The 62245-nt window shown below is 44.4% G+C and overlaps 1 protein-coding gene across 4 annotated transcripts; it reads right to left on the bottom strand.

The window, feature by feature from the left end:
• Positions 1-1612: 1612 nt before the first annotated feature.
• RIC3 (RIC3 acetylcholine receptor chaperone) lies at positions 1613-37401 on the bottom strand (the record flags this gene model as incomplete). Of its 4 annotated transcripts, none has more annotated exons than XM_081098640.1 (6): positions 1613-3505; positions 6532-6677; positions 10174-10267; positions 12990-13062; positions 14067-14299; positions 37267-37401. In XM_081098640.1, the coding sequence occupies 6 exons, from the start codon at positions 37388-37390 to the stop codon at positions 3117-3119; spliced, it is 1059 nt and encodes a 352-aa protein (XP_080954766.1). In that variant the 3' UTR covers positions 1613-3116. The 4 variants fall into 4 exon arrangements, with proteins under 4 accessions (XP_080954766.1, XP_080954764.1, XP_080954765.1 ...); XM_081098638.1 differs by having other exon boundaries at positions 1613-3544; positions 6532-6680; positions 37267-37390; XM_081098639.1 differs by having other exon boundaries at positions 1613-3544; positions 37267-37390.
• Between the last annotated feature and the right edge of the window lie 24844 nt (positions 37402-62245).

The following is a 62245-nucleotide window of genomic DNA, read 5'->3' as shown; positions in this document are numbered from 1 at the left end:
CCTGGAGGGCGTCCGGTGTAACAGCCCAGAGGGATGGCGGTGAGGATGCTGTCCTGAACACCTACAACAGGCGACCCCTGGGACAGACACACAGCCTTGCAAGGTGGGTATTACTCCAAATTCATAAATGCTCAGAGAAGGAATAATCTAAGGGAAAGAATAAGTTTGTCCTGTTTGTGAAAAAAAAAAAAAATGAGGACAGTTTAGGTGCCTTTTAGAAAGATCTGTATAGTCAAGGGAACATCATGGCTACTTCATGTTTTTTCCTCAATACTGCTGAGTAGCTGAAATACTAGGTTTTCATTTGGAGTAGTCTGGGCTGAGACAGAATTTAAGAATGTGGTCCTAAGGAGGAGTGGCTTATTACCCTCCGAGTTTTTCTGTAGCCACAAGCATTTCCTGTATGAACCGGGGCCCGTCTCCTTAGTTCTGCCTCTGGGAAACGGCACGAGGTCTGTACTGTTTAGTGGTCAGGACAGTCCTGGTGGAGACCTGCTTTCCTGGCGTCGTTTTTATTAGAGTCCCTTTCCCCAGTGTCCCCGTTTGGACCACACCTTGTTTGAGTACCCACCACCTTTTCCAGAGGCTGAACGTGCCTCCTGCTACGGCCGCCTAATCTGAAATGACTGAAAGTACAAAAAATCTCTGGACTGTAAACATATTCCTGCTAATAAACCAAGCAAGGGGTGGGCAGCACGAGGCATCAGGAGGTCATAGCACATCTGGCAGGACCTGCTTCCATAGCCAGTTTCCCCCCAAGATTAACATTCACGTCAAGACTTGGTTATGTAACACTTCCCACAGCAGCCCCATCCATGTACCTGAACATCCACATACTTTCTCCGAGGATGCCTTCTCTTCCTTGTTCACTGGAGAAGTGCTTCCTATGCCCCCTCTGTGAAGTTTCTTGGAAGTACTTTGGCAAATATGATCTGTTTTCCTATAGATTTGGTTCCATATCTCAGTTCCAGCATAAAACCACTGCTACCGTTTACTGAGTGGTAGTCATGTAGGACTGAGGCTGTCTTACAGGCACTGATGATGCCATTTAATGCTCAGAACCACCTGGGAGACCTAGACGCTTGCTTTAGAGACAGGAGTCCAGACAGAAGGCTTAAGGAGCCGACAAGATTCCAGTCAGAACAGATGGGGATGGATTCACGACTGCCAAGGCTCTGCCTGCAGAATTCACGAGCTTGAGCCCTTTTATAGTGTGCTGGAGGCCCGATGCACGAAAATTCATGCAAGAGTAGGCCTTCCTTCCCCCGGCTGCCAGCACCTGCTTCCCTCCAGCCGCTGGCAGGCACCTGGGACCCCGGCTTCGTCCGGAAGGATGGCCAGTCTAATTAGCATATTACCCTTTTATTATTATAGTTAGTTCATTAAATTGGATAAGGCTTCCCCCATTAAACTGAGTTTTTAAAATGTAGGAATTGAGCCTTCCATTCCCACTGCCTGCCTCTGAGCAGTGTCTGCCAGATGAGTAAATGAGTTGAAAACTAGAAGGAAACATATGCATCTCTAACACAGGAATCATAGCCTAAGGCAGAAAAAGAAATTTGAAACAGGGACCCAGCACTGTCATAAATCAACCCCTATGAATGAAGGGACATAACATGGAAAACAATTTATCGAAACAGTAGAGCACCTACATTATTTTTTACCTTGAGCATTACATCTAGATGGTTTTCAGTACATTTTAAACTGCATCTGTTACAAATGAATCAAATGTCCCAAAGACAGATGCAATATGCTTTCTATAAACTCAATCTTCAATGACTGCAGTTCATTAACAATAAGTGTCTAATAGTAGCTGAACTTAATCTTAATATGACCCCATACCTTCTGACAGCAGGCTGTGTGATTAAATATGTTCCTGGCATCTTGTGCCATATCTGCCTTTACATAATTTCTTAATTTTCAAGTCTTCCAAATTTCATGACTGGGAGTGTCCGTGGGAATGCGTCCTCTTTAAACCCTTGGGTCTACCACGGGAAATGGGTTCATTCATCCTGTCTCAAGAACACAGATGGCAGCTTTGAGATCAGGCCTGTAGTTTGGTCAAGATCCTCCCAGGCCTAACCTATTTCCTACTCCCCCAGCTCTCTGAGAGGACCCAGATGTCTGAACACAGGCAAGTGAACGCCTCTTCCCCTGGGCACCACTGCACTGGTTCTCTGCAGCAGACACACTCTGCAGCTTCCCTGTTGGGCTGGCACTTTGTCAACAAGTTCAGTCCTCATTTCTGTCTCAATGCATGTGGTTGGGAAACCAACTTCGCAGAGGGCACAACATCCCGAAAGAGCTTCGAGGCAAGGGCTGTCCATAAATGCATGGCTCACTCCCCTCACTGGCCTTGTGAGCATCTCACAGCAGGACCACTACCCTTGGGCAGGCTTTCCTGCAGCCTCAAGCCGTGGCTCTGCAGGGCTGGGACTAAAGTCTCCACCTAAAGCTTCCTCTGGCTGCTGGAGACCAAGAGGTGGGTTTAGCCGTTCTATTAAGCAGCACAGGGATAAAGGAAGTTAGAGATCCAGGCTGGGCCCATTTTCAGGTCAGTGTGAGTCCTCTGGCCCTTGCTGTGAGGAAGGGACTTCAGCTCGGACAGCAGAGTCCTGCTTTGGCTCCATCATCCCCAAAACTAAATGTTCTTTTCTTGAACCCAGGGGACCACTAACCTGCTCAAGGCCCAGAGAATAAGGCATCTCAGACTCTGAAATCTTCACTCTTGCAACCTTAAGTCCTCATGTGTAAGCTGATGTTTTTTCACAGGTAAACCACCTGTTACTCCCAGCATGGAGTCGAACCTCTGCCTGAGTGGTCCTATCTGTAATTATGATAGAGCAAACAGTTACTCAGTGGATCAGTTCTCTGATGGAGGAAAGGCAGGGAGAGAAAGAGCAAAGCCATCTTGTGTTCCTACTCATCTCTATGATGCTGTACAGGTGGCAGGTGTGTGAGCACCAGGGAGGATACATGATATCCATGGTAGTGACCTGATTGGCTATAATATTTAAACACAGAGAATGAAGTACAGGGCCAAGGGTGAAATCTAGAGAGGAGAGCAAGGTCACCTTGAGACCAGAGTAGTGGATACTTCACCAAACTGGCTGCTTTCACTCTAAACCCTGGGGGCTCCGCTTCCTCAGTGTGTCCCCAATACACGCTCTGTCGGCACTGATGCCCAGCCCCTCATCTCTGAAGTCCTGGGGCCACGCTTCCTGGGTGTTGTCCTCGGGCTCACTGTAACTGTCTGCCATGAATCCAGCATTCTCCACCAAGACCGCGGGGTCCTCTTCGTGAAGACAGCAGGAACATGTTTCTGGCTCTGGGTCACATGAAGTAACAGAATTCTCCTCCTGGGCTCTGCCGTCAGCGGGCACTTCCCAACCCAAATGGTCTGCCTCTTCCAGCACTCCCATCCTCTCAGCTAGTGCCTCCGCAGAGGGCTCCCTGGGGTCCGGGTAATCCACCAGGATTGTTTCTTGCCTACGCTTGATGCAATCTGAAAGGTCATAAATTGGATAAGTCTCTTCAGGGTAACCTAGAGAGAAAAGCAGCACAAAGTCTTACAAAGGCTGTCTCTTCAAAATAAAGTGTCAGACTCAACGAGGCTTCTTAGGCAGCAACCATCCCATTCTAACAAATCCATTCAAGGAATCTCGCAGATGACTAACAGCTCTAAAGTTTCACTTCAGTAAATTCTAAGCGCCTGGCTGACTATCCAGTGCTCTCTGAAATTCAAACCCCTTCAGATGGAAATCCCTTAAGTGCAGGGGGCTTGGGGCAGAGGGTGAGTCTCACACCTCCAGCTTCTGCAGTAGCATGAAGATTAAACAAACAACAGGAGCCTTCGGTAGAAAAAAGAAAGGACCCAACACCAGATGGAGAGAGCACAGCTTAAGGCTAATGTTTATAATTTCTATTTGGACCCATTTCCAAATCTTCCCGGGGGTGGAGGGTAGAACGGAAGGAAGGAATGCTAAACTCTGAAAAATACACCAGGAAGCCTTTTACTATTGAAATGGCTGGCAAGTGTCAGAACAGAGAAATGCTTTAGCGAGGCAGGCCCAAATCCCGAAGGACAGCACTGCGTTTTCAGAAGACAGGATTCCCGTTGGTGGCTTCTTCATCTTCACAAAATGGAACAAAAGAATACAACAAACTGGTAAACAAAATGAGTAACACTGGTACTGAAGCCCAGCTAGATAATGAGGGAAGAGAAAGTGTTGCCAAATCAAAGAGTGAAATGAAATCAATCTGTGTCAGCCTGAGCAGCAGATGGGCCGTGCTGGAGCCCACGCCTGTGCTGGCAGCAGCAGCGTGCTCGCTGCTCAGTGTGGCGAAGCTGGGGGATCCAAAACCCATGTGTACGTTACAGTAATCAGTAGAGTCAACCAAACGCAAACCACTTCTGCCTACAAATTCTGAAAAGCAGGGGTTCTTTTTGGTACGTGTAGAGTATGGAGATTTTTTTTTTTTTACATTTACTGTTTGTTTTTCTCATTATAAAAGTCATAGGGACTCAATGTGGAAAATTTGAAAAAATACAAGTTTTGGAAAGAAAACAAATTATCTAGAATCCCACCACTGATAATAATTTGTTGTATTGCTCCTGGCTTTTTACCATATATAAGCATGTGTGTGTGTGTGTGTGTGTGTGTGTGTGTGTGTGTGTGTGTATGGTTTAAAAAAATATATATATATATATACACACACACACACACACTAGAGGCCCGGTGCACAAAAATTTGTGCACTCGGGGGAGGCGGGGGGTCCCTCAGCCCGGCCTGTGCCCTCTCACAGTCTGGGACCCCTCAGGGGATGACCACCTGCTGGCTTAGGCCCGCTCCCCGGGGGATTGGGCCTAAGATGGCAATCAGACATCCCTCTGGCAGCCTGGCAGTCCTTGGGGAATGCCCACTTGCCAGCGGGGAGCAGGCCTAAACTGCAGTCGGACATCCTTAGCGCTGCTGAGGAGGCAGGAGAGGCTCCCACCACCACTGCTGCACTGGCAGCCATCAGCCTGGCTTGTGGCTGAGCAGAGCTCCTCCCATGTGAGAGCGCCCTGACCACCAGAGGGCAGCTTCTGCATTGAGCATCTGTCCCCTGGTGGTCAGTGTGTGTCATAGTGACCAATCATTCCCAGTCCTTCTGCTGTTAGGGTCAGTTTGCATATTACCCACTTACTATATAGGATAGAGGCCTGCTGCATGGGTGGGGGCCAGCTGGCTTGCCCTGAAGGGTGTCCCGGATCAGGGTGGGGGTCCCGCTTGGGTGCGTGGCCAGCCTAGATGAGGGGATGATGGCTGTTTGCAGCTGGTCACACCCCCTTCAGGGTGGTGGTGCCCACTGGGGTGCCTGGCCAGTCTGGGTGAGGGGCTGAGGGCTGTTTTCAGGCTGGTGGGCGACTGAAGCTCCCAGCCTCTCCTTTTTTCTTTTTTCTTTTTATTCTGGGATTTATTTACCTTCTATGGCTGTCACTGGAGCTGAGAGCCAGCTCCAGCTCTGAGGCCATTGCCGGCTGAAAGCAGGTACCTGGGTTTGTTTAGATTCTATAATTGAAACTCTGTGACCATCATTGGCCGCTCTAAGCTCTGAGGCCGTGCTGGCTGAAAGCAGGTATCTGGGGTTTGTTTAGGTTCTCTAATTGCAACATAGTTGCATCCAGAGCTCAGAGCCCAGCAGCGGCGGGCAGGGAACCTTGGCTTCCTCCGTCACTGGAGCAAGTAAGCCTCCTGTTCGCTTCAGTTGCCTGGCTGCCGACTGCCATCTTGGCTGGCAGTTAATTTGCATATCTCGCTGATTAGCCAATGGGAAGGGTAGCAAAGTTATGGTTAATTACCATGTTTCTCTATTATTAGATAGGATGGTTTTTAAAAAATATATATATATGGTTTTTTAAAAATATATATGTGTGTGTGTGTGTGTATACATATATATATGTTTATATATATATGTTTTATATATATGTGTGTGTGTATATATATATATATATATATATATATATGTTTTTTTTAAAATAAGGATCACCCTGTATATAAAATGTTATACCTGATTTTTTTCATTCAACATTATATCATGAGCATTTCTCCATGTCAGCAGTCATTTTAAAGCTGGCTGCACAATATCCCCTCACACAGCTACAGAACTGATCTGACTTACCCTGCCTCTTCTGGAGACCCTTAGATTCCTTCCAACTTTCCCTTATAAGTAACATAGCAGTTAAGATCTCTGAATATAAATCCATGTCTACTTCCCTATTTTGTTAAGATACACTTACAAAAATATGAAAACTAAGCCACCGGCAGGAGGAGGGAATTAGCTGCAAAGGGTGATGGAAATGTTCTATATCATGGTTATGGTGTAATTACACACCTCTACACATCTGTCAAAACTCACCCAACCATACCCTTAAAATTGGTGAATTTTATTATATATACATTATACTTCAGTAATAAAGCTGATTAAAAATAATTAACATCTCTTTTCTGGGCTGACAGCTAACAGAGAAAGGAGAAGACACTTTACCTTCCCAGTCCTCCATGTAAGGGGCCTCCTCAGCCTCTTGCTCTGGAGTGGGCCTGTCAGTGAACCTTCCTTTCTTCATGACCCTGGTGATTTCTTGGAGCTGATACAGGAGCTGTTTTTCTTGGTCAGAAGTCACAGTCTGTGCTCTGCTTAGAAATATCAGACAATCCAGCCACTTAGTGGTAAATACTCCTTGGCAATGAACATAAATATCACTATGATCTGTCTGGATTCTAGAAGTGGAGCAGCAGCAGATAATTCTAGGAACTGATTCTAGAGCAGCATAGCTGGTGACTACACATATCAATTCAACGGTTTGATTTTATATACGGGAACTAAGGCCCAGAATAGATCACGGTATTGCGCAAGGTCCCACATGAGTTATGTCAATGCTGGGACCAGACCCCAGACAGCTCAGCTTTTGGTTCAATATTTTTTCAGTGCACCTCACTGCTACTTAATAACACTCCATTTACTGCAAGCTACTGTTGTCTGACGCAAGGTCATCAAAAGAAAAGCTGCTGGGACAGCAGCCTCGACTAGGGGAAAATGTGCTACTAGGCCAGTGATGGCGAACCTATGACACGCGTGTCAGAGGTGACACGCAAACTCATTTTTTTGGTTGATTTTTCTTTGTTAAATGGCATTTAATATATAAAATAAATATCAAAAATATAAGTCTTTGTTTTACTATGGTTGCAAAGATCAAAAATTTCTATATGTGACACGGCACCAGAGTTAAGTTAGGGTTTTTCAAAATGCTGACACGCTGAGCTCAAAAGGTTCACCATCACTGCACTAGGCCATCCCTACAATCACCAGGCTGCATATACTTGTGCAGATACATCGCAAAATTCCAGAGCTGGATCATTCTGACAAATCAATTATCTAGACCACAGACACTGGGGGAACTGAGACCCTCAAGAGGGAAATTATACATTTCTATTGCTAGTTAATGTCAGCACTTTAAAACTAATGTCTCCTGACTTCTGAAAGCACTCGGTGCAACTCTTAAAGCACAGTGCTCAAGTTCCACAGTTTAAAAAACCTGGGTGTGAGTCCCAACTTCACTGGGGGCTCTGGACAAATGTCCGCAAGAATAAGATGGGCTCAAGGAAAACAGTAGGAGCATTTTATTTTTTGAGAAGGAAGCACTGCATCACACTCATAGGCAGGCGAGGCCCTACAGAGAAGGCTGAGAACTGTCTGCTTTACTACAAGCTTTAACTAGCGGCAGGACTTAACCGAGGCTACTTCTTTTCTTAAAAGCCCCAAAGCATTAAAAATCAGCATAGCACTAACGAAGGAAAAATAATACCTTCTGAACAGCCTCCCATGGAGGTGTCCTCTATGTTTCTAATCAGCCAGTGGGAGCCAGCATTCCTTGTTATGCTCAGCCTAACAAACGTTATCCTTAATGACCAATAAGGAAAAAGAACAGTGTTTCCTCCCTCCAATGTGAAGGTGGTAACTGAGGCAAATAAAGGTGCATTTCTGCAGCCTTCGGTGGGAGGAAAACAACACCAGGGCTCCAGTTCTTCCACACGAATGGCCTCACAGCCTCCACTGAAGAAGCTTGTCTGTTCTACACTCAGCTAAATGTATTGGGCCTCTTAGATCGCATCAGTACAGGAGCTTGACTCGCCACAACTGCTCATCTGCTCTACATAACCCCCAATTCTTACAATGACCACTTTGGGGGGGAGGGGGCTTCTGGGGCATCCAGGTCACCCCCACCTACAAGAGCCTGTGTGCTCATCACAAAGCTCTTGCTCTTGGCTGCACATGCTACTTCTCTGGACTGTACTCAATGTATTTTGATTCTTACTGAGTGAAACAGCTGGATTGTTTCTCTTTTTGTTTGTTAATCCTCACCTGAGGATATTTTCCCACTGATTTTTAGAGAGAGTGGAAAGGAGGGGGAGAGACAGAGAAACATCGATGTAAGAGAGACACATCGATTGACTGCCTCCCACACGAGCCCTCATCAGAGCCAGGGATCGAGCCTGCAACCAAGGTACGCGCCCTTGGCTGGAATTGAACCTGGGACCCTTCAGTCCAAGGGCTAACACTCTGTCCACTGAGCCAAACCGGCTAGGGCTGGATTCTGTCTCTTAACTAATGAAAAACCAGAACCTTAAATAAAAGAGGAATGGCTAGCAGAGGCAGAAACAGACAAGAGCAGCTTTCTCAGAGAATTCCAAACTAAAGCATCTCTTTCATTTCTGAACAGGTCTATTAATATTGCCCATGTCATGCATTAGGCAATTCATCATGGCCCACCTTACACCTTCTGAATTTACCACAACAAAGATTTTCAGAGATTCCTTGTTGTCTCACCTTGGTTTACTCCTGGAAGGCAGTGGTAACTACGACTGTATAGGCAAGTGCCGTGAACACTGTTAAGTGCTCATGTGTTTGGTTGCTCCCTGTTTCCTCACAGTCCATTTTCTCCACCTCCCTGAAATCTGGCTTCCATTCCGTCATTTTACCAAAATTTGCATCATCAATGACCACTTCACTCTCAAGTCCAAAAGTCTCTTTCTCACATTTCATTCTTCTTAACTTCTCTGTACTGTGGACCATCCTCTTGAAATGCCCTCTCCCTTGTCTACTGAGACATGTATTCCTCCCATTTCTTTAACCATTCTTCTTACCTCTGATCATGGCTCACTTTCCTCCTCCCAATTCCTGAAACATGGTTGTCATGAAGACTCAATCCTAGGGCCCTCATTTCTCTACTCTTACAAACGGCCTCAGAAAGCTGACCCAGTATCAGCTGACCCATCCACCTCTACGAAGATGATGTCCAAACTCTACACCTGCTCTTGACTTTTCACACAAAGCCAGTCTCATTATTCGTTATCCCCTTGGAGGTCTTGCCACTACATCTAAGTTGACCTTAAATTCACCCTTCCAACCCAGGTCCTAGTTGGGCCAAATTAAGGAACTTCATGGAGGAAAAAAAGAAATCACAGGCTGTATCAGGATTCCTTGGTTACAAGCAACCAATCTTCCAATAAATTGGCTCCTTGTATTTGGAGGAGGTAGCAGATTTTGGAGAGGCAGCAGAATTTATTGGGAGAATGTGGGATAGCTCACAATATGAGAAGAATTGCTGAAGACCCAGGATTCAGGAAGGTGGGAGGCAGAGCAGCTCTAGGGATTAGGGAGCAGGAGCAAATGGATAATCTCTTTAGGGACTGCTGCCAGGGTGAGTTAATATGAAAAGCTTTCAGATCAGGTTCCACTGGGTTCAAGATCCAGTTTTAGACGAAAGTACACTTGGCCCAACTTGGGTCCTGTATATACCACTGAATCCATCACTGCAGCCAAGGAGATGAAGTGTGGTGATTGGCCAGGGACCACATGGCCACCCTTGAAGGGGAGGTGAGGGGTGGAAGAGCTTCACCCTGACCTTCACACTCACTCTCAATAATGTGCATTACACTGAACATATGCTCTCGAAAACGGAGATTGCTTAACAGCATGAAAATGGAAATGTTTCGTGAGAAGTAACATGCAAATGCCAAATAAGTTGACAACTATATAAAATGAAAGTAAGTGGCCTTGAAATCAAAGAAGAGAAAAATCTTGAATTGATTCTCTAAATGGGAAATAGTCTGAATCCTGAAAACCTACCTTTCACCATTAGGTCCCACTCTATTAATTAATTTTTCCATGGCTTCCTCTGTCTCCTTGAGTTTTTCTTGCAGTTGAACAAGCTCAAAATTGGCTGAAAAACAAGCACTGATCTAAGAATCATCACACACAACTCCCTAAGCTCTTTTCTGAGGCATGGCTGGCTGTGACACTCTACGTAATGCAGGCTGGTCCTGAGGCTCAGGGAAGAGACTTAAGAGTTTCTCCAGCTAATCCAATCAGGATATGAAGGTGCTGTGGTTTGGGCGCCAAGATCTAAAGGATACATGTGTAGTGAGTGATGAACAAATCACTCTTATGCACAGAAATACAGTAGGACCAGCTAAGAAAATACCTAGGACTGAAAAACATACCCCTATAGTCACTCAAGAAGAAATGAAGAAGATAAACATACCCTTTTCTTGTGTGTGTTTTTTTTTAAATTAAAATATAGTTAATATATACATTATATTAGTTTCAAGTGTATAATGTTGTTATTCTACATTAACATACCCAACGAAGTGATCACCATTTTGTCATTATACCAGGTAAGTATATTATTGACTGTATTCCTTATGCTATACATTACATCCCCATTACTTTTTTTATTTTATAACTAGAATTTTGTACCTCTTATTCACCTTTACCTTTTCTTCCTTTTTCCTAGCCCCTTCCCCTCTGGAAATCCTCAGTTTTTTTCTCTATGTCTATGAAACTGTTTCTGTTTTGCATTGTTTGTTCATTTGCTTTGTTTTTTATATTCCACATATAAGTGAAATCCAATATAATAAAAGCATAGTATGCAAATTGTCCTCTCCACTGGGAGGTTGTCAGGGAGTTCAACCAGTGGGCGGGGCCAGCCAGGGGAAGGGAGGGAGGCCCCGGCAGGCAGCCGCTCCTTCTTATGAATTTCATGCACTGGGCCTCTAGTCTATATATAGTTATTTGTCTTGCTCTGTCTGACTTATTTCACTTAGCATAACACCCTCTAGGTCCATCCATGTTATCTCAAATGGCAAGATTTCAGTCTATGTTGTGGCTGTGTAATATTCCATTGTATATATGTGCCACATCTTGATCCATTCATCTATCTATCCATGAACGCTTAGGTTGCTGCCATACTTGGCTATTCTAATCTAAATGATGCTCAAGGATAAAGTACGAAACATATAAGGCACTTTAGAAAACTAAGTGAAATGAGCAATAGTTCACCTGCACATGAGGTTAAAAACCTATCTAGAAGTAACAGTTTAAATTTCATGCTTCCTCAATAGAGGAAATCTTGAGACCTCTCTGCCCAAGATTTTCTGTCCCAGTCATATGGAGTGAAATGGTGTAACCCTGCCTCCCGTAGTAGTTTCCTCAACTAACGTTAAGACCCTAAAAGTAGAACAGAAAAAATAAATCACCCATCAGTACATGAAATGAACTTTAAGGCAGTAGGAAAATAAAATGATGTTCATTATGTAGATAATCTAGTTTTTCTGTGTCATACCCAGTGCTATCCTCTACCCAGATGTATTCAAAGGGTTACTGCAGACGTAGTGTTTCAAAGGCCTTTTAATACTTCTGGACCACATTCTTATTCATGCAGTTAACATCTATAAAGTGGAGGACTGTGCTACATAAATGCTTAAGTTATTTTTATTTCCTGCATGATTTGAAATTGAAGGATAAGGAGCTGATATAACTGCTACTACATTATAAAACAGCTGCTCTTAGGAATTCATTTTATTTACTTCTTTCTGTTTTAAATGGTTATGTGACAGGATACAGAATTTGCTACTCGAATTTAAAGAGTCCACAAATCTTTTAAAAATTATTTTACTGACGCATTTACCATCACTGTTAAACATTATCTCAATTAAGAACACAGCATCTTTCTTAAAGAAGTCCCTGAATATTTAAGATTTCTAAAAAGGATGAAGAGTGTGACTGAAATATTTATTTCCACAGAGAATGCGGAATAAATACGGAAAGCAATAATGGCCGAGGGCAGATGCTTCTGTGGTCCAGCCTCACCTCATTTGGCTGATGTCTTTGTTTTAAAAACCTCTGATGAGGCTTCAAGATCCACTGGATAAAGCAATCTGGCCTCAAAGACCTTCAACAATATGGCTGAACTTCCCGACTCTTTAGACCTTCTTCCCCACAGCTGCCCTGTGCTAGGCTGTCTCATCCAAGCCATCCCCTCTAGCTGGCAGGCCTCCTCCACAGATACCCAGCTAGACATGATTTCCTATAAGGCTTTTATCAGATCCCTTCTGTCTAGGTAGTCCACTTTGCACAAGTTATTTTTCCTGACATCCATCCTAGACTATAAATTTTTAGAGGGAGAGCTATGCCATACACATTGCATTTCCCCAGAGAGCACAGAATATTCTAGTTGGTAGTGAACATTTGATGATCATGTTTCAAGAGCCAGAAGAGTTAAATTCTGTCCCTGGATCTAATAACTGACTTTGGCAATGACTTGATCTCTGCCTTGCTTTTTCTCTCTGTGAAATAAGGATATTTGCTACCAATATTCTGAAGTCTGGACATGAGAAGGAATGCATTCCAAATGTGAAATATTAATTTACTAACATAAAAAAGTGAACTCATAGTTTTGTACTTTTTGTAACTATCTTTCCCTTTAAAGCCAACGTCAATATGGAAACTTTCAGGAACTCTCAGAGCTAAGGTAAAAAACGGCATCAGATTAATTTGGGACAACTTTTGAGAAATGCTTTTAGGACATACCCAGATTGTCCGTCTGGCTGCATTACAGCTGTCGGACTCGGTCAGACCTGTGACCACTCTGAAAGGGCACTTACTCATTTTCCCGCAGGTGTCTCCCGGGGTGGCGGTGGAGCATTTCCGGTCCGCTGCGGTTTTCCCCTTGGAAAGCTGAGAAGTGAAGGAGGTACAGCACATCAACAGCAGCTCAGAACCTCAAAGTCCCAGAACCCCTCATATTAAGTGAAAAGAGAAAAAGGCTGGGAGACAAAAATTAAGTCAGAAATCCACTTGAATAGCAACATTAGATAAATATCTAAAAAACCCCAACAAAGCAAAACAAAAACAACAACAATAGAAACAAAAAACAATAGCTTTCCAAGTAAAATATTAGCAAGGCACACGGAAAAAGTATCTCTCTACCGGTCATCTGCCTTGGCCATGCTCACCTAACACTCACCTCGGGCTGTCTGCAGAATTTCTGGGCGAGGAGGAGCTCGCCTCTTCCTCTAGTTAGAAGGGCAAAGTAAAACTCTTCCCCCAGCGAGGCCCATGGCCTGCCAAGGCTGGGCTGGAGGTGGAACTTAAATTAGCAGTCTACTTATAAAGGACCCAAACCATGTCTCCCCAGAACTAAGAAATATCAGGCTTAGTTTCAGGATATGGCAGTTCTGTTTGAGAAGAATTACTGAAGACGATGTTGAAAAACAGCACTTCATACTCCAGGGAGAAGAAGGACAAAGTGTTGTTGGTATAGTCATCACCTGGCCTCATAGTGGCTACCTGAAAACCCCTGAGCCAATCCTAACAACAAAGCTCTTCTTAGGGCAGCTTTATGCCTTTTCAGCTTGCAAATATGCCCAGTCAAGGGCTTTTAACTTTATTGCTAACTGGATTAGCAAGTAGAAGATCCAGGCTCAAGTCCTGGTTCTGCAGTTTCCATTGTGAATTTTGGAGAAATCATTTAAGCTCTGAGTGAAGATTTTCTCATCTGTAAAACTGAGGATAGGATAACACCTACCCTAAATACCTTATGAAGAGGAGGCAAGGTTTAAAGAGATATTAGATTTGAAAAAGGGTTATGAACTGTAAAGGGTTTTAATACTGATAATGACTTTTATTACGATAATATTAGATTGTCATTGATATAATAGGACCAAGATGATTCCACTTACCTTAAATAGAATGTACAGTATGTATAAAAATATCCCAAAGCCATAGATTGGAATAATCTGCCCCATCAAGCCTCTTCCACTTCCTCCTCCTCCTCCTCCAGTGCCTCCACCTGATCCTTTGGCCTTTGCAAAGGCCTCTGCACGGTGAGACCTCTGGGTGCGAGCTGTAGGGGCCTGGCCATCTGAGGGTGCTTGGTGATGATGCATCATAGGTGGAAATCGGCCCAAGTTTCCTGAGAAAATAAATTCATCAGTCTTTATTTCTTCTACTATTTTAAATATGGCTGTTATGAAAACACCTAATGCATTGAGGTACAAATAATAGAAGCCAACTCAAACAAGTCTAAGAAAAAACGGGAACTTGGTTATAAGGGCACAGAGGCATCACACCGATAATATGATGTGGCACTCTCCAGCTGTTCACCAAACCCATCTTTCCCTTCCTTTTGGGTCCACAGCTAGACAGTTTTCAGTTTACCATACGGTTAAATGTGGCCACGTGACTGAGTTCCAGCCAAGGGAATGTGAGGGATATGAGCTAGTTCAAGGCCTGGCCTATACAACGTCCCATGTATTAACCTCCAAGTTCATTTCCCTTCAGCTGGATGCTGGCACCTAGGGAAACCTTGGAAGTCATGTGACCATGAAAACGGCAGAACCTCCATCAACGTGGACTCCTAGACACCTGCGTGGTACAGAGCCTCCCACCAACTTAGAAATAACTTCCCAGCGGGTTAGGGCCACTGTACACTTTGGAGTATGTTACAGCAGTTAACCACCCCTGACTAGCACAGATGATGCAATCTGGTCTCAGAAGAGAACAGACCTAGAAACTGGAAAGCCATCAGGATGTAGGACAGCTACTCTCACGTTCTATCTCATCTTTCTCCCTCTCTATGGGCTACAAGGCTTTTTTTTTCTGTTTCTCTGTGAATATCTTCTTCATTCTTTCTCTGCAGACCATTTCTTTAGCTTCTCTAGGAACATGGGAGAAGATGGTTATCCCAAAAACCCTCATTTGCATGTTTTTAAAGAGGCCAGCAGAGAGTGGACCTAATTCCAAATTCCTGAAGGGAGATGAATACTCAGCTAGTGTAGGTATGCATCCCTCTCTAGTCAGCCGTAGCTGAACAGGCAGGATTCATGTAGTACAAACAGAGTGAAAGGAGTTCTTCCCTGTGAGTGAGATCAGGGCTTACAGAAAGGGGAGTGTATCAGTTTTCTTGCATTTGTTTTCCTCCATCAGAAGCAGCCAAACATTAACATCAACTGCCAAACCTCCTGAGAGCCAGAGGTGAGAAAGGAAAGACAGCTCTTCAAAAGGCCATGCAAACAGGCTTGTGTGGTAAAACCACAGGGAGATAAAATCATACAGCAGAGAACACTAGAGAGCACAAAGACTCCATAAACCAGACTCTAAAAATACAAACTGTACAGTGAAAAACTTCACATTCAACAAAATTATAGATTTCTGTTCAATAAAGAATACCATGAACAGAGTTAAGATAGATGACAAGGAAAAGCTTTTGCAACATCTAAAATTGACAAGGGATTAAAATACTAGAATAGACAATAAATTTCTACAATTAAATATGAACATCACAAGGACCCCAAGAGAAAAATGGGAACTCACAGAAAGAAAAGCTTAAAAGATTTTTAAAAATAAAAAAATAATACATTAAAAGATGACCAAGGTAAAACCACTGAGTAAAATATAAATTATATATTATAGAAAAATATAAATGAGACAGCCCTCCTACCTGTCAGAAGGAAAAAAATTAGAATGGTGGGTAATGGTAAAGATTGGCAAAGATGTCAGGAGGCAAGTGTAAATTGACACAGCCATTCTGCTAAGTGATCTGGCTGTACTTAGTGACATTAAGTATGTCTATACTCTATGATCCAGTGATCCCACTCTGGTGCATAAATTCCAGAGAAATTCTCAAATAAGGCTTTCTATAACCCAATTTGAATGTTAGACTTTATAGACATGTGTGAGAATGTTTGCTGTGATGATCTTATAGATGCCCAGCTTCATTTCCCTAGTGACGAGCCTCCTTGGAGTTTCTTCAGCCCAGGAGCACAACTTGCTTTACAGCCAGGTACAAACATTTTACACTTTAACCAAATGTTTGTGAAGCATTTTCATGTGCCTCATCTCTTTTGATCCTCACAGAAGTCCTGGAGTAGGTAGATAGGAGACTTGGTAGAATCCTATTTTCTTTTCATTAGCCGTAAAATGGAGATTTAGAAAGTTTAAAAACTTGACCTGACTGAAAATAAGTAAGAAATGGTGGAACTTGAAAATGACTTCAGGTTTTCTCACTGTGCAGAATATAGTCAAACACTGCTACAGTTAAATATTTTGCCCTTTGTTCTCCCTGCATGATCTATAAGAATAATCTGCTTCATGTTGATATTTACTGCTGTGTTGCTGACAATTACCTGAAAGAGAAGTTGGGGTGCTTCACTGGGCTGGAAAAAGTTTAGCTAAATCACAAAGCAGATCTAATTAAGCAAGTTTATTCTATGTCTATAAAAGGCTAAGTTGATGTGCGCATGTGTGATACATATAAAGCTCTTGCTGGCACCAATCGTGTGTTTCGATCTGTCATTGTCGATCGTGAATTTGGTTGACACTTCTATTATAGAGAAAGGGCGAATAGTGATATTAAAATATTTCTTCTCATTAATTTCCTTTCAATGTTCATGAATCCATGCACCAGGACACTAGTATTGTAATAACTATGTATGGTGCCAGGTGGGTACTGGAAATGTCGGGGGGGGGGGACGGACGACGAGACACTTTGTCAAGTAAATGATTGTCTAACCACTATGCTATGCACCTGAAACTAGTACAAAATAATGTTAAATGTGACTGTTACTGAAAAATAAACTTTAAAAAAGGGTATCCAGTCTTTTTTAATAAATGGTATGGGGACAACTAGATATCCACACACAAAAGGATGAAGTTAGGCCACTAATTCATTCACACCATATTAAATTTAAAAATGAACTCAAAATGGATTAAAAACCTCAATCTAAGAGCTAAAATTACAAAACTCTTAGAAGGAAACAGATATAAACCATCATGAACTTGGATTAGACCAGGGGTCCTCAAACTACGGCCCACAGAAAACATTTATCCGGCCCACCGGGTGTTTTTGCGGCCACTGCCTGTTGCTTAGCAGCCGACTCGTCCCAGGCCCGCAGTGCGCATGTGTGGAATGTGGCGCCGCACTCTCCAACTCCCCTCCTTCTCTCTGTCTCGGGTGTGATCAGACAAGTCACAAGCTTGCCTGTGTAGAGCCTGCTGCTGCCTGAGGACTGAGGTAAGAACAAGTTAGGATTTTTTTTTTTTTTTTGAAGTTAGGAGGTCTATTTTTTTTTAATTTTGCAGTGAGTAGGGCCTTTTTTTTGAAGTTAGGAGAGCCTTTTTCCAGAATGAAACATCTGAAATCTCCAACCAGATCTAGACTAACTGATGCACACTTGCATCACTTGTTACGACTAGCAGTGACAAATATGGAACCGGACATTGACTATCTCATTAGCCAAAAGCAGGCCCATAGTTCCCATTGAAATACTGGTAAGTTTGTTGATTTAACTTTACTTGTTCTTCATTTTAAATATTGTATGTGTTCCTGTTCTGGTTTTTTACTTCAAAATAAGATATGTGCAATATGCATAGGAATTTGTTCATAGTTTTTTTTTTTAAACTACAGTCCGGCCCTCCAATGGTCTGAGGGACAGTGAACTAGCCCCCTGTTTAAAAAGTTTGAGGACCCCTGGATTAGACAATAGTTTTTCAGATATGACACCAAGCACAAGCAGCCAAAGAAAATAGGTAAATTGGATGTCATCAAATTGTAAAACTTGTGTGCTACAAAGGACACCATCAAGAAACTTAAGACAACCCATTAAATGGGAGAAAATATTTGCAAATCATATATCTGATAAAGGTCTAATACCCAAAATATATAAAGAACTCCTACCACTCAACAATAATAACCTATTTAAAAATGGTCAACGGCTCGTAATTGACATTTCTCCAAAACATATAAAAGGCCAATAAGCACATGAAAAGATGTTCAACATCACTAGCCATCACAGAAATGTATATTAAACCCACAATGAGATACCACTTTATACCCACTAGGATGCTATAATAAAAAAGACAGATAATAAAAGTATTGAGAAATATGTCCTTGGGCAAGGGAAACAAAAGAAAAAATAAACGGGACTATATCAAACTAAAAAGTTTTTGCATAGCAAAGGAAATAGCTAAATGAAAAGACAACCTACTCCATGGGAGAAGGTATTTACCAATGAAACATCTCATAAGGGGTTAATATCCAAAATTTATAAAGAACTCATACAACTCAACACCAAAAAAACCTAACAACCCAATTAAAAAATGGGCAGAGGATTGGAATACTTTTCCAAGGAAGGCATACAGATATCCAAGAGACATATTAATGCTCAACATCACTAAATCATTAGAGAAATGCAAATGAAAACCACAATATCAGAGATGTCACCTACACAACTTTCAGAATGGCTATTATCAATAAATCAACAAACAAGTTTTGGCAAGGATGTGGATAAAAGGGAACCCTTGTGCCCTGTTGATGGGAATGCAGATTGGTGCAGCCACTATGGAAAACAGTATGGGAGGTCCCTCAAAAAATAAAAAATGGTATTGCTTTATGACCCATCAATTCCACTTCTGGGTATATACTAGCATATACAAAGAAACCCAAAACACTAATCTAAAAAGATATAAGCACCCTATGTTCATTGTGGCATTATTTACAATAGCCAAGGTATGAAAGTAACTCAAGTGCCCATTAATAGATAATTGGATAAGGAAGATGTGATACATATATACAATGGGATATGACTTGACCATCAAAAAGAATGAACCTGCTCTGATTGGAATGGCTCAGTTGGTTGGGCATCATCCTGTGCATCAAAAGGTTGACAGTTTGATTCCTGGTCAGGGCACGAGCCCAGGTTTCCAGCTTGATCTCGGGTAGGGGAAGTGCAGGAGGCAGATGATGGACGTTTCTCTCTTTCTCTTCCTCTCCCTTCTTCTCTCTCTATAAATCAATTTAAAAATCTTAAAAAATGAAATCTTACAATTTGCAACAGCGTGGATGGACCTAGAGGGTATTATGCTAAGTGAAATAAGTCAAAGACAAATACCATATGATTTCACTTATCTGTGGAATCTAAAGGACAAAAGAAATGAACAAAAAAAATACATACAGACTCACAGATGCAGAAAACAAATTGATGGTTGCCAGAATATGCTAACACAAAAACTTGTATACAAATGCTCATAGCAGCATTACTTAAAATAACCAGATGTCCATCAAAGGACAAATGGATAAACAAAATATGTATATCCATACACTAAAATATTATTTGGCCATAAAAAGAAAGGAAGTATGATAATGCTACAATATGGGTGAACTTTGAAAACATTATGCTACATGAAAAAAAAAACAAAAAAAACCCAGTTATGCAAGACCACGTATTATATGATTCCATTAATATGAAGAGTCCAGAATAGGCAAACCTATAGAGACAGGAACTAGATTAGTGGCTTCTTAGGGCTGGGGTGCGGGAGAATGATAAAATGTTCTGAAATTGATTGTGGAGATGGTTGCACAACACTGTGACTTTATTAAAAATCACGAACTGTACACTTTAATAGATAAATTGCATGGTATGTGAATTATATTTCAACAAAGCTATTTTTTAAAGTCATCTAGTCTAACCACCTGTGTTCCACATCCTTACTTCCCTTAAGTGGTGGTCTTGATTTTGCTGAATCCCATCCAACAGGAAACTCAGTACTTCCCTCAGGATACTCATGCCACCTCTATACAGCTCAGACCGTTAGAATTGTCTTGAGTTAATGAATGAGGAAAGGGTGTAAGGAAGGAAGTACATTATAGGATTTCAAAAAGCAACACTGACTGAATCATGATGTGTCAAGAAATAGAACAACATGATTAAGAAAGAAAATGTGGAGTGGATTCAAAGAGGAGCTGAAAAAAAAACCAGAAAACAATGTTTATATGTCTATCTTCTCAAATGAAACTCATTGTCACCTTCCAAAACCTGTTCTTCTCCTGTATTTCTTTACTTTGTAGAGTCATTCTCTCAGATCTTTAAGCTTGAGATCTATATATAACCTCTACCACCTGTGACCAAGGGTATACCTGAAACGGCAGGCTCAAGTCAGAATGTTCAATTTGGAAGAGATTTTTCTTTTTGTAAAGTTAACTCTCCTCAACAGGGAGCAACCTCAACTCTTCGGTCTTGGTGCCACCATGTTTCTCAGAACTTAAGAGCCCAGAATGTTTAAAAAGTCCATGACTATAAAACATTTAAAAATGTCTAGTTGATTTAAACAATTTTAATGAAATACTCCAAGTGTACAAAAAAGTATAAATAATATATGAGCACTTATATATCTACTTACCATGTACATGTAGCTGGAACTCCCATGTACTCTCTCTAAGATAGCCACAACTCTGAATTTGGTGATTATTAGGTGTGCTTTTATTTTATTTTTTAAATTTCTATTTATTTTGAGAAAGAGAGATAGCAATTTGTTGTTCTACTTATTCATGCATTCAGTATTTGAGCCTTAACATGTGCCCTGACCCGGGATTAAACTCACAAACTTGGTGTATCAGGATGATGCTCCAACCAAATGAGCTACCCAGTCAGGGCTTAGGTGTACTTTTAGACTTTACTATGTAAGCTTGCATCCATAACAATATACAACATTATCTTGACGATTTTAAACCTTTATATTATGAATGGATAGTAGTGATGGATGTATAACAATGTGAATGTACCTAATGCCACTGAACTGTGCACTCAATGGTAAAAATTTTTATGTTATGGATATTTTACCACAATTTAAAAATCTTTGTATTCTGGTATCAAGAGGCCTGATGCATGAAGATTCATGCGAGAATGAGCCTTCCTTCCCCGGGCTGCAGGCACTGCCTTCACTGCAGCCCAGAGGCGCCTTTCTGCCTTTGTTCCTGCCCAGAGCTACCTTTCTGCCTTCCCACGCTGCCCAGAGTGGCTGGGGTGGTGCCAAATGCCTGCTCATCGCCATGGCAACCACACAAGCATCCCTCCCCATCCCGGGCCGCTCGGCGCCTGTGTATACAAATTAACCCACCATCTTTGTTGGGTTAATTTGCATATCCACTCCTGATTGGCTGGTGGGTGTCATGAAGGTACAGTCAATTTGCATATTTCCTTTTTATTAGTGTAGATACTATATTCATACTTCTGCAACTTCTCTTTTTTCTGGATGGGGATCAGTATTTTAGTCTAGAAATGCCCCATGTTGACATATGTAACTCTAGTTCATTCACTCAAAGCACTGCTCCTTCCATTTCCATGTCACAATTTATTCCCCCTCCAGCTGATTAACATTTAGCTTATATTCTATTTTTCACTATTCCAAACATTCTACTTTATAGCTACATTACAAGATTTGTGGTTTTTTTTAAAATATGCTTTAGAAAACTAAAGAGATCAGAACATTAAAGATAATAGAACATTAATAATGCAGAATCTCCAAAATAGAAAACAGCTGTTTTCACTATCGCTAAATGTACTTAAGCATGCCCTAAAATGGGACCTGACTAAATCCTAATTGTTTATTGAAAGCTTTCTCCATATATAGGTTTACTTAATTATTAATACTTCACTTAGCATGTCATTTAACCTTGACTAAAAACTTAATGGATTTTACAGAGCGAAGCTCTACTTTCCATTGTTAATAACCATCCCTGCTGCTCAAAACAAAAACAAAAACTCTAGCCTGTTAACAAAAGAGCTTTCTGAAAGCAACATTAAACCATCTGCAGCATTTCATTCTCAGGGCAAATAAATCAATAAAGAACTGAATGTGTTTTTATTTCTGATTACACAGTTCAAGAAAGATCTTAATGGGCTAGTTCCGTAAGTTATGTGAGCTTCTTTCTAAATACTGAGGACGTTCTAGAGGCCATATTTAATTCAGTATTACTTAAGTGGAGCCTGGGACAACAGCTGTTTCCTCATTACTCGTCTCTAAAGGCCTCTTCTTACATTCCCCTCTTAACTCTACTTTGCTTACCACTGCTTTGATGGTTTCTGCTAACTTAACCAGATCTTTCTTCATCTTTCATCAGCTTCTTCCCTCCATTCATCCTAGATATTACCAAAAAAAGGTATATATGTACCTAAGTTGTATAGGGTAAGGTCCATGTACTCTATACATGTTAACTATTACTGTTTTGTTACCAGAGTAATCTTCCTGAAGCATAATTCTAACTGATCTTGCCTATTTCTGGTCAAAGCTTTCAATGGTCCCCACTGACGACAACTGGGCATGTTAAACAGGAGGCAACAAAGTGAAGTAAAATGAGTACCATCTTTTCAGTCAGAGTTATTAGTTAAGATCCTGAACCTTTATAGAGCTCATTTTCATTATCTGTAAAATACAAATAATAATAGCTACTTCTCAGCATTGTTACAGAATTATAGATTCAACATATTCCAAGCACCCAGCACACACAATAGGACAATAGGTGTTAACAAGTTCTGACTGTTCCCTCCCTACAAACAGAATTCCAAAAAACCCCCCTGAATTCCATAATCTAGTCCAAAAGTCCCTCTTCACACTTCTTTCCCATTACATACTCCTGACTCAGCCTAACTAGGCTCCTCACCATGCACTGAGTAAATCCTGTGATCTTGCCTCTAAGCCTTTGATTTCCACTGGTTTTGCTTTTCTCTCCAACTCCACATAATCTAAATCCAGCCTATTTTTCAAGGCCCAGGACATTTCCCTCCCCCAAAGCGTCTTCTCCCCATGTACTTAGAACACACTTCTCAAACCTCTTTTATTGCCCCCATCACACCTGGCTTTATTCAAGAGTTATATTTATGTGCCCTATACCCTCTACGTGAATGGGTTGGGAGACAGAAATAGGTAAGGTCTTCCACTAAGCATAATTTCTACCCAATTTTATTTAGTGCTGACTGAACTTACAAATCATATCTGAGAGAAAGAAAAGCAGCCTGTGGCATTCAGAAGCTGCCCTGGTGCTATCAGCTTGGCCCTGGTGTTGCTATAAGCTGATCTGGCACTCACATTTAGGTCTTGGTGTTTTCCTGTTAAACAATTTCAGGGCACCAACATCAGACAGGCCATTACGTGTCCACAATAGATCAAGACAAAAAAAAAAAAAAGACTACTCAGTAACCTGCTTGAATAGACAAAACATGAACACTGTCCCAGCCAAATATCAAACAGCCCCTACTCCTGGATAATGAGTGACTGCTGCTTCTTTACCAATTCCAGCTGCAGTCTTTCTCTAGTCTGCCCTCCCTTTTCAGCGGTTCTCAACTGGTGGGTTGCGACCCCTTTCGGGGCTGAATGACCCTTTCACAGGGGTCGCCTAAATACATCCTGCATATCGGATATTTACATTACGATTCATAACAGTAACAAAATTACAGTTATGAAGTAGCAACGAAAACAATTTTATGGGGGTCACCACAACATGAGGAACTGTATTAAAGGGTCGCGGCATTAGGAAGGTTGAGAACCACTGCTTTAGATAAACTTTCCCCACTTCCTGACAGCATCGCAAAGCTCCACATCCTTAAACCTTCCTCTAAGTCAGCAGTTGCCAACCAGTGGTCTGTGGACCGGACCACTGGTTGTCTGCGAGGTCTGAAAGGTTGGCGACCACTGGTTTAAGGAAACCTTTGGAGCAGCAATCGCCAACCGGTGGTCCGCGGACCACTGGTGGTCCAAAAGGTTGGCAACCGCTGCTCTAAATCACCTGCTACAAGCCCAAATCCAATAATAATGCTTTTCAAGCACTCTCTTACTGAGATACCGCATGCTTCTCCATGGCATGCCTTCTCCCTGGCCACAACAAGTACTAAACCCAACCTGTCAACTACAGGGGTATTCCTGTTGCTCGGTGGCTGGAGGACAAACTAAGAACTTCTTGAATAAACGTGTAGTATTTACTTTATGCTTGGGGCCCTACAGGGCATGCTCTGGTCTTACACACTGTACACATTGTTCAACTGATCTGGATGTCTTACACCGTGCCTGTTGGCCTACACTGCAATCTCAAGACTCAGCCCAGTCACTCTTAGAACTAAAAAGTTATTTTATTTCATTATTTTTAGTGTTCTTCATTTCACCATTTGAGAATAGAAAATGGCAGTTGGGGTGACTGATCAAAGTGCTCTACACATTTAGGTCTTGGTGTTTTGCCAAGATTCAGTGGGCACAACTCACTTGAGAAGAACATGACAGCAAAAGAGTCTGAACTATTCTAGAGAAACAGGGCTACTGGAAAAGAGCTGGTAAGGAATCCTATTTATAAGCATTCAAAGTGAAACACTCATTGGAAAACAGGGGCAAGCAGGGTCAGCAGAAGAGATGCCAGGTATGACATTATTGGGGGAGCTCCAAGTGGAGGTGGTGGATAGGACCCCCCCTGAAGCCGACTCTAACACAGAAGCAGCATACTGTCATCTTGGAAGGCTTCAACAACCCTGGCACCCATTCAAAGACTTAATCAGGTAACACTGGGACAACTGAAAAGTTCCTGACCTAGTGTGCTGACATTTCATGTTCCACAGATACATAAGGTAAAAGGAGGGGAACTGCTACTCTGACCAAAGAAGAAATTGGTTGGTGAAATGAAAGGAGAATCCTAAGAAAAAGAGAGCAGGCCAACTTAGTATTTATGACAAAGTAGAGTTTGTATGGCATAGGCTCTAGGAAGTTCTGAAAACAGACACACAGTTCCATGGCATGAGACCCTCTCTAAAAGGAAAGCTCTTTAAATACATTTGTTTGGGCATTCCAAAAATTGTCAAGCAGGTAGGAAAGGCAGAGGGAAGAAGCAGATGTGCAGGGAGTTCTCCTAAAAGAATAGAGTCAGCAGGAGGGCACCGCATCTGAGTCTCCATCAATCAGACTCACACTGTTTGCCCCACTCTGGTGATTCCCCGAAATCCTGCCCCACCACCCAAGCCATTTCAAGTGGCTTTTCCATGCAAATGGCCTCTCTTGCCTCATGCTTCTGACTTTCCTAAAATCTTTCATCAAGCAGCATCTGACCCCTACATAGCCTGTAACTCTTGCTAAGTGGCTCCAGGACCAGCACTAGCAGCAGCCAGCCTTTGTTCGCAGCTTGGCCTCTCCTGGGCACCTCCAAGCCCAGCACAAGTAGCAGTCATTTGCAGATCACTCTGTAGCTTTGCTTGGTGGCCCCAGGCAGGAGACAAGCAGTGGCTGATCTTGCACCTCCTTGGAGGCTCCTGGTAGACAGCTTCAGACCATATAACAACCTTACCAACTCCACGAGCTACACACTCAAGAGGCAGGCTAGGTGAGCACCAAAGCCCTACTGAAGCAAGTCCTGCTCTACAGAGTCAATCCCAACAGCAGCTCCTCTGCTATAGTCACAGCTGGTCCTCAAAGCCAATTGGTCTGGGGGTCAATCCCTCCCAGAGATGCCAACAACAATCAAGGCTCAACACAACAGGACAGTGCACACAGCCCACAAAGGGGCACACCTGAAGTGCCCAGCTCAGGTGACTGGGAGGCTGTGCCACTGGGCCCTACAGGACACCTACTACAGAAGGCCACTTTGCCAAGTCTGGGAGATGTAGCATCTGTACCTGATACATAGAAACAAGCACAGGAAAGCAGCCAAAATGCAGAGACAACAAAACAGGTCCCAAGTGAAAGAACAGGAGAAATCTCCAGAGAACGAAAGAACTAAGTGAAATGGAGGCAAGCAAACTACCAGATACATAGTTCAAAACAATAGATATAAGAATGTTCAAGGAACTTAGTGAGAGCTTCAAGGAATTTTAGTGAGAACTTCAACAGCATGAAAAAGGACACAGAAACCATAACAAACAAAAAAAGTCAAAAATGAAGAATAATTTACATGAAATCAGTAGAGTAGATGAAGCCAAGAATCAAATCAGGGATTTGAAATATAAGGAAGCAAAAATACACAATCAGAACAGCAAAAAGGAAAAAATAATTTAAAAAATGAAGATAGTGTAAGGAGCCTCTGGGACAACTTCAAGCATACTAATATTCACATCATGAGGGTACTGGAAGCAGGGAGAGAGCAAGAAATTGAAAACCTATGTGAAAAAATGTCTGAAAACTTCCCTAACCTGGTGAAGGAAACAGACATACAAGTCCAGGAAATGCAGAGAGTCCCAAACAAGATGAACCCAAAGAGGCCCACACCAAGACACATCATTATTAAAATGCTAAAGGTTAAAGACAAAAAGAGAATCTTAAAAGCAGCAAGAGAAAAGCATTAGTTACCTACAAGGGAGTTCTCACCATAAAAATGTCAGCTGATTTCTCAACAGAAACTTTGTAGGCAAGAAATGACCAAAAGCAAGGACTTACAACCAAGATTACTCTACTCAGCAAAGTTACCATTTAGTATCAAAGGACATATAAAGAGCTTCCCAGACAAGAAAAAGCTAAGGTAGTTCATCACCACCAAACCAGTATTACATGAGATATTAAAGGGTCTTCTTTAAAAAGATGAGGAAGGAGAAGGAGGAGGAGAAGGAGGAGGACAAGGAGGAGAAAGATAAAAATATGAACAATAAAATGGCAATAAACACATATCAGTCAACAATTAAACCTCAAAAATAAAATAAATGAACAAGCAGAACAGAAACAGATTCATAGATACAGAGAACATTTTGACAGTTGCCAGATGGGAGGGAGGGTTGAGGAGTTGGGTGAAAAAGGTGAAGGAATTAAGAAGTAGAAATTGGTTGTTACAGATTAGTCATGGGGATGTAAAGTACAGCATAGGGCAGGGGTGGGCAAACTTTTTGACTCGAGGGCCACAATGGGTTCTTAAACTGGACCGGAGGGCCGGAACAAAAGCATGGATGGCGTGTTTGTGTGAACTAATATAAATTCAAAGTAAACATCATTACATAAAAGGGTACGGTCTTTTTTTTTTTTTTTTAGTTTTATTCATTTCAAACGGACCGGATCCGGCCCGCAGGCCGTAGTTTGCCCACGGCTGGCATAGGGAGTACAGTCAATAATATTCTAATGACTATGTATGGTGTAAGATGGGTACAAGATTTATCAGGATGTAAATGTCTAATCACTGGGGTATACACCTGAAACTAATAAATAGTATATGGCATCCATAACTGAAAAATAAAATATGATTAAAAGTAATAAAATTTAAAAAAGAAAAGAACAGAAGAAAGATGAACAGAAAGACACAAAAGCGATCAGCAAGACTTGGAAGAACCACATGAGGAGGCCAAGGTCCAAAATAAATTAGGATCTACAAAAAGGGTAGCACAAGGGTATTTTTAGAGCAAACAGCAACTTGCCTGATAATAAAATGTAATACTGAGTGAGCAGAATTTTTTAACCTTTATTTGCTTCCATATTCTCTATCAAAGGGAGTAAATTTTGTGTTAAATGGAAGAGAATTAATAATCCTAATGGGAAAAAAAATAAAATGAAGTCCCAGATGGGTAAAGAGAATAAATTCAAGTCTATTCACTAAATAATTTCTACCAAGAAGATTGAGAACACTTACAAATAAGGTCACTGAACTAAAAAAAAATTTAAGAAATTATATCAATAAAAAGAGAAATCTTGAAAGAATAGAGGTAGATAACTACTGTTCCAGTTTGCAAAAATGTAGAAAGTGAAGGGTGGGTGGACTTCAACTACAGAGAAGTGAGTAGGTTAGATTCTAAAATGGATTTTTCCATTTTATGATGGAGTGGATGTAGGAGGGGGAAAAAAAGGTATTTTTTTCCTTATTAGAAAAGAAATGCATACCTATGGGAAATTGAGAAAGTACAAAAAAGTGTAAAGGATAACAACCACCCATATTTCATCCAGAAATAACCACCGTTAAAATGTTGACCTATTTCTTCCGGGTAAATACAAAGTGAGTATATCTTTACTTTTTATGTAGAGCATATAATTTTCCCCTATCATTTAAAACTCATTCATATAATTTACTGGATTCATAACAGTCCACACATGCATGCATAATAATTTATGTAACCATAAAGAATATAATAATAACAGTAAAAAGGTAATGGCTTACAAATGCTAATAGAGGAAGCCATAATCCCTAGGAGCCAGCATTCATTAATGCACTCAATTTACTCATTCTTTCATTCATTAGTAAATATTTATTGTCTACTATGTGCAGCCACGGTCTAAAACTGGAGATACAGCAGTGAACAAAACAAAAATCCCTGGCCACGTAGAACTTCCTTTGTACGTAAGAAAAGAGATAATAAATAAGATAGTGATAAATTCTAAGGAGAAAAAAAATAAGCAGGCAAAGGAGATAGTACATGTTGGGGGTAGATTTTAGCTCAAGTGACCAGAGAAGGCTCAGGAGATAGCATTCAAGTGAAGGCCTAATAAAAGATGGAGGAAAGGCAGATGGCTATTTTAAAAAAACAGCATTTCAGGCCCAGAGGAAACAGCAAATGCAAATCCCCTGAAGCGGGAGCTTGCCGGGCATGTTAAAGAACAGCAAGGAGGAGGCCAGTGTGGTCGGGGCAAGTGAGAAAGCAGGGAACAGAAAGAAATGGCGAAGAGGATTAAGTAGGGCCTTTCAGGTCATGTACCGATTTTGTCTTTTCACTGAGTGAGCCAGAAGCCACTGGAGGGTATTGTGGAGGAGGGAGACTTAGGCTTTGACAGGATCAATATGGTTGCCTTGTTGAGGACGGGCTGAAGAGGGAAGGGAGGAAGCAGGCAGATCAAAGTCTAACGCAGACAGTAATGTGGAGTAAAATAATCAAATGATCAACTGGTGGAATAACTAACTCTTCACAGAAGGTGCAATCCTAACAGCAGTTTCAAATGACTGATACATTAAGAAAATAATTTGCGTGATCAAAAAGACATGCTGATCATAATTAAGAGTGAAATTGCGAAAAAAATATCATGAGGTAGTGAGAGAAATTTGAACACCGACTGGATATTTAATATCAGTATGGAATTATTGATTTTTATGTGTGATAATGGTACTGTGGCTATGTTTTAAAAAGAATTTGTATTTTTTAGAGATGTATGCTATATCCTTAAGTACTTAAGAATAAAATAATCCAATGTCTGGGATTTGCTTTAAAATAATCGAGTGTATGGGGGGAAAGTAGGTGGAGATGCCCATGACACAAAATGATAGTTGTTGAAGCAGGGTAATGTGGATTCATTTTACTACTCACTCTACTTTTGCTTAGGTTTGAAAATATCCTGAACAAAAGATCTTTTTAAAAATCAAGAATGGCATATAGCTGAGAGAGATGGCAAATACATACACTGAATGGAAAAATGAATGCTCTGAAATAACTTCAAGAGGCCACAATTATAGACCAAATTTAAACAGGTAAAATGCAACAGGGAAGACTATCAAGTATATATTTGGTTCCAAAACATCAAGTAAACAGTACAAAACAAACAAAAATTTATTTTTAAAAAACCTTAGGATTCTAATATACAGTAAGATCAGCAAGTAAAAATGCTAAAAGTCTAAAGCAATCCCCCAGGATGCATTACGTATAGGATTTTAAAAAGAGGCAATAGGCTGCTCTTCCATGAGCTAATTGGTTTACACATGCTGTTATTTACTTTCTAAGAAGCTATGTTGAGATACTTGCAACTATGTCATCATACACGTCACATGAGGAGTGGAAGAGGAAGCTTGAGATGTCAAAGTAAGAAAACAGACTGAAGAAGGTGACATGATACTAGTCCTCAATTTCCTGAACTCACCATCTTTCCCCTCAAATCTATCTTTCCTTCATTCCTGTTTTGGTGAAGGGCATCACCATCTATTTATTCACCTAAACCAGTGGTCCTCAAACTTGGCTGCACATTAGAATCTCCTGGGAATCTTTTTAAAATCCTGATTCCTGGGCCTCATCCTCCAGAAATTCTGTTTCTTTGTTACTAATGTTGTGGCCCCACCCCATAACAAAGAAACAGAATTTCTGGAGGATGAGGCCCAGGAATCAGGATTTTAAAGATTCCCAGGTGATTCTAATGTGCAGCCAAAGTTGAGAACCACTGACCTAAACAATGACCTGAGAATAATCCAAGATGCCTCCTTCTCCCTCACCTTCTACTCCTATTAAAAAATGTCTCTTAAAATTGTTCTCCTACCCACTGCCGATCGCCTCCCCTGTTCTACTTACTCCTCTTCCTCTCGTACCCCTATTTCCCTTTGGTAATCACTCTCAACTTCAGAGTAGTTAATCAGCATATTCTTCCCACCCAAACACTGCAAATAACTTAATTCAAGCCATCAAAAAGGGTGGATATGTTAGTTGGAACTCCTGAGAGTAAGAGTGAGGTGGGACTGAAGGAAGAATTTAAAAGAGAAGACACACTCTTTCCCTGAATAGACAAGGTAATGTCTGGAACAGTGTCAACCATTGTTGCTATCCTGAGAGAACAGTCAGGGAATAGAACCAACTTGAGAAGGAGCCCAGAAGTAAAAAGGACACAGAAAAATCAGAGCTGGAGCCCTGATGAGATTGTGAATCTCTGGATCAAACAACACGGGCGGCCAGTTCTAACACAGTCTTCTCATTTGCAAGACAATAAATTCCCTTTCTGCTTTAATAGGACAGCTGAACTTTCTGTCAGCTGTCATGAGTATCCTAACTGACCAGCTTAATGAAGCTCATGATGTCTCCACTGAAATCCTGCAACAATCCTCTCCCTGAAGAAATCCTCGCAATGCAGCCTCTATGCTGCTGCCAGGGCATCTTTTCCAAAGCCAGACTAGATGTCTCCTACTTAGTAGCAAACTTACAATGGCTTCCTCTACCTTTAGAGTAAAATATAAACTCCTAAAGTATGGCAGAAAAAAAATCTTCAGTTTGGCCCTTCCAATTTCTCTGTCTCATCTCTTACAATTCTAAAGCTATTTCAAGCTTCTGGATTTTTTTTCTCACGTTCCCTCTGATTGGAATGCCCTTCTTACTTGGGATGATAAAAACACTTTAAGAGATCCCACTTCAATTAGACAAAGAATGCAAAGTTGATTTAATATCCAAAAATAAATCATGTAATACATTATATCAACAGAATGAAGGACAAAACCCCCACAATCATCTCAATTGACCTAGAAAAAGCATTTATATAATTCAACATCCCTTCATAATAAAAACACTCAACAAACTAGAAATAGAAGGGAACTTCCTCAATCCGATAAAGGGCATCTACAAAAAACCCACAGCACTTCTATTCAACATTGTACTAGAGGTTCTAGCCTGGGCAGTTAAGCAAGAGAAAGAAATAAAAGGCATGCAGATTGGAAAGAAAAGTAAAACTATCTCTATTTGAAGATGACACAATTGTGTTTTAGAGCCAATAATTCAGCAAGGTTGCAGGACACAATATTAATACACAAAAATGAATTGTATTTCTATACACTAGCAAACAATCTAAAATAAAATTAATTCAATTTATAATAACATAAAAAAGAATACTTAGAAATATATTTAACAAAATAAGATTTAAACACTGATAATTACAAACTTCTTTGAAAGCAATTAAAGACTACAACAAAAAGAAATATTGTGCTCACAGATTGAAAGCCTTGATATGGTTAAGATGGCAATACTCTCCAAATTGATCTATAAATTCAACACAATCTATTAAAATCCCAGTTGGATTTTTCTTTTCTTCTCTTTTTTTTTGCAAAAATTGACAAGCTGATTCTAAAATTTATATGGAAATGATGGGTCATAGGACTCAGAAATCAATCTTGAAAGAAAACAAAGTTGAATTCACAATCTCAAAACTTACTACAAAGTTACAGTAATTAAGACTGCGGTACTGGCATATATATACATACACACACACACATACACATACATATACACTTACAGAGTGAGGCAAAAAGTAGGTGTACAGTTTTAAGTATGTGAAAGAGAGTTTACTCTTGTACTAGAGGTCTGGTGCACAAAATTCATGTGCAGGTATGGTCCTTAGGCCTGGCCTGCAATCAGTGCCATCTTCCCCAGCTGCCCACAGCCGCCCCACCCCCCCACCGCCACCCATCCCGGTTCCCCATTTGCCATCGCGTGATTGGTGCCTGACGGCGGGGGAAGGGACCAAGAAGTTGGCGGTTCCCACCCACTTGCCAGCCCTGCCCCCGCTGTGGGTCGCCCTCTGTGTGTGGGGCGGCCTGCTGGGCTGGGGCCTTGGCCTGGCGCCGCTGGTGTCCCCCACCACCCAACCCTGGCACCCCATTCGCCATCAGGCAATCGGAGCCTGCTGACCGGGGAAAGGGAACGAGAGGTGGTCAGTGAGCCTCATAGTGACTGGTCCAGCGGTCATTCTGGTCATTCCGCCATGAGGGTCAATTTGCATACTACCCTTTTATTATATAGGATTATTTATTAATTATTGTATATTTTCTATACAAAAAACTGTAAACCTACTTTGCCACACTCTGTATATATTAATATATGTATGTCAATGGAACAGAACTGAGATTCCAGGAATAAACTCTCTCATTTATATTCAACTGAATTTAGTGTCAAAGCAATTCAATGAAAAAAGAACAGTTTTTCAACAAATGGTGCTGGGACAACTAACTGCATATCCACATGAAACTGGACTTCTACTTAACATTGTATACAAAAATTAACTCAAAATGGATACTAAATGTAAGTGCAAATACTATAAAACTTGAAAACATAGGCATAAATCTTCATGATCTTGGATTTGGCAATGATTATTTAAATATGAACCAAAAGAAGATGCAACAAAAGAAAAAATAAACTGGACTGCATCAAAATTAAAAACGTTTCTCCCTAAAAGTACACCATCAAGAAAATGAAAGCAACCCACTCAATGGGAAAAAATAATTGCTAACCATGTATCTGATAGTGGACTTGTATCTAATATAAAAAGAACTCTTAAAACTCAATAATAAAAGGTAACTCAATTTAAAAATGGGCAAAAGATCTGAATAGACTTTTCTCCAAAAATATACAAATAGCCAATAAACGCATGAAAACGGCTCAATATCAGAGAAATGCAAATAAAACCACAAGGAGATACCACTTCTCACCCACTAAGATGACTATAATCAAAAGGGCAAACAATAACAAGTGTAGGCAAGATGTGGAGAAACTGGAACCCTCATACATTTCTGGTGGGAATATACAACAGTGCAGCCACTTTGGAAAATAGTCTAGCAGTTCTTCAAACAGAGAGAAATAAATCACATGACCCTGAAATTCCAGTTAGTTCCAGCCACACTAAAATGTTCGCATTTGATTCCCAAGAGAAATGAAAACATATATGTACACAAAAATCAACAGCAGCATTATTCATAATAAAAAAATATAAACAACCCAAGTGTCCAGCAACAGATGATAAAATGATTTAAAAATGTGGTATATCCACGCAAAGGAATATTACTTAGCCATAAAAAGAAATGAAGTACTCATACACGCTACAACATGTTTGAACCATAAAAACATTATGCTAAGTGAAAGAAGTCAGTCACAAAAGATCTATATGAAATGTCCAGAATAGAAAAATTGATAGGTACAGAAAGTAGATTAGTGGTTGCTCTAGGGCTGAAGGGGGGCAAGTTAGAGGGTGATGACTAAAGATTATGGGATTTTTTTGGGGGGATGAAATGTTCTAAAATTGATGGTAGTGATGGTTGCACAACTCTGAATGTATTAAAAACCACTAAATTGTACACGCAAATGGGTGAATTGTATGGTAAGTGAATTATATCTCAAAAAAGCTGTTAGGTATCACCCCAATGAATTTAATTAAAATAAAATGGAAAAATAACCAATGTCACCCCACTAAAGTTAAGAAATTTTTAAAGCTGTTAGAAAAACACACATACCATACTCTCCTCTGACAACTTTCTTGCCCCCCTCCCCCCAAAGCATCTGACCAATCTAACCATATATCTCCCCGTTTCCTCAAGGACTTGAGACCTGTAACTGATACTTTTTGCACTTAGTTTTCCTCTACTAAGCTGTGGGTTCCTCAGGCAGAGATCTGGCTTATTTTTCCCTGGAATTCACTGCTGGAGGCTAATTCCAGCATGTCATAAATGCAAGACATTTCATCAAAAGGTTGGTGAAGCCCTAGCTGGTTTGGCTCAGTGGATAGAGTGTCAGCTTGTGGACTGAAGAGTCCCAGGTTCGATTCCGGTCGGTGGCACATGCCTGGGTTGCGGGCTTGATAACAAGTAGGGAACATGCAGGAGGCAGCCGATCAATGATTCTCTCTCATCATTAATGTTTCTATCTCTCTTTCCCTCTCCTTTACTCTCTGAAATCAATAAAGATGTGTGTGTGTGTGTGTGTGTGTATTTATTTATTTATATATATTTTTAATTTATTTTAAAAAAAGTTGTTGAACCTTGAGGCTTCAGCAGGGCTGAAGATACATATTATTGCCTGCTGGAATAGCTGAAAGCATTTCCCCAAACCTAAACATCTGCATATATTACTGCATGCTGCCTGACAGCCGAGGGCAGTTCCCCCAACCTGCCTGCTGTATACCAAATCTTACCTTTGATATGTATATCTGCTTTGCTTTAGGGCAATTTGTGTTAATAAAAAGCTATGGGTCCAGAGATTTGGAGAACTTGGTTACTAAAGCCAGGTCTCCTCTGGCTCCCCAAAATGCCTTCCAAATTTATATTTCATGTCTAGGCTCTTTATTAATTTACGTGCAGCCCCTTCTCCAGATGCCTGAACCCTTCTAGATGCTGAGAAAGACCCCGGCAATTCACAGTAACTAGTAACTGTACATGGTGTGTATTCTATGTGAAAGGGTACATCACAAATATTTGCTAAAAGACTATCTTAATAGTTGTCATGTGGAAAAGGGACTGTGTTTTTTTTTCACATATTCCAATGGGTAGAAATGGAAGCTACAATGACACAAATTTCAAGAATTTTCAAATAATCGAGACTGCCCCTTTCTTTAAAGCAGGATTCCTAGGTTCTGTGAATTCTCTGAATTGATACACAAATTCTGAATGTATACATAAAAAGTACATGCATTTTTCTAGGGAGAAAATCCATAACTTTCATCCAATTCCCAAAGGGATATGTAACCCAAAAATGGTCAGGAGTCGCTGTTTTTAAAATGTCAGTGTACAAGGTCAAGAGTTTTAGAAAATTTCTAGTTACCAGAATATATCATTTAAGATTAGTTTTTGCCTAGATTATACTACTTCAGTAACTAATGCAAAAAGTGAGTTCACAATTAGATAGCTTCATAATCGTAAATTATTCGTTTAAAAATATCTATTAATGTTACTTTAGCCAGCTGCTAAAGAAATAGTGGTAAACAAGACAAGGTCCCTGCCCTCAAGGATCTTACAATCTAAAAAGTAGAAACAAAAAAAAATGAGTAAACAAGAAAATTTCCTATCATATAGTCACCCCTGCAAAAAAGAATATAAAAGCCTGGCCAGTATGGCTCAGTGATTAAGTGTCGACCCATAAATGAGGAGGTCACCGTTCGATACCTGATAAGAGTACATGCCCAGGCTGCAGGCTTGACCCCTAGTTAGTGCAAAGATTCTAACAGGAGAACACTGAATACCAGCACTTGAGTTCTCAAGGGAAAGAGCCATGTCTAATCTCTACTCTACACTCTACAACATTCACAAGAGTGTCTCCCACTCACATTCAATACAACTTATTAAAGATAACTCAGCATAATGGGAATTCAACTCCGTAAAATGCTGTTTAAGAAAAATCTTTATTGCTCACAATTATCATGAATTTGCTTTCCTTCATGGCAGACAGTGTCATTAGACAAGTGAGTAAACCCTTTAGGATTTTGTAATAAAGAAAAAAGTAAGAACAAATATGTAAAATATTTTTTAGGAGTCCCTTTCAGGCAAATTGTTTTGCAGGTACAAAGATTATCAAGCAAATTCTATCAACAGAATTCTGGGTTTGATATGTCCTCCACCCCTAGAGCCTAGTTCTCTGTATTTGTAGTATTTATAATCTATGATGATGGACCAGAGGGTGGGACTACAGCCAATGTGCACCAATGAGAGGGAAATGGATTTCAGTTTAAAGGGAGCTGTCCAATAACCAACAGGCTGAGCATTAGTGGAAGTAATGTATGTTTGGAGACCATAACACCATGCCTTAAGGATGTTGCAGAGACAGTGTACAGGAGACAGTTACAGTAGCACCTCATCACCTGTTCTCCTTCCCTCTCCCAGCCTTAGGCATTCACCTTTACACTCATTCATCATGTAAAAGCCCCGGAATGCAACCAACAAGATGGATTTTTAAACATGAGGTCATTGACATCATGTCAATAACAAGGGAATCAACAAATTACTTAAGAAAAGGGACCTTAATGATTTGTGCACTTCAGAAACTAACACTTGGATTAAAATCAAGTCACAAGCATACCTTGCTTTATGGACCCTTCCAGGTGTTGCTTTTTCTTTTTCTTTTTTAAACAAACTGAAAGCAAGACCCTCCACCAGCAAAAAGATCACGACTGGCTGTACTGCGATCCTCGCTTTATTAGGGGGGTCCGGAAGCGGACCCGCAGTATTTACAAGGTATGCCTGTATATTTTACAAGGCGCGCGCGCGCACACACCCCAACATCAAATTAAAACCACACCAGGAATTAAGGTTAGCAACACCAATTCCAACGGACTTTATTACACACAAAAGCACAATAGAAAGCACACGGAAACCTACAGAGGGATCCCAAGTGGGAGCCCTCCTGACGCAAAGCACCTGCCTGAGATGAGCTAAGCCAGGGAGGGGAAGGGGCTGCGAGTAGCGGGGGTGCCGGCCACTGGGAGCGCAGAGCCGGGCATGAGCGCGCCGTCCGGCCCGGGAGCGTCAGGAGGCACAGGGCGCAGGGGAGTCGGGCCCTGCCCACTGCAGCCAAGGGAACTGTGGGGCTTGGCACCTCCCCAACGCCGCCAGCGCTGCCTTCTCCAGCCGGCTTGGCGGCTTTGCAGGTGGGGACCGGAGACTCGGGCCTCACCCCATCCCTACAGGGAGCGGGGATGCCGGGCGCTCCTGGGGAGCTGGCCCGCGCTCACCTCCGGGCGCCGGCGCCGGCTCCTCTCGCTTTCCGCGGGACAGGAAGGCCTTGGGCAGCAGCAGCGACACGGCTAGGACGACCCCCGAGGCCAGGGCCACCCTCTGCACCGTGGAGTACGCCATGGCCGCTCGCCCTCCCCGCAGGTGCAGACGCGAACCGGAAGCGGAATCGCAGCGCCGGCGGCCTCCTCGGACCGAACCGCGGGCTGCACCGACGGCGACGCGCGAGGGACAAGTGCGCTCTGCGCCCGCACCTCCCACTCCGCGGTGCCCGGCTGACCTGCTCCTCCCGCGAGGTTTCACTGTAAACGGTACCGCGCACTCCCAGCAAATGAGGAACTCCTCCTGCCCCTACCTCTCGGCCTGCACCTGTGCATCCTGCCCTGTGCGTCCTGCCCTGTGCGTCCTGCTGCCGACATAACCCACACTGCGCGCCCTCCTCTCCATCCCCGCTGACCACCATTGCTCTCTACCCACCCAGACCGCACCAGCCAGTTCCTCGTTACTTCAACAAACTGACAATCTCCAGCCCCCCACCCCAGGCCCCTCGCATCCATTCTCCATCTGCGGCCAAAGCAGGGGAATGCTAAAATGCAGGTCCAGTGATCTCTCTCCGCAGATTAAAATGTCTCAGCAACTCCTCTTTCTCCTCAGAACAACTGTCAAACTCCGTTCCAAGACCTCAAGGCCCTGCAGATCTTGTCTCACCAGAGTTCCTTCAAACTAGATCATTTGCTATATCCTGGCACGTTCCTTACTTTGCTTGCCCGGTTCCCTCTGTACCCCTTAAAAACTCCAAGGAACAGCTGAAAAATACTACCCTCTCGGAACGTTTCTAGTCAGCCTCTCCTTCCTCTGTATCCCCACAGTTCTTCCTGACTGTATGTATTGATCTATTTAATAAACATTCTTTTAGTTCTTCCTGCATCTCAAACCCTGAAATGGGACCACAGGGGCTGATGAGGAGGACCCGTTCCGTGATGGGGCAGATAGGCCCCTCAACAAGAAAATGTAGGGAATATTTTGGAAGCTGTACATTAAAGTGAAGTCCTTCAGAGAGAAAGCCTCTAAGAAGCAAACTAATGTGCCCCTCACGACCTAAAAAGTCCTAGGAATTGGAGGCACCGAGTTTCTTTAAAGGCTGAGATGTGGACTGGGGCTGAATAAAGAAGGATTGGTTGAAAGTCTGGTTAAGAATCAATCAATAGTCTCCAAATCTTATTCCTTAATTATTGCAGCCGGGTGGTTGCCCCTACTGGTGTTGTTCAGGCATCATCATCATTGATATTGCCAACATCATTAAATGTTATTGAGTACTTACTATGATCCAACTGTTTTACATATCAAAACAATTGATTCTTCTAACAAGGTTATGGAGTAAGCAATATCCATTTTACAGATGAGAGAACCAGAGAACAGAAAACTTAAGTAACTTGACAAACAATTATGCGGTATAAATTGGAAGCGATTATTTAAACTCAGCTGTACTGACTTTAAAACTTGCCCTCTTAATGACCAGTTTTATACTTTCTGGAACCAGAGAAGCTCTGGACTCACAGACAACATGTGCAGCTTAGGGAAGTAGTGACTGATGGGATATGAGTTCTAAGAGGAATCTAGGATGACCCCCCAAAATTCTGGCGTGGTTGACTGACTGGTTAAACACTAATTCCATATTATAAGATTTTGAGAACAGAAGAATCAAGGTTGTGAGGAAGATGATGAGTTCAGATTTTGACTAGTTGAGTTTGAGTTTCCATGAAATATGCAACTGGGGCTAGCCAGTTGGATATATGGGTCTGAAGCTCAGAAGAGGTGTTTGGGCTGGAAACAAACATGGGAGTCCTTTGCCCATCAATAGTAATGAAGTTTGGGAGGAGATAATATTAGCAAGAGTGCTCATGAAAAATGGTAAGAGGCCTCAGTGGAAACCTATGTTACATCATTATGTTGAAGTTCCCAAGTAGGAGGACAGAAACATGACAGAAAAGAAGATAGTGACCAGGTGTTAAAATTGCGAATGAATGAGGGGTCACTGGAAGGTTGGAAGGTACAGGAACAGACGAGCTAAGATTCCGGAGTCCAGGCTCTGGACCCTACTCTGCTTGAAGCCTTCAGTGACCACTTCCTGGCTGCTATATGAAGTCCCAGCTCATTGGGTTCCCCTTTGAGGATCTGCATAATGTATCCTCTTGCCTCAAATCATGCTCTCCTCCTGGACCAGCAGGAGCTCTGCTTATTTCTCTCTCAGGATGCTCACCTGGTTCCCTTCCCTCCGTGTGTGTGTGTGTGTGTTAATATATTATTATTGATTTCAGAGAGGAAGGGAGAGGGAGAGGGAGAGATAGAAACATAATTTGGGTAAAGAACATTGTCTTCCATAATGGGAGTGGGCCTTACCCAACCAGTTGAAGACCTGACTAGACCAAAAGACTGATGTCCCTGAGGAAGAGAGAACTTTGCAGCAGGAGATCTTAGGACTTGAACTGTGGCATGGACTCTTCCTGGGTCTCTAGCCTGCCAGCCCACCCTGAAGATTTTAGACTTGCCCAGCCTTTATAATCACATGAGCCTATTCCCAATTCCTTAAACTAACTCTCTCTCTCTCTCTCTCTCTCTCTCTCTCTCTCTCTCTCTCTCCACACACACACACACACACACACACACAATTCGTTCTATTTCTCTGAAGAACTCTGACTAGTCCAGTAACTGGCTATTTCTAAAAACGGAATTCCCCCATGAATGAGGCTTTTCCATCCCAGAGGAGATTCTAAGGACGTACCTCTGCCTCTGAGAACAATTTTAAAGAAGAGCCCATAAGGAACCACAGTAGGTCCCATTGTAGAGAGTCCTGAACCCTTCCTATAGGCAGGAAATGGGGGGGAGGGTTTAGCAAGGAAATGAGACCCAAGTACCCAGGAAACTGAGCAGAAGGGGGCAAGGCCTGTCACACCAAAGCCCAGAATGAAGAGGCTAAAGAAGGAAGGTAGGAGAGCAAGAGGATGCACACAGGAGAGTATGTTGGATCTGGCCCTTGGAAGATGGGCAGAGCTCCTATCTAAGGGATAAGAAGTCTATGATAAACACCTGTCAGTTGTGAGTGTCCAAGATCTTTGGAACATACTTTTCTGTCTGATGCTATCCACCTTGAGAACCTCACAGTCTCAATGTATGATCCAACAAACTAGAGTTCCCCTTGCCACTAGGGTGCAGATCCATTGCTCTTTCCCCCCGGATACACACCCAGGGCTGATTCTGGTTTGGAAATGATCTCTGAGAGGAAACGGCAATGGCTGGGCTGCCTGTTTTGACCAGCGAAGGTGGCAGCAGAGGACAGATATGCCTGCGGTTGGCGGTGGCCACAGGCTGCCTCCTGACAGGCAGAGCGGAGGCCTCACAGGTCTGGGGCCGGCTCCGTGGTGTGGTTGTTGGAGTTGTTCCAAGCTCTGGAGCCCCTGTGTACTCATCTGTGAAATGGAGTCTGTGTGGCTCCTCTCCCCGGGGTGGCAAGTGTGATGGAGCCTGGAAGGCAATTGTGTGTGAGACCATAACAGCAGCAGTAGCTGCAGCTCAAAGGCAGGTTGGAAGGAAGAAAACTGGAGAGAGGGGAAGACGATGTCAGAGGAAAACCTATCTGGAGGAAGCCTCTACAAGGCCCGTATTCCTCACCTAAGGCCTATCCAGCTGGGCCTGGGTGGATAACGATGGGGCATAGGAGAACCCAAGCTTCCTGGTGGGGATGGTCCAGGAGAGAAGGTCCTCACCCTTTCCTCCCAACCCCCCTCACTGGCCCCCCCTGGCGGAAGCAGAGCAGAGAGAAGTCACAGCTGGATACCTTGGTCCTTTCTGCCTTGAATGAGAAGAAATAGTCTTTGGCTCCAATTAATTAAGCAAACTGATAGAAATTCCCCTCTTAAGTCACACTTTGCATATCCATAATCCCTGCACCACATTTTCTGTATACTTTGCCCCTGGGTAAAAATTGGTGAGCATTTAAATGCTTCCTCACATAATCTTGCTAAAGCACACTGTTTCCTATAAATATTCATGTCACTGCCACAACATTTGCAAGCTTTCCCCAAAGGTGAAATGTGCGTAACGTACTTTGTCTTCTGGGTATAAATATTATCCAATACATTCTGGTTAATATGAATACACTAATTATTCCTGTAACCCTTTTTAAAAGGGTCATCTTCATGATGTGAATTTTTTAAAAATGTAATTACAGTAATTGGATACTTAATCTAATTAAAATTTGCTTTATCTTTAATGGGAATTTTTGCTAAAGAGGCAGAATGACAATTGGCTTTTTGATAATGACTGTTTTCTTTCTGCAGGGAGATCAAGTTGGTGCAAACTGGAGAAGTAGGCAGTTTTGTGTCCGCCAGTGCCTTTCTTCTTACAACTCAGTACTTCTGTAGTGAGTATGGGTTTTAGTTCTGAGGCACTGAAGAGGGTGGAGGAAAGGACTCGGGGAACCCTTTCTATTTCAACAGGTAAAGCTGCTCCCCTTCCTACAAGCAGCTTTTGCCCTGGCCTGTGATTGGTCCTTGACAGGCACTTGATCTAAGCCTGCTGGGTCAGGGTCCCTCATAGGCTGAGCTGGTGCTGGAAGGATTTGTAGTGGATCTTATAGCAGACCTCATTGGTCCACCCTTGAGCTCACCCGAAGACGGTTTCTGTACACAGGTTGGGGTCCTGTGTTTCTCTGGATAAGGCTGTTCTCTGGTTTGAGGAGTAAACGAGGCCTACTGGAGAGCAATCGCCCACAGAGCAGCTCTCAGGTGATGGGCTGGAAGGTAAGTACTCCAGCCTCCTTGCACATTCTTTCCGAGGCACCCTAATGGGATGGAGCTCCAGGGGCTCCAGCTGTGACCTGCTCCTTCACACATCCATTTGGGGGCTTCCTCTCCTTCCTGTCTCCCTTTCTGACTCCCTCATGCCTCTTGAGATCATCTTCCAAGTAGAGTACTGCACCCAAACTCTTGCCTTGGAGTCTGCTTTCTTTAGGGGAGCCCAAACTAAGACAGATGTAAGGTTGGGGTTCCCAGGCGATTATTTTCTCTCACAATGTGGAATAGGCCTGTCTGAAGGAGGAGAGATTGAGACCAGCAGGAACAAGCAGACATGAGAGGAATGGAGAGCGAGCCTGGTGGTATTGAATCCTGGCTCCAGCTCGCAAGACTCTCCTGCTCCTTTCATTCTGTGAGCTGCCCTGAACCCTTCCCAGCCACATGAGCCATACATTTCTCCCATTTCTTTTGGTGCATGTTAAGCTTGAGTTAGATTTGTAGCTCTTGCAACTGAATGTATCATAACTTGCAGAGAATACGTGAGTTTGGCCCAGCCGGTTTGGCTCAGTGGTTGAACGTCAACCTATGAACCAGGTGAAGGCCCTTCCTGGTTCATGGATCACCATCTTTTCCACATCCTCACATGCACAAGAGGCAAGGGCACTCTCTGGGTCTCTGTTATATGCACTAAACCCACACATGAGGCTCATCACCTTCATGACTTAATCACCTCCCACAGGCTCCACCTCCAAGTACCATCACATTAGGGATTAGGTTTCAACATACGAATTTGGGGGAGATACAAACATCCAGTCTATAGCATCGCTTAGCACCTTCTATAGCTTGGCACTTTAATTTCTCTCCTGTCGCTCCCTCTAAAGTATAAGCTGCACGAGGGCAGGGAGTTGGGTCCGTTTTGCTCAATTCTGCGTCCCCAGGGCCCAGAACAGTGTCTGGCACATGGTAAGTGCCAGTAAGTATTCTTTGGATGGATGAATGAAGAAGACGATGTCTAGATTCTACAGGTAAAGTGCTCTGAAACAGCTCCTAAACTGACGGGAAATAAGCCTCCATGCATGTTACATAGCAGCTGGAAATCACAATTGGGTAAATGAAGTGGGCCCAGGTTTACACTGAATCACTGATGGTCCACATTCTCACGTTTGGCTTAGATGATGTTTATGGTGCTGGAGCTGGTGGTCTGTAAATGGTTTTCAGAAGGAACTTGTGTGCTGCTGGGCTTCCTTCAATGATTGTTCTTAATTTTCTTTTCTTTTTTTTTAAACCCCACCCAAGGATATTTTTCCATTGATTTTTAGAGAGAGTGGAAGAGAGAAGGAAAAACAGAAAGCAATATCAATGTGAGAGAAACACATCGATAGGTTGCCTCCTGCATGCGCCCCTACCAGGGCCTGAGCCAGGGAGGAGCCTGCAACCAGGGTACATGACCTTGAGCAGAATCGAACCCGGGACCCTTCAGTCCGCAGGCCAATGCTCTATCCACTGAGCCAAACTGGATAGGGCTGTTCTTAATTTTATTTTCAAATATATTTTCAACTATTTTGAGATAAAATACATACTCAAATATATTTTAGCTATTTTGAGAATAAAATACATATATCCAGCATCTACTAAATTTGAATATATTGATAGTTCCTGATGTACTAGTCATATTAACTCATTAAAAAAAGTAGAGCCTAAAAAGATTCTTCTGCCATTTCCATAAATATAGGTTGATTTCCTATAAATGTGTCCATAAAAAATTACAAGTTTGGAGTTCGCCATTGGTGAAACTGTAATTAATAAGAAACAGGAGTTAGATCACTTTGGTGATTCTGTATTGGGTGGCAGGGGGGAGTTTACTGTTCTCTTTCAACCCTCTGAAACAGGTTAATGTAAGCTTTTCCTGAGGTTGCAAGGTGGACTTAAAATAGGTTGTCATTCTTCTTCTCTACATTTCTCTGCGTATCAGAATGTCTTCAATACTATGTGGCCAAAACAAAAGGCAGAAATAAATTGGGTGCCAAAACTGATAACAGAAACTCTCCTCAATAGCCTCACTTTTACTATTTTTTTCAGATGGCAATTATTTTGTATTTGTGACAGTTTGGGTGGTCCTGTATTTATATTGGTCAATAGCTGCACACAATGTTAAATAATAGTAGTGTTAGAGTACGTTCTGATCTTATTGTTGATGTTGATAGAAATAATTATTTTTCAACATTAAGAACGATAACTTTTAGTCTGAGAACCTATGTCAAGGTGTATTGATATGCTAAATTATATTTTTTAATTGTAAATCACCCTTACATTTATGGTATGAATTTCACTTGGTAATTATTGTAATATCTAAAAATATGCTAACTTCTATTCGAAAATATCTTATTTAAGCTTTCTGCTTTCTTATTCAAAAGTGAGATTCATCTATAGCAGTTTTATGTCTTGTGCAGTTTTGCTATTTGTATTTTGCTAGCTTTGTGGGTGAAAAAGGTGAAAGTTAAGACATACAAGTTGCCGGTTAGCAAAACAATCACAGAAATTTAAAGTACAGCATAGGGAATATAGTCAATAATATGGAAAATTTGTATGGTGTCAGATGGGTACTAGACTTATCTGGGTGATCACTTTGTAAGGTATATAAGTATCTAACCACTATCCACTGGAAACCAATATACTATTATATGCCAATTGTAACTGAAACATATTTTAAAATTAAAAAACATATTTCACTAGCTTTGTAACAAATAACCTGGATATTTCCTTTAAAAAAATTCACTGGAACAGTTCAATGTCATAATTATTTTTTCCTCATAGGTATGAATGAATTCACTTGTGAAACTCTATGTGTGTGTGTGTGTGTACATATAAGAGACACGTTTTTGGGGGCAATTTTCTCAATATCTCCCATGATTATTAACATGTCTTTAGTCAATTTTGGTAATAACATTTTCCTAGAAATAATTTTATAGTTTTACAAAAATATTAACTTAGAGTGTTAATATATTTGTAATTATTTTAATTTTGTACTTATTTGTGTTTATTTGTGTGCTTGAGCTTCTTTGCTTCTTTTTGATCTAATTGATAATTTATCTCTTTTGTTTTAGTTCTTTCATCACTTGGACAGTTAGTTAATAAATTGTTCTTAATGAATTGATTTTTAAAAAAAATATTTTTATTGATTTCAGAGAGAAAGGAAGAGGGAGAGAGAGAAACATCAATGATTAGAGAGAACATCGATTGGCTGCCTCCTGCAAGGCCTCCACCGGGGATTGAGCCCACAACCTAGGCATGTGCACCCGACCGGAAGCAAACCTGGGACCCTTCAGCTCGCAGGCCGATGCTCCATTCACTGAGCCAAACCAGCCAGGCAATGAATTGATTTTTTATTTTTATTAATTTCTTCTTATTACTTTTCTTAGGATAATTTTGTTATTTTTTCTAATTTCTTTAGTTGGGTACTTAAGTAATTTATTTTCATTGTTTCCTGCCTAATGTTTAATGTGTGGCTGAGACAATGCTTATTGGATACATATGTGCTATTCCATTACACATTATAGTGTGCCTTGAAGTTTGCTTTCAGCCATGTGACTACTTCTAGCCAATGGACTGTGAGCAGAAGTGATGTATGTTTTGTCTGGGCTGAGATAGTTAAGAGCCAATAAGTTTTCTCCCTCTTCTTCCTTTACTGCAGTTTTGTAGGCCAGGTGTTCCAGGATGGCCCAGATACAAGGCAGAAGATCCTCTATCAGCCTGCATCCCTAAGTGACTTTAGAAACAAGTATGAAGTATGAACAAGAAATAACCTTTATTGTGTTAAGCCTCTGCAATTTGGAGGTTTGCCTGTTAGCTATTACTTATCGTGGCTAACAATGTATTTAGGCTATGACTCTTCCTCTGAGTATAGCTTTAGACATACCCAGAGGTTTTGATACATAATTAAAATAATAATTGATTTATTTTTCCTGTTCAGAGATGTATGTACCAGTTCCCCTTTGTTCAGTCTCACAGCTACAGGATACACCTGTTCAGTCCAGTTCTTCAAATCCCAGTCTGGCCAGAACTCCAGGCCCTCCCACTCCACCTAAGTCCGTCTATAAATGCAAACTGTGGCTGTCTCCCCAGCCCCTCTTTGCCTGCTGCATCTACTCCTGACTTGCTTCTGCTCAAATGCCACCCCCCACTTGGTTCCATCTCTCCTTCACAGACCTATTCTCCTCCTTTGGTCTTGGCATTTGCAATCCACCTGTCTGATGTCTTGAGGCTTTTCTATAGACTAGTTTGGATTCAGCTCACTCCCTTCAGATGGCCTCAGGCAGCTGGTGCCACAATCCAGCCCTGCCTGGCTTGCTCAGGAAGAAGGTGTCAGGGGAAAAGCCATCTTCCGGTTCCCCTGTGATCCCACCCACTCTCATTCCTCCTCCTTCCCCTTGCTCCTCTATTGGGGGTCAGATGTACACACTGCACTGAGTAGGTGCTTGGGGAGTCTCAGGGCTCTCAGCTTGGCATAATGAGGGCTTTCTGCAGCTCCACTGGGAGGCCCCAGGGAGGGGGTGAAGACACAGAGCCGCCACCACCGTTTTCACAGCTTTGCAGCAATCTGTATTCTTGGGCCCTTTCTAAAGAGGGAGTGTGGGAATGCATATGGTTTATAATGTAAATAATATACACTGACAAGATTGCATGAATAAAAGATGGATAAATAAAGGTGCAGGAATAAATAAGCCTCCTACCTCAGCCTTGCTCTGAGCAGTGGGGGAAATGGTAGGAACATCACACAGTAGGACAGGGCAGCTGGTGCCTGCAGCCTCAGCCCCTTCCTCCCCAGAAGCTGGTCGGCCTCCCTGCCCACCCATCCCCTGGGGTCCCCCTGTCCTAATTGCCACCCAGATCCTACATTAGGGGCTGACTTCTTCACTCTGGGGCAGTCTGTGCATAGAAAAAGCACAGGACAAATACTAACCAGCATTGCAACCCCCAGCAGGTGAGCCTCCCTCCCTCCTTCGACCCTCCAGACCTTGGTTGCCGTCTATAAGTGAAAGGATTCGGCTAGATGCCCTCCAGGCCCTTCAGGATGAGCTTTCATCCTTCTTATCAGAGGGGCGGTGTGATGGGCCCTATTTCTGGGCCTCAGTTTTTTCATCCATTAAGTGGGAGTTCCGATGGGATGTTTCAGAGGGCTCCTCCCTCTCTGTGCCCCGCTAGGTGGCCCTGACTCTCCTGACTTCCTTCCAGATTTCACTAGCAGGGGTGCTCCCGTCTTCAGTGCAGGCAGCTCTGGCATGGGCCTGGTTCTCTGGCTGGCAGTCCGCTGGCAGATTGAAGCAGCACACCCAGAGAGCTTCCCCTCCGGACCTAGGACAGGTCAGACACTGTGGCCACCCTTCCCTGCCTGGCCTGGTCCAGCATGACTGAGGGGACAGACATTTCCTGTCCAAGGGGCAGTACTCCCCCAAAGCCCTGTTCTGTGCTTGCAGCTCTGGGCTAGTTAGGGAGCAAGTGCCTAAGGTGGGGAGTTAGGGGAGAGGAACCCAAAAATAGAGAGAGATCAGTACCCTAAGGGAGTGTGAGAGGGCTTGGGAGGCAAAGGAAGCCGGCAGGGAGTCAGGGAGGGAGGCTGGGGACCTTCTGTCTAGACTAGCAGGAGACAGGGGCTTTCCTAGGATGGGCGCTGGCTTGGACCCAAACGCAGGCTGGGCAGCCTCTGGGTTGCTCCTATGTCCTCCCAGCAGATGGCAGTGTCTGTATGGGAACCAAAGCAATGACAGCTCCTGGGATCACCAGAGGAAGATTTTACAGGCTAGAGAGCAGGAAGTCGACCACTGTCCCTCCTGGCAAAGAGCTGGATGACTCAACCACCCTGGTGAGTTGCTAAGGTGAGGCTTGTGGAGTGCTGACCCAATAGTGGCGGGTCCCTTCTGTCTCCCAGGGGCTAGATCCACCCGCCCTGCCCAGTGCTTAGGCTCCTGGAGCCTGGGGGGAGTCAGGATTGGTCACAGACCTCAGGGCACACCCACATGGGGGAGCCCACCCCTGTATAGCCAGCTCTGTGGCTGCAGCTTGTCCCCAGCTCTCAGGTTAAAGCTGCTCTGGGTAGCTTCTCTGCCGTCCGTCTGTTCTATCCTGTCTCCTGGGCCCCATAGTGTGGCTGGGCTGTGTGGGCCTGAGCTTGTTCTCAGTGGCCCCTAAAGCTCAGCCTCACTGACCTGGCCACTTCTCCAGACACAGGTCTATACGTCCCCCACAGTGCCCTAAAGAATGAAGCCCAGAGAGGCAGACAGTGGCCCAGCCCTGGCGCCCCAGGCTGGCCTCTCAGAGAAGAAGGCCGGCAGATGGGCAGTGATGGGGTCTCTTTGGTTTTACTCAGGGGTCTTTGGTGCAAAAGGAACAGAACAGCCAAGGGAGGGAGACAGATAAGCAGTGAATCTGAGACTTCCTGCAGCCCAAGGACAGGACTCTGCCTGACTGAAAACTGTTCCAGACAGACCCCTGGTGGCTGGAGGACCTCGGTAGCAGGTCTTCACTGCAGCTCTGTCACTACGCCGCCTGGGCCATTCCCTGTGCAGCTGCTTCTCCTCCACACCTAGTCTGTGTGTCTTCTGAGTTCCCGGCGCCTTTTACTCATAATTTCTCAATTTCAGTTTCCCACAACCTTCCCTGGCCCTTCAGAAGTTATGACCCCATTCTCAACTGCAAGGCCTTTCTGGATGCATCTTTGTTTTTAACCTTCTACTCCTGCTATTAACAGATTCCCCCCCCCACACACACACACATTTTGTGATCCAGATTCCAAAGGCGAGAATCTGATTTGCCATCTCCTGACCAGATACCAAGTTCTTGTTCAATTAGTTGTACTGGGGGATTGCGTAGTACAACACTTGCTGCCAGGAGAGAGCAATTTCAGAGGCCGTGACAGTATGCCAGGAGGCTACTTACAGTTGGGCAAGTGGTGCCCTGCACAAGGGTGCCTGGCAAGCGGGGGCTGCCGTTCCATCTGCCCTCCTTGGCAAGCCATGCAGCTTCATGTGGGGCTGCATCTGCCCAGGGGAAGGGAAGAGGGCTGTCTTTGGCAGAAGAGAAGTGGTCCTGTGATGTGTCAGATGCTATGATTAGCACATAATCTTTTTATTACATAGGTCTATGCATCTCTTATCTCTTTCTATTCTACCCTGTACCAGCTAGTTTTTGCTGCATAACAACCCAGCCCTCCCTGCTATGACTGAATGTTTGCATCCCCTTCAAATTCATATGTTGAAGCCCAGTGTAATGGCATTAGGAGGTGGGACCTTTGGGAGATAGTTAGGTCATGAGAGTGGAGGCCTCATGAATGAGATTAGTGCCCTAATAAAAAGAGTCACAAGAGAGCTGATCTCTTTCTCTCTCCGCTGCATGTGAGGTTACAACAAGAAGGTAGCCATCTACAAACCTGAAAGAGAATTCTCATCAGGAACCAAATCAGCCAGCATCTTGCTCATGGCCTTCCAAGCTTCCAGAACTGTGAGAGGAAAAAAAAAAGTGTTGGTTGTTTAAGCCACCCAGCCTGGGGCATTTTGTTATAGCAGCTCAAGCTAAGACACTCCTCCAAATTAGTGACTTAAAATAACAACCACTTGTTATTGCTTGTGAGTCCATGGGCTGGCTGGGTGGTTCTGTTGATTTGGCCCTGGATTCATTGATCTAGGCCCGTGGTCGGCAAACTGTGGCTCTCGAGCCACATGTGGCTCTTGGGCCCCTTGAGTGTGGCTCTTCCACAAAATACCACTTGTGGGCGCGCGTACAGTGCGATTGAAACTTCGTGGCCCATGCGCAGAAGTTGGTTTTTGGCCTGGGCGAGTCTATTTTGAAGAAGAACTGTTGATATTTGGCTCTGTTGACTAGTGAGTTTTCTGACCACTGATCTAGGCCTCCTCATGTGTCTGCCATTGGCTGGAGGCTAAGCAAGGGGCTGGATGATCCATGATGTCATCACTCACATGGCTGACAGCTCTGCTTCTGAAAGTTGGCTGGCTGTCAGTTGGGGGAACAGGGGCAACTGGCTACATGTCACTCACCAACTAGCAAGGTAGTCTGGAATTATTCACCCGGCATCTCAAGGTTCAAAGAAAGTACGTGGAAGCATGCAAGGCCTTTTTGGTACAGGCTCAGAACTTGCACAGTATCTCATCTGCCATATTCTTTTGAGCAACAAGTCACAAAACCATCCAAGATTCAAGAAGTAGGAAAAAGACTCTTGCTGGGAAATGCTACAAGTCACATTTCCAAAGGGCGAATAGAGGAAATATAAGTTGCAGCCATTTCTGCAACCTACTACACACCACTGACTCTGACCATGAGGTTCCATTACAAGCAGGAGACCTGAGAGGAGACCAAAGCATGGCCCCAGGGAGCTCTTGTGGGTAGAAACACATAGGTCTGCTCCTAAGCCTCGAATACAGATCTGATGCCTTAGATACAGGCTGGGTGTTGGGGGGTGGGGGTGAGGAGACCATGAAACTTCTTATTCACTAAGTGCCCTGTCTTTGCTCTCACAATTCATATAACATGAAATTCTCATAGCTGTCAATGGCTTCCTGAAATCTATGCCCTTCCAGAACACACTCTTAGACAGCATGGGTGATAGAGTGAGAGGCTCTGATATCTACGGGAGGGTCCACTTACTACCCCAACTTCTCAGGGTCTCAGCTTCCTCTTTCCATCTGCATCTGCTTCATTTCCGCCTCCACACTACTTTAGCAGCCCTTGCCTAGAGACACACTCTTGACCTTGTTTTTACCCAAACGACTTCACCTTTTGAAGCCTTATCCTCTGGTATTTCCTGGTGACCACAACCTTATATTTTTAGGATGTTCACACTTCCTTGAACTTGAAAGCTCTTCACGTTCTTTTTTCCTAGAAATGTTTTGGTCTTCTCCTGGCTTCAGTTCCTCTTGATCCTCCCATTGATCCATCACACTTACTACTGTCTTGTCAACACACTCAGTTCAATTGACCTCTGTTTCCCCACTGCCCTGCTACCAAACTCCTAATCCTGTGTCAGTCCAAGCATTCATCGTTCCTCTTTGCATCCTGGGAGCTGAGTACTACTGGGGACAATCACCCAAATACAAGGAGCAGAATCCTACAGATTATGGGCTCCTTTCTGCCAGGCTCTCAGTACTGCCCATCCTTCTCTCTGTTGGTCCCCAGTATCTCTGTCTCCTGCTTTCCACAGAAACTATTTCAGATTTTATCCCTCTTCTCTAATTTCCCTCTTATTCACTCATATCAGAAAGCCCTAGGAATAGAAACCTTCATATGGTAACTCCTTTGATGGCCTTCTCTATCAATAATGAGTTGCAACCTCTCAGTCTATTAGCTCTGATCTAACTAGTTCTCAAGCTCCAGCTATTCCCTCCTCCTCCAGTAGAGCCACTTTGGTGATATGACCACATTGATAGTCTCTTTAGGTTTAGCCTAGAGGGGACACAGCCATGTAGCTGATGTGAGGGTCTGGGTGCGATGTGGGGGCTCTCACCCAACGCAAGACAGGGGCAAGCTAAAAAAGGAAAAATCAAATTTCATGCACTAGAAACACCCAGAACAAACTAAAAGTCCAAAAGGATAGTGGCAGGAACAGAGTTTGGGTTGTGGAGCAAGAGTTTAGAGTCACATGAGATAGTATCACAAGGAAAAGCAGATGAGGAAGGAACAAGGGAGAGTGGGTCTGGCTGATTTCTCGGCAGCCTTGGAACACCCAAATATTCTTTCTTAGCTTTTGGATGCCACACGGCAAATGGATGGGGGCATAGATTCTCCTGTGGGAGAAGCAGGGGGAGACCAGGTTTCCTCTGGATTCTCCCCGAGGAGAAGAGAATGCTCCCAGGAAAAGAGGAGGTGGCGGAGGTTTCTGCCTTCCTTCCTGCGCGATTCCTCCGTTTGACAAGTGCACTGAGCTGTCCATGGTACCTTCTCTTTCTGGGTCGTGACAGCCAGACTGAGGGCAGGAGAAGGGAGGGGAAGAGTTGGGGGGGGATTGTGACAGGATGTCTTGCACATCCAGGATGTCCTGCAGCACAGTGTGTTGCACACAGTAGGACCTCAGTTAATATTTGTTGAATGAATGATAAATGACTCAGGACACTCATACAGATGTGGGCATATCTGGAAGATGATTTGTCCATCTGTTGCTTTCTTCCATCCAGATGAGGCTATTTGAACCCTGGCTTCATGAAGGCTCATGCTCTCTGTGTGGGCCCCCAAGGCCAGATGAGTTCCACCCTGTTCATATCACATCAGATCAATGCTAGCAAAGCAGAGTTCTCCCCCTCCCAACCTCCATCCCAGGAGGTAGTACGCTTTTATGGGAGGAGTTCTGGACTCCGAATTAAACACTGGTGTCATGGTCCCTCATCATCACTGACTTGTTGAGTAAGTTTGGAAAGGTCACCTATTCGTGGGGCCTCCATTTCCCCTGGGAATAATGGTCTCTACCTTTATAGGGTCATTGCAAGATTAAATAATCTAATGAGTTGGAAGAGTTTTACAGGTCATAACACATGGCGATGGGGGTAAGACTGTGATGGTAATGACACTGAGTGTAGCATCCAAGATAAGATAAGGTCTTAAACTATGCAAGCTCTGTGAGAGCAGAGCATGTGGGTGATTCTTCTCTGGAGTCCCCCAGGACACGGTAGGGGAAGTATATAATGCCAAGTAAGTCAATGAATGGAAATGAACTTCCTTCTTCAAAAGACGCTAGGAGTAACCCGTATCTGGAGATTTTAGGCCTAAGGAAGGTGAGACTCCTGTTATTCTCCAGGGGTTAGCTGTTCTTCCTTTGGCTCCCATCTACCCATCACTCTGGGCCTCAAAGAAACAGCCTGGAGTCTGAAGCCTCCAACTTCACCAAGTGCCTCTTCTGAACCTTGTCACGTGGACTGCTATCATCACTGTGTGTAGTGTGGCTGGCTACCCAAAGGGAGGAAATGCACAGCGTCAGCATCTGCTAATCAATCACTCCCTCATGGAAACGCTACTCAATGCAAAACCGAAAGCAATCATTATGCTAACTACATCCATCTCTTGTTATTGGGAGCTATTCAATAGGGTAGCTGAATTATTGTATAGCTATGTGTCATTTTACAGTTTCAATTTCTTATTTATATTTGACCAAAACGTGATAAATACATAAATTGGAGTCCAACCCACTGATTAAATGTCCTGAATGAGACCATCAGGTGCCCTCTGGAGCTGGCAAACCAATGCCCATATACCTTTCCCTCCCTCCACAGCTGGCCAATGAGGATGCCCGACCTCAGCCCCTGGGCATCGTCATGGGGTCAACATTAAGGGAAGAGAAGACGCTGAGGTTCAGGTGGCTGTGAGAGGGCAGATTTGACCTGAGCTCAGAGAGCAGACCTGGGCTCAGAAAGAAAGCACTCCCAGTGCTCTGGAAGGACATGTGGCACAGGCCTCTCTGATGTCGGTGGGCATTTACAGCCTGTGTGCTGCTGGTCTGGAAGGGAACCCCGGGCCCAGGGAGGCTCTCCTCTCCAACCTAGTCACGGTGGCTCATGGCATGATGGTTCTGCTCAACCTCTTCTCCCTTTCTCTGCTCTTCCAAGACCACCCCCTGTTCTGGTCTGTGTCCCAGCCATGCAGCCCCTGGGTCTATCCCCCCCCCACACACACACACCCCTCCAGCTGTATCTGGCCCCATATTTGACTCTAAGAATGAGCCTGGTGGGGGCAGATTGGGAGAAGAGAATGTGAGGAGCATCAGCCAAGCATTTGATGGCTGAGTAGTATCACTCCCCTCCCCCCACCACCACCCATTTCTGTACACCATTCTGATACTGGCACCTCGGGCACCCTGTATTCAGCCCGTTATTCATGATATAATAAACATTAATTGAACACACAGTACGTACCAGGTTCAGTTTAACCACATTTGTTGATTGAAACATGTGAAATGCTTATGGGGACATTTTGGTAATAAGTAAAGTGTCAGGGCTAGATGCCTGTAGAGTCAGAGCTCTTGGTCTTCCAAAGGTGGGCCCTGGTCCCACTTACTTGCTCTGAAATTTGGGTCAATTATTTAAATTCTGTGACTCATTTTTCTAATGTGTAATAATGGAAAGAGTATTAAGAACTAGAGGCCTGGTGCACAAAATTCGTGCACTGGGGGGTGGCCCTCAGCCCAGCCTGTTCCCTCTCTTGCAGTCCACGACCCCCTGAGGATCATGCCTAAGCTGGAACTCAGACATCCCTCTCACAGTCCGGGGCTCTCGCAACCTAGGACCCCTTGCTCCTTACCACCCGCCTGCCATGGAGGCAGGAAAGGCTCACGCCACCTCCACTGTGCTTGCCAGCCATGAGCCAGGCTTCTGGCTGAGCAAGGGGTGGGGGCAGGGGAGAGTGTGGCTCAACCAGAAGCTGGGCTCACTGCTTCTTAGCACTGGCCCCACCCCTTGCCCACTGGTGGGGCGGAGGGAGGGCGATCTGGGGCCAGGCCGGCTTGGGGAGGGGCTGTGGGAGGTTGAGGCACTGCAAAAGCACACTGTCCAGCCTCTGCGGAGTCTCCAGGACTGCGGTGCCGTGGCCTCTCCCTCCGCCTCTGCAGAAGGAGGGGCTGCGGTGCTGGACTGGGACCACCATGGCTGGCCTTGCAGAGCAGGCTCGTTGCCCCCGCCTCCCCCCCACACACACTGGTCATTCTGGAAGGTCATCTAGAAGGTCGTTTGGCTTTCTGGTCTAATTAGCATATTACTCTTTTATCACTATAGATCAGTGATGGCGAACGTATGACACGCGTGTCAGAGGTGTGACACACAAACTCAATTTTTTGGTTGATTTTTCTTTGTTAAACGGCATTTAAATATATAAAATAAATATTAAAAATATAAATCTTTGTTTTACTATGGTTGCAAATATCAAAAATTTTTATATGTGACACGGCACCAGAGTTAAGTTAGGGTTTTTCAAAATGCTGACACGCCGAGCTCAAAAGGTTCGCCGTCACTGTTATAGATGGTAAGGGTATGGTGAGAATCAAATGAGATATTAGGTAGAACCATGTAAGATTACAACCAGTTGGCTATTTTTGAGCTGCAAGACACTCATTTTATGTGGTTTAACATAACCAAGTGCTTACTTAGCACAGGGGTTGGTGCAGAACAACTGCTCAGTATGTGGTAGCTTTGGTTCTTATTATCCAGATGGTCTAGGCCTAAGAGTGACTTCCCTCCCTCCCCTGTGTGTCTATTGCTAACATTTGGAGATGAAGCTCTTTCTAGGAATGAGGAAGGTTTTGACTCAAAATTTACATACTCAGCGGCTTGGTTTTACTCAGGACTGGGGACAGTCGTGTTAGAGCAGGCAGTGATGGACGACAGCTGAGACCAGCCGAGGAGCTACCTAACGCTGTCTAGCAGTTGGCATTTCACTAGGTGTTATTCAAAGTGGCACACATCGGTGAAACAGAAACTTAACTATTAATGCTAATTAATCTCTCTTGATTACTTTGAGTTTTATTTCAAGGAAATCATAATGGAATGGGAGTTATCTCTATACCTAATCGCAGCTAATGTGCCCATTAATCACAAATATATAAATATATATATTGTGCCAGGAAGAGGCAGAGCAGGAGCATGGTGACCATGAGCTGGTAAGAGTGCAGTCCTCAGTTCTGAGGGGCAGGAAGGGCACTGGGAGCTGGGAAGAGAGTCTGTTTTCTGGAAAGCTTGAAGCCAGGAGTAACACAGAGCCTGGAAGCCAGGGCCCCAGACAAAGCCCTTCTTTCTCTGCACCTTTTTCTCCTGAATGACCAGGCAGCGCTGTCCCTGGAAACATCAGAGGTTCCACCCAGCCAGGAACCAGCCCGCCCAACCTCGTGTCCAGCGCTTCTCCCACAGCAGCACTGGCCTCTGCTCCGACGCCCAGAGGCGAAGAGCTAGGTAGCATCTGTCAGCCTTGCCATGAGCACCTGTGGGCAAGGCAGGCTTTCCAGGGCTCCATGGGTTTTCTCGGTGCTCTTAGGGCTCTCTTGCGTTCCCTCCATCCAGGACCCAATTCCTAGTTCTCAAGGAAGTGAGGCAAGGCTGCCAGCTCTGTAGTCTCCTGGGGCCTGTGGCTTGGCAGAGCCAAACGGTACCAATACCTGCAGCAGCTGCAAGCCCCTTCCTCTCTGCTCTCATCTCCCTCCCGCAGCATGTTTCCAGTTCCAAGGCGAGCATTGATGGGGACCCTGAATTTCCTTTGGCTTTTAACAAGGAGACTGTAGTTTTATCTGTGGTGCCAACAAGCTGCGCGGCAAAGAGGAAGCAGAAATACACTGCGGTTTGCCAGCCATTGACTCAGAGCAGGAAAGCCCCGCCCACGTGTTGCTCAGGAAGCAAAGGAGGCTCAGAGAAGGGGAGGGGCTCACCCAAGGTCACACAGCCAGTCTCTTTCCTCGCTCTAATAAGCTTTTCTTTCCACAATTTTGTGCTAAGTGCCAATCTGTAGGCCACCCCCAGAGAAGAAGAAGAACAAGGGAGCCAATCTTAAAGTTTGCATCTCAGCCACGGAACCCTCTGTGTTACGAGGCCCTAGGGAAATGCTCCCTCCAGCCCCCGCCCAAGTTTAAAGTGAGGAGGCCCCCCTCTTGAAAAATCAGTTAAAATGCCTTCCTTTATGCACATGCCAACTTTGACTTCAAAAAGACTTTATTCCCAAGGATAAACAGCTCCTTGTTTGTGTAATATAATTAAGTGAAGGCATCTTTAAATGTCATAGTAGCTTGTGCCCATTCCAAATTGTTATGCATCAACAGAACTTAACGAGATAGCCAAGCCTTCCCCGTGCTGTGAGACTGAGATAAGCCACCGCACCGTGGGCCCTTTAATAGATTGCCAAAATAAAGCATTTTCTATGCAAATTATTCATGCCGTGGGACAGTTAATCGCTTGCCAAGAGCCCGCCCACTGCCTCTCTGCAATTAGTCGTGAAGTTGAAGGAGCTCCAGGCTCCGCAGGCGCACTCAGGCCCTCCTGCTCCGGCTGCTGGCATTCAGGTGAGTGGAAACGTCCCTGGCGGTGGGGCCTGGATGTCCCTGCACAGAGGCAGGTGCGGGGACTGGGGCTGGGCAGGAGGTGGGTAGTGAAGGGAGAGGGGAGGGCTGCTTCTGGAGTATTGCACTGGCCCAGCACCTGACTCAGTGCATGTGCTGTGCCCTTGGGCAGCCTCAGTTTCTCCATCAGTAAAGTCGGGGTGAACACGGGTCTGAGGCTCTGATGTTTCAGGGACAAGTGGCAAAAAAAACAACAACAACAAAAAATGGGAGCAAGCTTAGGCTGTCCCCTGCTTAAAGGAGAAGCCACTTTGGGCTCACAGGAAACCGGTCTCTCAAGATTAAAATCGGGGTTTGAATTCAGGAAAACCTGCAGGTCCCAGCCCACCACCACTCCTGCCCTGGCAACTGTCAGCATAGACTCGGGAAGGAGAGCCCTGCTAGTATCACCAGTCACTAGAGCTTCCCCTCCCCAAACACAAACCAGCTTTTCTCTCCAGTCCCCCTTCCTCTCTCCCAAGGCTGTCTCTGAGGCTCTCAATCTCTCTCCATGTCTCTGTCTGTCACTGGCTCTCGCTGGCTCTCTTTCTCCCAACAGCTGGCTGTGGGAGCCTCCTGGAGAGGGGCTGGATCCAGCGGCCCCTGAAACACAACCGGAACAGATTTGATCTGGGAAAAGAAGATCGGGGTGTTTTGCGCTCAAACAGCTTGTGCATGGCAGCACCCCGACCTGGGACCACACGTTCACTCCCCAAAGGGGATGGTGCCAACTGCCAACACTGTAGCCTCCAATCCCGATTTGGTGAGATGGGCTAAATCCATCTCCAAAGGAGCGGACTTGCTCAGTGAGGGACCAGGGAGCGCATGGGGGTAAAAGCCACTGGTGTGCACACCTGTGGGAGAAGGGATTGTTTTGGGGTTCTGGGCAGCTTTTGAGGCTAATTGCTCACTTGGTAGGTTAGGGCCTGTGCAAATTCCTGGGTTCTTAAGTCCACGCTTTGCTTACTTAACGGAGGGTTTGTTAGTACATTACTGAGCAGAGTGAAGGATGATGGATACTTGCCTTGATATTCTTCCACAGCCGTTTGATGCACCGGGAGCCCCTGGGAGGATGCCGAAGAAAGGACCATTTGGTTGGGATCCCGCGCATCCTCCCCACGCTGAGTGCTGGTGATACCAACAGCCCACACAGGCGGAATGTGCGGCCGAGCCTCCCCCACAAGGCCAGGGGCCGCTCCAGAAACACCTGACACCTGTTAATCCTCCGCAGAGGTCAAGGGCCTGGAGGCTGCTCTCAACATAGAAACAGCTGGGAGGAGCGGCCCATTGAGTCCTCGCTGCTGAGTCACATTGGAGACAAAGGAGCTGCTCAGATTGGCCAGTTGCTGCTTCCCGGGGCTTCCTGCCTTCCTCTCTCCTTGGCCACTAAACCCCACCGGTGGCCTCAGTGTGGCCCCGGAGGCATCACTCCGGTCTCGCTCAGTATCACATCTCGTCCTTGCCTTGGGCCCCAGGGCTGATCACTTTATCCTAATGTGTAATGGGCTCACCTGACTCACCTGCCCAGGATGCCAGCTTTCTACGCTTAGAGATGCCCTTTGCTCAGACCAGCTTTGCCCCACCAGCCCTGCCTCCAGCTGCTGTGACCGGGGCCCTATCACTTGCTGATGCTCAGCCCTCCTTGCACCTGGCCCTGGTTCCCATCTCTAGGCCCGGCAATCTGCAGATACTCCTCCCCCTGCATGGGATCCGGGGCATTGAGCTTGAGCGGGGTTATGCCTGGTGTTTGCCCCTATGGCCTCCTTGTTGGTATTGCTTGGCTAACTCTCAGGCAGCATCTGGGAGCAGGTGGAGGATGATTAAGGTGGGGATCCTCCCTACTTCCTCATCCTGGGCTGGCTCCAAATCCAGGCCCCTTCACGCCCTTCTCCCTCAGCGACTCAAGCTTGCTTTTTTATTTGTGGAGTCGCCATCAAGCTGCCCCCTGAGTACTTGTGACTCTGGATATGTGGTCTGGGCTAAGGGAAGGCAGGGAGAAGACAGAGCTATAGACTCCGAGCCCTACATGCAAGGGCAGGCCGGAGAGGCTGCAATGATAGAGGAGGGTTCAGGGGGTGAAGAGAGAAGATGGGGCAGGAGGTGCATGTAGGATGCTGAGAAAACTGCACATTCAGAAAGTAGCTGAGGCCTCACTGTGTTGTCAGCCTTGGGAAGAGAATAGATAAGTCCCCCTCCATCCTCCTCATCCCGGCCCCATTCCAGGGACCCTTCTGCTAAGGGTTCTGAGACAGATTCCCTGTGGGCCTCACAGTGTCTGGGGGTTAGCCTGGGGACCCATCCTCCCAGGTGGACATCGTTTCTGTGGAAAATGCATTCTGAATACCTGATGGCTCCCACATGGGTTTCTGCAGTATAAATCCTGCATAGCCAGAGCTCACACTGTTGGACACATGCAGCCTTGTTCCACTGGACAGGACTCCTGATGGGCTGTGACCATGGTAGCCTGTTTCCCTGCCTCTTTGTTGGCCAGTCCTACTTTTCCCTGAGTGTCCACCAGTGCTTAGGGCTCACACCTCAGTGACCCAGGAATTTGTATATTTCATTCTTCCCCATCCGGGTGATTCTAAGACACAGCCAGCAGTGGGAACTCTGATCTCCTCAATTGCTTCTTAAACTTTAGTGCGCATCCGAGCCATCTAGAGCAGTGGTCACCAACCTTTTGGACCTCACCCACCACCAGTGGTCCATGGACCACCGGTTGGCACCTGCTGATCTAGAGAGCTTACTAAAGTATTGACTCCTGGGCCCCACCTCGAATTTCAGATTTAGGAGATCTGAGGCAGGGTCCACGAATTTATGTTTCTAACAAGTTCTAAGGTGAGGGACCAGCAGGTCCATGGACCACACTGAGAGTAGCCAGGGTCTGGTCCAACCTCTGAGCACAGCAGGGCGGGAATGCTGGTCACCCGTGTAAAGGCCTGTCTACGAGGGGCCTGGTTCCCACTTGAGGAGAGCAACAGAGCTCAAGTTCAACCCAAGCGGGCCGAGTTGCCACATGTGGGGCCTCTGCCCTGGCCCAGGCGTCCAGGGCATCAAGAGCATCAGCCACTGTCATTGGCTGGTTCCTCACTGACTGATGGTCACTGTCGTCAGAAACTTGGCCAATGGCAATCAATCAGGGGGCCCGCGCTGCCTTAAATACCAGCAGAGCAAACAGCCTTAGACAAAGCTGTGCCATATATCAATTACCAAGAGGCTGCGTGCTCCTCTGGGTGGGGGGAGCTGGAGCAAGCGGCCAGGGCTGCTGCCCCAGCTGATAAGGACCCCGCATTGTTCGGGGACAGCTGGCGGCCCGATAAGGGCCTGCATGCCTGAGATAATGGCAGTGGGCAGGCGCCTCGCGGCAGTTTAGAATTTCTTGGGTCTCCAAGAAAGGTTCTATTAAGCCCACTGACCCCAATTGAATATTAATTAGCTAATTAACGGATTTATTGTTCCACGCCATTTCTGGAGAGGCCATTTTTTTCCAAGTGCCATTATTTTTGTAAATGATTTTTTGCATTGTGCATAATTGAATCTTTGCAGCTGCCAGCATCTTCTGCATGATTTGGCAAAAAAAGGAAGCAGAAGCACTTAGGGTTCCCCCCCTCTCTTCCCTGTGTGAACAAATGTTTTCAGCCCCTCCTGCTAATGCTGGAGCGGGGGGAGGGGGGACTGGCTCTGTTTCACAGGTTTATTTTTTAAGCTGAACTGGAAAGTCCGCACTCTTTTTTCCTTTCTTTCGTAGGCAGCTGCGGGCTGAGGCCCTCCCGGCGGCCCCTCGCTAGGCCTTTGTCTGGCTGTCTTCAAACCGGCCAGACTTAGCTCTTCTCAGCCCAAACTCCGTAAAGCATTGTGCTTTATATTAGGGGTAGGTAGAGGGAACAAGGCCTGAGCTTGTCCCGCCCAGAGTCCCCAGTGGAGGGATGCCAGCTCGGACCAGCAGGCCAGGCCAGACGCCCTGGGGGCTCTGCCTCCATTCCTGCCCTTACCTACCCCAGCCTAGCCTTCTCTGGCTGGGGCCTACCGTGGGTCTGGCTGCAGGGGTGGGGATGGGGGGACAGAACCCCACCTGGCATCTCTCTGCTGCTCTTTAATAAATCTTTGCTCCAAATTCCACGCCAGGGCTGCCTGACTCCCTGGAGCTGGCAACTGCCCATAATAAGTTGGCCCGGACAGTCCCACAGGCAAATGGCTGATTGAATCAAGCCCATTCCTCAGCAGAGGGTCTGGAATGGGGGTGGGGGTACGTACGATGGGGTGGGGCTGGTGTGCATGGCTCAGCAATATTGTCAGGCAACACTGAGGAGCCCCCAGGACCTCTCAGCCCCTTCAGCATTGTTAATGAAGTCGGGGGCAGGTGCAGACTCCAGGAATATTAGTCAGGGCCCCCCACTAGGCGGGTCTAAGGAAGGCTTGTGCCCAGGACCTGCCCCTGGCCGCCAGGGGCCTCAGAGCTTTATTGGGATTTTTTATTAAGCCACCTCTTCCTGCCCTCGGCCCTGTCCTATCCTGTTGCTTGCTCAGAAGGAATTCCAAAGGCTTTTCTGAGCAGAGAGATGAGGCAGAAAGCAGTCTTACACCCTCCTGTGCACATACTGGCTGGGCCATGCCATCTGCCCATTTCCTTTGCTCTGAACCAAAATAAAATCCCAGCAGACAGACTGACACGGGCATCCCCACCAGGTGCAAAAGTGGAAAGGACCCCAAAAGGCTAAGAACTGGAGGTGGCCCTTAGAGTGTGAGAGGGGGCTCATACAGCCTCTTTTAGAACACCTCCAGGAGTGGAAAGCTCATAGCCACTGAGGCAGCTTTAATAATGAGAAGGGTCCTCCTTATATAGAGCCTGCTGCCCTTCCCTATGCTTACCCCCTACTCTCCCTCTTCCCTATGACAGCCATTCAGCTAATAGCAGTAATCTCTCTATAAAAGCCCAGCGACCGAATGGCGGAAAGACCAGAATGACCCATCAACCAGTTGCTATGATGTACACTGACCACCAGGGGGCAGACGCTCAATGCAAGAGCTGCCCCCTGGTGGTCAGCGTGCTCCCACAGTGGGAACACTGCTTGGCTGACCAGGATGAGTAGCGCTTCTACAGCAGGCCGATCCCCGCAGGCC

Source organism: Myotis nattereri (assembly GCF_964212035.1).
Source record: "Myotis nattereri genome assembly, chromosome: 9".
Lineage (NCBI taxonomy): Eukaryota > Metazoa > Chordata > Mammalia > Chiroptera > Vespertilionidae > Myotis > Myotis nattereri.
The sequence above is the reverse complement of the archived record's forward strand: the minus strand, read 5'-3'. Positions and strand labels throughout refer to the sequence as shown.